We start from the raw sequence: 72,089 nt of genomic DNA, 5'->3' as shown, positions 1-72,089 counted from the left end.
TCTGCTTTGATACTCTTTTGAGGCTCGAGAACCAGATTCTGTTGTTTCTGTAGCTTTATTTTCTTATTTTGAACCCTGTTTTGTTTGTTTTTCTTTTTCATATTTCTTATTCAAATTTTATACTCTGTCCTTGATTTCTGTCATCTATTTTGTTGTTAAACCAGTGCGGGCACTACTTTGTACCATATCTTTTCTGGCTCAAGAGTCAGTCCATCAAGTCATTCCCAGAAACATTCTCTCCAAGGAGCATAAATAACAAATAGTTAAGCTCCTATTTTATGCTTGTCTCCGTCTTGAAACACCCTTAAAAATTGGCCTTTCTTTTGCTTGTGGTGTACAGGGAAATGACTAACTTTCCAATCAAACTAGACAATTCTATTTAAAACAAAAATATTTTCTGTATTGATCCATAATTTTTATATATTTTTATAATTTACATAATTTTAATATTTTTCTTCATCATGTTAACCATTATTTTATATTATTTAATTTTACGTACTTATTAATGTTTTTGTAATTTAAATCTTTGGACACATCCCAAATACTTGGTGAATCAGTGATAATTTTATAAAATTGTAAGAATTATATTATAAAACCCAGCATGTCATTGATGAGACTATATATACAAAACAGGCAACAACTGGCATATGAAACAGAGCTAAAAAGAGATGTCCAAAGAAGTGAGACTCTCAACTTGGAAACACAGAACAAAATATGTCAAGAATGAAAACTTTTTCCATCATATTTTGCTATGAAAGGGAAGAAATTAATGGAATAAGTTTCTGGCTACAAATTGGTGTTGAAAAAGTGGTATTTTAGGATGAAGGAAACAACAGTATGTTTCATGATGATGGGAATGATTCTGAAGAGAGCAAAAGGGGGTAAGGGAGGGATTATCAGATCATTGCACTTACATAGAAGGAGGAAATGGGATCTGTCTGGTACACAACTGGACATGTTGGCTTGGAACAGTGGTTACTGTTCTTTAGTGGCTAAGTCATGTCTGACTCTTTTGTGACTCTATGGACTTTAGTCTGTCAGGCTCCTTCTGTCCGTGGGATTTCCCAGGCAAGAATACTGGAGTGGGTTGCCATTTTCTTTTCCAGGGGATCTTCCCAACCCAGGAATGAAATCCCTGTCTCCTGCATAGGCAGGCAGATTCTTTACCATTAAGCCACCAGGGAAGCCCTGGGATGGTAGAGCTGATAATTTACAGCAGATAGAATTCTATAATGGACATGAAGGCTGATTAAGTGGGTATGGATGTTGGGGGTGGGAAGAAGGGGTGATGTGAGTTTGTAGAAATACTTTTTTAAATTGTTTCAGGTGTTCTCTTAAGTAGAAAGTCAAGTCATTGGTTGAGACTGAAGAAATAAAAGAAGATATTGGGATTTTAAAGATAAAGGTAAAGGTGAAAATATAACTCTAGCCCTTTATCATTACTTTCCCTAAGAGACTTTTATCCACTTTAGAACACTGAGAGGATTGATGGATGCTGGAATTGCACCATAGAAGGCTCACTTGAGATCCAGTTCAGGTATTTAAACTGAGGTTAGCTAGGGACTTCCCTGGCACTCCAGTGGTTATGACTCCATGCTTCCACTGCAAGGGGCACGTTTCAGTGCTTCACAGTATGGGGGGAAAAAAGTGAGACCGCTTAGTGCAGTCCTAAAGCACACTCATGGGATAAAGCACAATTGAGCTAAAAATCCACACAACAATTAACATTTCCTGAAGACAGGTCAATCTACAAATTCCTTTGTAGATATTTTTCCTCAAAAGAGTAAACTTTTTTTTTCTCTTGAATGTGATGGATGCCTTTATTACCTTGATTCACATAATATGTCCAAATTAATCAAATTGTAAGTGTTAATTAAGTGTAGTTTTTGTGTACCAGTTATACCTAAATAAAGCTGAGTTGCAAATTCCTTTTTGCCTTTTCATACTATCCATGGTAGAAGCCGTGGGGTCGCAAAGAGTTGGACACAATTTGAAAGTTGTTTTTAAAATACTATTCAACTTGCGCGCCACCTTGTGGGAAGACAGCATAAGGGCCAAATTAAAGGCAGAAAGTGAAGAGGAACTAAAAAGCCTCTTGATGAAAGTGAAAGAGGAGAGTGGAAAAGTTGGTTTAAAGCTCAACATTCAGAAAACTAAGATCATGGCATCTGGTCCCATCACTTCATGGGAAATAGATGGGGAAACAGTGTCAGACTTTTTTTTTTTTTTTGGCTCCAAAATCACTGCAGATGGTGATTGCAGCCATGAAATTAAAAGACTTCTTGGAAGGAAAGTTATAACCAACTTAGATAGCAAATTCAAAAGCAGGACATTACTTTGCCAACAAAGGTCCGTCTAGTCAAGGCTATGGTTTTTCCAGTAGTCATGAATGGATGTGAGAGTTGGACTGTGAAGAAAGCTGAGCACTGAAGAATTCATGCTTTTGAACTGTGGTGCTGGAGAAGGGTCATGAGAGTCCCATGGACTGCAAGGAGATCCAACCAGTTCATTCTAAAGGAAATCAGCCCTGGGTGTTCTTTGGAAGGATTGATGCTAAAGCTGAAACTGCAATACTTTGTCCACCTCATGCAAAGTGTTGACTCATTGGAAAAGACTCCGATGCTGGGAGGAATTGGGGGCAGGAGGAGAAGGGGACGACAGAGGATGAGATGGCTGGATGGCATCACCGACTCAATGGACATGCATTTGGGTGAACTCTGGGAGTTGGTGATGGACAGGGAGGCCTGGTGTGCGGCAATTCATGGGGTCGCAAAGATTTGGACACAACTGAGCAATAAATTTTATACACTTTAAGGGATTTTATGTGTGTGCATGTACATATACCCAGTTAAATATTATGGAACAATGCAAGTCCTATCAGATAATTTTATTAAAGAGTTTGAGGCAAGAAGAGAATAAAATTCTCTCTTTATCACTGAGGTGTTAGGTTGAAAGTAGTGAGGGAAGGAAAATATTGATCGATTTCATTTGCTTTGTGATCTTATTTGTATTTGTTCTTGAGGTGATTTACTGTCAGTTGTAGCTGTGGCTGTCATGTCTATTTTCACATTTCATAAAAGAAGTTAATATTATAATTACTGATATTATAAGAATGTCTATCTCCTTAATGTATCATATCACAAAGAAAGCCAAAGTGGAAAAAAATGAAACCATTAAGGGGGTATTTTCTCCAGTGCCCAGAACTCAGTGCTCATTTGCTCAGTTGTGTCTGACTCTTTGCAACCCCAGGGACTGTAGACTGCCAGGATCCTCTGTTCATGGAATTTTCCAGGCAATAATACTGAAGCAAGTTTCCATTTCCTGCTTCAGGGGATCTTCCCAACCCAGGGATTGAACCCAGGTCTGTTGTGCCTCCTGCACTGGCTGGCAGAGTCTTTACTACTGGGCCACTGGGAAGCCATGTCACACCTAAAATGTTCACTAATATTTGAGAGCAAATATGTATATGTTAAAAGTAAATCTATGTCTTGTGACTGATTTGTTATAGCACCATTATGGAGATTGTATCAATACATGGCAGTAACCAGTGCAGTCATATCCCTGAAGGACAGAGGATGACAACGATGTAGACATTCAACTTGCAAATCCTGAAGTCCTAACTAATAATTGATTTCAGATGAAGACCAAGGCTGAAGCTGAACTTCAGATCATCCTTATTTAAGTGTCTTTTTCAAGATATTCAAATTTGGGAAACAACTGGCTGCACAATAAAAAGGTATCATTAGATGTCATGTATTGATACTTAAAAATGGAAACTTCAAAGGGACACAAAGCCTTCAATGTGAAGATGGTGCTGTGCCCATGCTCTGAGTGACAGGAGGCGGGAGAAGAGTTATCTTAGGAAGACATTCTAGGTAAAAGCAGGGAGTTGGCATGTGAGGGAAAGGCAAGAGGTCTTAGTTTCTATTGACTGAGCAGGGCCTGGAGACAGACACCATTCACAGCGGCTGATGCAGTGTCTTCAGAGAATCTTTTATTATGTTGGGGGAATTGAGGCCTGCTAGTAGGAGCCATTTTTAGTAGCCCCATGGTAGGATTCAGCACCGTAAGTCCTGCCAAGAAACCACTGGTTGCTCAAAGAAAATTTCACTGGAGAATAAATAAACCAAAGTGACTGTTAGTGTGGATCTGGCTTTGGCACCAAGTATTCTGAGTAATTAAAACACTGTGTCGGCCTTGGAGACCGAGCCCAGGTTGGAAGGAGATACTGACCAGAGATTACCATTTACCTCAGGGACTGCACTTTTCATTCCCTGATTCCTGAATGAAAGGCAGGGACTAGAGTGCCAAGGTATCTCTAAGTGAGGCTGATCTAAAGAATAGGTTATAATCATTGCCTCAATATAGTTCATGACCCCAAGAATTATACCCTAGAGAAATACTGGGCATTTGCATGTGAAAGTCTCTACATCAGCTGCTGCTGCCACTGCTAAGTCATTTCAGTCGTGTCCGACTCTGTGCGACCCCATAGACAGCAGCCCACCAGGCTCCTCCATCCCTGGGATTGTCCAGGCAAGGACAGTGGAGTGGGTTGCCATTTCCTTCTCCAGGCATGCAAGTGAAAAGTCAAAGTGAAGTCTCATTTTCCATGCAAGAGTACTGAAGTGGGGTGCCATTGCCTTCTCTGCTCTATATCAGCAAATAAATCATATTGGATTATTGCTTATTAAAGATTTTATTTTTTAGGATAAGTTCTATGTTCACAGAAGTAGGGTAATAAACACATTTTGCACATACCCCCTGCCAATTCAGGAGTCCTAAAAGACTCAGGTTTGATCCCTGGGTTGGGAAGCTGCCCTGGAGTTGGAAATGGCAACCCACTCCAGTATTCTTGCCTGGAAAATTCCATGGACAGATAAGGTGGGTTATCTTATCTGTCTATCTTACAGGGCATGGGGCTGCAAAGAGTTTGATACAACTGAGTTGGACACTACTGAGAGATTAAGCAACAAAAACTGTTTATAGTAATCAAATTTCATGAATAATGTATAAATACATTTTGAAATAGTGATACAATGGAGATGAATCTAGAAACTATAAAACATAAAATACTCAAGAAGATTATTCTTATGGATGTTAGAGTCCCATAATTTAATGTGACCATGTGGCACTGTTCAAAGTACAATATCTTTTACTTCAGGTTGTGGAGACAAACCACCTTAGATTTTAAATGCTTAAGCGAACCTTGAATTGTGTAAACTTGAACTATTGAGTGACAATATCCCATTGTAATTTATATGTAATGTCAGGAAATTTGCATCCTTTAAGAGGCTATTCTGAAATTTTTTTAAAAAAAAGAAAAAATAGAAATGGGAATATCTGAAACATTACCAATTATCAAAAATATATTCATTTTTCTACATTACTGTGTGTCAAATAGTAGATATCATGCATGTGTACGTGCTCAGTCACTTCAGTCACGTCCAACTCTTTGTGACTCTATGGATGATAGTCCGCTAGACTCTTGAGTCCATGGAATTCTCCAGGCAAGATACTAGTGTGGGTTGCCATGCCCTCCTCCAGGGGAGCTTCTCAACCCAGGGACAGAACTTGCATCTCTTAGATCTCCTGCATTGGCAGGAGGGTTCTTTACCTCTAGTGCCACTTTGGAAGCCAATTAGATATCATAAGGATACTTGAAGGAAATGATGCTTTATTTAGAGATTATACATGCATCCTCTCCCTCTTTTCAAACTGTAATACCTGGAAGTGAGTGTGCAGTAAAGTGGGACATAGTCTATATCTATAAAAATATACATTTGTAAAAATAAGCATAGCAAATGTATAGTATAAATATGTCTATAAAGAAAATATTATTTATAGGGTGTGAGTGGGCTATTATTTTAAACCACCAAAGGCAGTCAAATAAATCCAAAATGCCAACTCACAACATTCATAGACCCATAGATTTATTGAAAATATAAAAGTAATGAAGTTAATGAAATGGAGCCATATCTCTTAACTGTATATTTATTCAGCAAAATTAATTGGAATCATGCTAAATCCACAAATAATTGTATTTGAAAAGTGCTGCAGAAAAGTCTACTTATAAGCTTATTTGAGACTCTTAATTCTAACTTGAGATATAAAAATTAGTTCCTTAAGGAAAATAAGTAATGTGAACACACAAACAGGATAGTGGTAAGTCAATTTTAGGTAGAAGAGACAGCACCGGCTTCACACAGTTGTATCAGACACATGACCTTAGATATTCTCTGCTCTGTCTCTGCTTGTCTTGCCTGCCTAATATCACTGGTTTTGTTCGACTGTTCTCTCTGCCCTTTGTTTGACATCCGGTGTTCTCTGTCTATAGTTGCATTTCTATGTGTGTACATCCACAGTCTGGCAGGTTTTCCTCCCAAACAGTTTATTTTGGTCTCATGTCTGATCATGGACCTTTAACATGATCTTCCTGACTCAGCAAAACAGTCAGATTCAACTAATCATAACCTCTTTATGTTTTAAGGAAAAATATATGTAATCTAGGAAACCTCTCTTCTTTTTATTGGTTATACTTCAAAGTCTTACCATATGTTTACTTACATTGAGAACATCATGAAAATGGTAGGAATCTTTTTTCTTTAGGAAGACTCTGACTATTGGGATTGACCTCATATTAATATTCTTTCCATAAAAAATTCTTCTCCTAAAGTGGCGTTGGTTTAGTTGATAAGTCGTGTCCGACTCTTACAACCCCATGGACTGTAGCCCACCAGGTGCTTCTATCCATTGGATTCTCCAGGCAAGAATATTGGAGTGGGTTGCCATTTCCTTCTCCATCTCCTAAAGTAATCCTTTCTTTGTTGAGGGAGAGTATTAAATTTTCTCTTGAACCACACCAATTACAATAATTTGTTTATAATACTGTGTTATTATGATTGTAGCATAGATGGCCCAAACAGAGGTAGATGAATTTATGTGAGCTGGAAGGAAGAGTACATGTAGTTGACAATAGGGAGTTTAAAAATAATAATTAAGTAAAGAAAGAATGCTATAAGCCAGAGGATAGTTTCTAGGATTTGAAAGAGAAATAGTTACACCACAAGTATGAATTTTTTAGTGAGTTTTGATAGAATTCAGAAAAAAGAGTAGCTTAAGAAACACTGAGATATTCGGATGAAAATTATATTTATGCAGTAGAGATGTATATCACCTTTTGTCATCATTTACCATTATCACAGTTTGATTAAATAGTCATGAAGAGTCTTTCCGATTTTGACTTGCCTTCCTATTTGTATTTTTATCTATGTAAGAAATTCAGTTTGACTATTTTTGTTTATTTGGAACTTCTTTTTCTATTTATAAATTACTAAAACATATATAATTACTAAATTTGTAATAATTTTATTTTACCAAGAACTTTGGAATTGCTTTGGCTCAGGGAAAAAATTGTCTATTTCTCCATTTGAAAATGGGAGTATGTGAATTATACAACTAAGGAAATTGTTTTTAGCTTTGGTTAAATTTAGGGCTAATCATTTTAGGTGATTTACTCTAAGTAAAAGTAAATCATAGCTACTACAGTTGGATTCTAATCCTGTGAGATTTTCACAGTAGTAAATTCTGGGCAGGTGGCAGAGTTTTAATCAAAGTCTTCTACTTCAGGAAAAGGAATATTATTTTTCTTTGAAAAGGCTGCATACTGTATCTAATGTAATACTTCCTCAAATATACTCTAGTATGTCCCTGGAGAAGGAAGAGGCAACCCACTCCAGTACTCTTGCCTTGAAAATCCCATAGACCTAGAGGAGCTTGGTACAGGCTGTTATCCATGGGGTCGCAAAGAGTCAGGCACGACTGAACAACTTCACTTTCATTTTATTTTAGTATGTCTTCTGGGCATGCTTTGAATATATAGTTCCTTAGACCATTGTCACCACATCTCTTGCAGATGGAGAATAATATATAATTCATGTCCAGGGTTTTATAATAAACACTGTAGAACCTCATAGAAATCTGAATGTGCAACCTCACGAGGAATGTTTGTTTACCAGTGCTCTGGTAAAGAGTGGGACACTGAGATCTAGAACACACACATTTGTATGAAGATAAGTAAGAACTGTGAGTATACAAATATTCACGTAAGTAGTTTCCTCTTTCTTGAAAGAGAGGAAAGAGCAGTCTTCTCTAGCCTACACACTACATTACTGCCACATTTGGAAAAAAAAAAAAAAAGCGCTGTCATGTAAAGATGTTTATTCTTCTCATGAACTTTCTCCTTCATCCCTTACTGCTTCCAAACAGCTAACCAGGGTCAAGTCACAGGAAAGTCCAAACAAGAAAGGGTTTTAATGTACACTCATATCATTAAAAATGCTTCATAGAGTAACTATGTGTTTTGCTTTACTTACAGAACCAATTATTAGATCTGTGGCAAAGAACTACAAGACATAGCTGCTAATGTATGAAAGATTGAATAGTCCACTTTTTATTTGATTGTAGGTAGTGACAATGTCTTAACACACTCTGCTGTTCCGGGGTGCAGTAGCTTAGGAGTGAAAATAATTTGAACTTAACATTTAGAGGACTTAGATCCCAAAGTTTCCAGGAGGGGTATTTGGGAATTATGATACTAGCATATCCATGTTCAGTGCATATGAAAGAGTCCAATTAAAAGAACTGTGAACTGACTGATATGACAATTGAGATTTTTTTAACGTTTTCAAAAATAGCTTTATTACCAGTGCTTTGAAACTCTCCTCCACCTGCCTTGCAGAGTAAATGTAACTTCCAACACAACTTGCAAGTTTCTTTTTTTTTTATTGATGGCAATCATATTGTTTTAATTAATTAGTTTATTTTAATAGGAGGCTAATGACTTTACAATATTGTAGTGGTTTTTGCCATACATTGGCATGAATCAGCACATGTGTCCCCCATCCTGAACCCTCTTCCCACCTCCCTCCCCATCCCATCCCTCAGGTTGTCCCAGTGCACCGGCTTTGAGTGCCCTGTTTCATGCATCAAACTTGGACTGGTCATCTATTTCACATATGGTAATATACAGGTTTCAATGCTATTCTCTCAAATCATCCCACCCTCACCTTTTCCTGCAGAGTCCAAAAGTCTGTTCTTCGTGTCCATGTCTCTTTTGCTGGGTCACCATGACCATCTTTCTAAACTCCATATATATGTGTCAATATACTGTATTTTTTTTCTTTTTAACTTATTTCACTCTATATAATAGGCTCTAGTTTCATCCACCTCATTAGAACTGAGTCAAATGTATCCTTTTTAGTAGCTGAGTAATACTCCATTGTGTATATGTACCGCAGCATTCTTAACCATTTGCCTGCTGATGAACATCTAGGTTGCTTCCATGTCCTAGCTATTGTAAAATGTGCTGCAATGGGGGTACATGTGTCTCTTTCATTCTGGTTTCCTTGGTGTGTATGCCCAGTAGTTGGATTGCTGGGTCATATGGCAGTTCTATTTCTATTTTTTAAAGGAATCTCCACACTGTTCTTCATAGCGGTTGTACTAGTTTGCATTCCAAACAACAGTGTAAGAGGGTTCCATTTTCTCTACACCCTCTCCAGCATTTATTGTTTGCAGATTTTTTGATGGCAGCCGTTCTGATCAGCATGAGATGGTACTTCATTGTGGTTTTGATTTGCATTTCTCTGGTAATGAGTGATGTTGAGCATCTTTTCATGTGTTTGCTAGCCATCTGTATGTCTTCTTTGGAGAAACGTGTTTAGTTCTTTGGCCCATTTTTTGATTTGGTCATTTATTTTGCTGGAATTGAGCTGCATGAGCTGCTTATATATTTTTGAGATTAGTTATTTGTCAGTTGCTTCATTTGCTATTATTTTCTCCCATTCTGAAGGCTGTCTTTTCACCTTGCTTAAAGTTTCCTTCATTGTGCAAAAACTTTTAAGATTAATTAAGTCCCATTTGTTTATTTTTGCTTTTATTTCCATTACTCTGGGAAATGGGTCATAGAGGATCCTGCTGTGATTTATGTCAGAGAATGTTTTGCCTTTGTTTTCCTCTATGAGTTTTATAGTTTCTGGTCTTACATTTAGATCTTTAATTCATTCTGAGTTTTTTTTTTTTTTTTAATGTGGTGTTAGAAAGTGTTCTGAAGTGGAGTGAAGTGAATTAACTCAGTCGTGTCCGACTCTTTGCAACCCCATGGACTATAGCCTACCAGGCTCCTCCATGCCTAGGATTCTCCAGGCAGGAATACTGGAGTGGGTTGCCATTTCCTTCTCCAGGAGATCTTCCCAACCCAAGGATCGAATCTGGGTCTTCCGTATTGCAGGCAGATGCTTTACCACCTGAGCCATCAGGGAAGCTCAAGCGTCATTCTTTTACAGGTGGTTGACTAGTTTTCTCAGCACCACGTGTTAGAGACATTGTCTTTTCTCCCTTGTATATTCTTGTGATGACAATCATAATATACTCTATGAAGTTAAGTGTTAGTCAGCCAGTCATGTCTGACTCTTTGTGACCCCATGGACTGTAGCCTCCCAGGCTCCTCTGTCTGTGGAATTCTGCATGCAAGATTTACTGTAGTGGCTTGCCATTTCCTTCTCCAGATCTTCCTGAATCAGGGATCAAACTTGGGTTTTCCACATTGTTGGAAGATTCTTTCCATCTGAACCACTAGGGAAGCCCTACTATAGTCTATAAATGTATCAAATTAACAGGTTGTACACCTTAAACTTCCACAGTGTTACATGTCTAATATAGTTAAATAAAAAAAAGAAAAAAGCCTAGGATCTTTTTAAATATGCTATCTTACTTTAGGGGAACTAAAATAACCTTGACGTGCAAAGGAAGAAATCACAACATGTGAAATTCCTTAAATAAAATTTTATTGATTTCAGATACGTTTGCCTTATGTTTCATGGAACTAAAAAAAGAAAACTACGCTTAAAAACCTGTCTGTAGAACAAAGAGTTTTTGGACATGAGGCACTCACCTTGAAATTTGATGTAGTTTCATTTTGTATTGTTTCTCCCAATAAAAAAATGTGTGGTTCTAATCCCCAGTGCCTCAGAATGTGAATTTATCTAGCAATAGTCTTGTGGTGTAAGTACCTGAAAGTCAATTTTTTGGAATGTAATGTAAGTGGCTAACATTAAGCTTTTGGTTGTCCAGCTAACCGTTTCAAAGACATCCATCTTCAGCATCAATAGCTATACAACCAGATAAGGAACCAGGCCTCTCCATCCACGTAGTTCACCTTTTACAAAGCCCTGGGTGATCTATACCTGACCATTCACAAGACCCCAAATTTTCCCTCCTGTGATTTAGGTTCACTCTTATGTTTCAAATTCACCAATAAAAAGTGAACCCTTGGGTACATAGACACCCCATCCCTGAGGCTAGTGAAGGCAGAATCTCAGATTCTCTTTTTCTCTCCTCAACATCTCTCTTTTTCTCATCTCTGTCTCTGTCTGTGTCTCAACATTTCCCTGTGTGGTCCCAGGCATGCTGCATAGCCTTCATGACCCCTGAGTAATAAACCTTGTTTTACCAGACTTCTCTGCTGGTTGCTGCTGAGGTGCATCTTGGATTCATAATACGAACCACAAGGGTCCACTTAGTCACAGCGTTGTTTCTGACTGGAAAAATGTCTGCTGGGGTTCCCCAGGAGCACCAGGTGCAGAGGATAGCCAGGATTCCTATTTAACAGCATTACTCTCCATTGGCTGAGACTGACATATTTACAGAGGTAGTGAACTTATATATTTTCCCTATAGGGGTAAAAAGATGATATTTTAAGAACTGGTTTAAAACTTTGGGGAGGTTATTTGCTAGGTTAAAGCAGTGCCTAAAAAAGAAAAAAAAATCACAAGAATGTCTTGCAAAATCTCAAGTCAACTGGTCTCGCCATACAGACATAACAAAATGAGAAGGGCTAAATAACTGGATGGTATTTTTCTATTTGAAGTTGATATGAGAAAAAAAAAAAGGCTACACTAGATAAATTTCCCTGAGAAAAGTTTAGCTTCTATATTCCTATGTAAACATAAAGATCTGCTTGTCTTTTTGATAAATTATCCTAACCTGGCAAATTGTTTTTTTGTGTGCCCTTTGCAGTTTATTTTAAAACTCTATAATGCAAATAAAAACAGTAGCCTGAATAGTCAGAAGACTTCAAGGAGAAAATGGACAGACAGCTGAATAAAATAAACAATTTCCTCAAGCAATAATGCACATTTCACCTTCTGTCCTCATACTGGATGAAATAAGAATTCCAGGTATTTGTGAATAACTTAAAATTTCTTCCTTTAGATTCTAAACAAGCCTCCACAAGGTAAGACTAATAGTAAATAGTGGGAACCAGGTTTCACAATTGTGTGACATTTTTTTATTGTGTAAGACATTAAACCATATTGAAATAACTCAAAATTACATTCCAGTTCTAGTTTTACCACTAAAACTAAAAATGTGTGATCTCAGGGAAATGAATGAAATGTTCTCAGCTTTAGTATCTTCAAATATAATATGAGGATTCCTGTTCTTGTTATCATAAATATTAGATGTGATCCATTAAACTGTGGTTACGTGATCAGAACCCACTGTGGGAGTTTTGAGCAGTGAAGGAATATAATCAGAATAAGATGAACGAGAATCATATGGGTTAATAACAAGTTGTTATAGGCCAGAATAGAAGTGAGCATACCTGGCAGGAGGCTGCTGCAGTGGCCAGGAAGGAAATGGGGTAGAGAAGATTTAATTTGTAATACATTTTGAAAGTAGAGACAGCAGAATTTCTTTAAGGTATGAATAAGTCATAGAAGACCAGTAGAAGAGTGAAGAAGACTATAAGCTTTATTGTCTGAGCATTGGCATTGAAGGTGGCATGTTGAATGAGATGGGAAACAACTTTTATATTGTGAAACATTCTTAATTTTGTTTTATAAATACTAAATTGTTCTCCAAATTCAAATGTCCAAAACCTGGAGGTATTGCATATACAAACATTAAAATTAGAGTAGGAATAGGGGCTTGAGACAAAATTGGAATTGCTTCAGTATTCATTTGACAGGAAAATGTGGAATATCCAAATAAGACCCTCAGAAAGAAGCCTCAGTGAGTTCTAAGACAGCCCAGGGGAACTTATATTCATAGCTCCATTACTCTTACTGAATATGGACATTAGTTTGTCTCAAGTATTACACCCTTGTAAGTTTATAAATGGTTTACATATTCATGGAATTCCCTTCTCATCTTCCCTTAGGATTCTGTCAATATGCTTATAATGTCACTTTTTACATTTGTCTGGGCTTTCTAGGTGACATTAGTGGTAAAGAATTCCCCTGCCAATTCAGGAGATGCAGAGACATGAGTTCAATTCTTGGGGCAGGAAGTTCCCAAGGAGTAGGAAATGACACCCCACTCCAATATTGTTGCCTGGAAAAATACCATGAGCAGGGGAGCCTGGCAGGCTGCAGTCCATGGGGATGCAAACAGTCAGACGTGACTGAGCACATACAAACATTGATCTGGAATTGTTTGATCATTTACCCTGTGTTCAACTTGGTTAACACAATGTCTATGATACACTGGGATCAGATAGATACTCCATACTACTGATTTTAAATAAATGGATACATAAAAGATGCAATTTACACTGAATTTATAAAAGTTTTCCCCTTTATGTTGTAGGTAAACTGCTTCTAATTAATGAACTGAGCTCTTATACAGATCTGATTAAATCAAGGAACAATATAACAGAATTTGTCCTCTTGGGGCTGACTGAATATGTCCAGGGTCAGAAAATACTATTTGTTGTCTACTTGCTCATCTACATTGTGATCATTGTGGGCAACCTACTCATTGTCCTGACTGTGGTGTTCAGTTCAACTCTGAATTCCCCTATGTGCTTCTTTCATGGCTACTTATCATTTATGCTGCTGCTGCTGCTGCTAAGTTGCTTCAGTCATGTCCGACTCTGTGCGACCCCATAGATGGCAGCCCACCACGCTCCCCCAACCCTCGGATTCTCCAGGCAAGAATATTGGAGTGGGTTGCCATTTCCTTCTCCAATGCATGAAAGTGAAGAGTGAAATTGAAGTCGCTCAGTCGTGTCTGACTCTTAGCGACCCTATGGACTGCAGCCTACCAGGCTCCTCTGACCATGGGATTTTCCAGGCAAGAGTACTGGAGTGGTGTGCCATTGCCTTCTCCCACTTATCATTTATAGATGACGTTTAACCTATTACTGTCACCCCAAAAATGATTATAAACTTACTTTATGAGAAGAAAACCATTTCCTTCCAAGCTTGCATGACCCAGCTTTTTATAGAGCACTTATTTGGTGGTATGGAGGTTTTATTCCTGGTGGTTATGGCCTATGACCACTCTGTGGCCATCTGCAAACATTTGCATTATTTGACCATCATGAATCAGCAAGTGTGTGTTATGCTTCTTCTCCTGGCCTGGGTTGGTGGGTTTTTACGTGCTGTACTTCAACTTCTCTTTGTTTACAGCCTTCCCTTCTGTGGCCCCAATGCCATTTACCATTTCATCTGTGACATGTAACCCTTGTTGAAACTTGCCTGCACTGACATTATTGGCCTCACAGTAGTTGCCAATGATGGGGTGATCTGTGTGGTCATCTTCATGCTCTTACTCATCTCCTATGGGGTCATTCTGCACTCCTTGAAGAATCTTAGTCAGGAAGGGAGGCACAAAGCCTTGTCCACCTGTGGTTCCCACATCACTGTGGTGGTCTTCTTCTTTGTGCCCTGCCTTTTTCTGTATGTTAGACCTCCTTCCACTTTACCCGTTGATAAATCTTTGACTGTATTCTGTACCATTATCAATTCTATGCTGAACCCTCTAATCTATACTCTGAGAAATGGAGAGATAAAAAATGCATGAAAAAGCAGTGGATCAGAAAAAGAAAATGAGGCAGTGGAATATGTATCACCTATTTTCAGTGAAAAATTGCTGTTTCCACATAAGATATATATGCTTATTTAACTATAGTAAATCTCTCTCAGATTTAATGAAGTGGGCAGATTAAAAACATTTATTATATGAATACTTTCAATAATTAAAATATGCTTTAAGTTTTTAATATTTTATAAGTGTATATACATATTTAGAAAACTTTTGAAATTTCTTAGGAAAATATACCGAACTTTTAGGTGTAAAATTATCTCTGTTAGACTATATATGTATATGTTCTATGTAATGACTTATCCTATAGTTAATACTATGAAAGTGCAGGGTTTTTCATGTTTCTATCTTAAATAATTCATTTTTTCCGAGTTAATATGACTCATTCTAGATTTCAGGAAAATAAAATATGAAATAAGAAGTAGAAAATTGATTCACTCCTCTTTAAACAGAGATAGCTAATATTAATGTTTGAAGTTGTAGCTTATTTTTGTATCTATCAGATATTCTACCACATTATTTTGTTCATGTTGCTTAACATATTAATGTTGAAGAATAGTGATTTTTCAGGGTTACAGTATTAATTATAAGGATACTATGTGAATATAATATGTGTGAACAAGGTAGACATGAATAAAATAACTAAATTGTACTTATTTTCCCAAATGGGAAGGCATATTATCACAAGTTTTCCAGCTTTGTTAGTGTTATATTTTCATAAAGATAGTAACTTCTTCTTCCAGGTAGTTTAGAACATCTGAATGGACCTCTGCTATTTTTTAGTATCCCCTTACTCTTGTTCATTTACAGTGTTTCATATCCTTCTATAGAGACCAGTCTCTGCCTTTCATGAGTAAATTTAGTGTAATCCATAATCCATGCATTTCATATACATACTACAGAACTTGAGCATTATCCTTGTTAAAAAAAAAAAACATACTGCATGTATGCCATTCTCATCTGTTTTATTGGTGAAATACAGATTATTAGGTAATAAAGAGGCCAGAATATATTGTTTTATTGGGCAGAGACATCATTCATAAAATCTTCTCTCTGTCTCTGTGTCTGAATTAGGCTTGAAACTAAGTATTATCTGTCCTTAATGTGGTTGGAAACGTGTGGTCAAAGAAATATTATCTTGCTTCCCTTATTTAGTCGGATTCATGAGGGGCATAAGACTATGTGACAAGGCATGTTTTTTTACTAGTAAATCACAAAACTTCCTTATAAAATGAGGAAATTTTATCTCTGTTTAATACCTCAAGATTTCTTGTTCAGGTGCAAAATTGTGTCTGATTCTTTTCAACCCCATGGACTGCAGAACTCTAAACTTCTCTGTCCTTCACTATTTCCCAAAGTTTGCTCAACCTCATGTCTGTTGAATTAATGATTCCAACCAAATATCTCATCTTCTGGCACCCCCTTCTTCTCCTGCCCTCAATCTTTCCTAACATCAGGGTATTTTCCAAAGAGTTGGCTCTTTGCATCAGGTGGCCAAAGTATTGGTGCTTCAGTTTCAGCATCAATCCTTCCAACGAGTATTCAGGGTTACTTTCCTTTAGGATGGACTGGTTGGATCTCCTTGCAGTCCAAGGGATTCTAAAGAGTCTTCTCTAACACCACAGTTCAAAAGCATCAGTTCTTCAGTGTTTAGCTTTCTTTATAGTCCAACTCTCACATCCATACATGACTACTGGAAAAACCATAGCTTTGACTAGATGGAAATTTGTTGGCAAAGTAATGTCTCTGCTTTTTAACATGCTGTCTAGGTTGGTCATAACTTTTCTTCCAAGGAGTAAGTGTCTTTTAATTTCATGGCTGCAGTCACCATCTGCAGACCCCACCAAAAAAAGTCTGTGACTATTTCTATTGTTTCCTCAACTATTTGCCATGAATTGATGGGACCAGAAGCCATGATCTTAGGTTTTTGAATGTTAAGTTTTAAGCCAACTTTTTCACTCACATCTTTCACTTTCATTAAGAGGCTCTTTAGTTTCTCTTTGCTTTCTGTCATAAGGGTAGTGTCATCTGCATATCTGAGGTTATTGATATTTCTCCAGGCAATCTTGATTCCGCTCTCAAAATTCTTATCCAGCACCACAATTTGAAAGCATAAATTCTTCAGTGTTCAGCCTTCTTTATGGTCTAACTGTCACATCCATATGTAACTACTGGAAAAAAACATAGCTTTCACTATAATGAGTTTGTCAGCAAAAAGATGCTTCTGCTTTTTAATATGCAGTCTATGTATGTTATAGCTTTCTTCCAAGGAGCAAGCATCTTTTAATTTTAGGGCTGCAGTCACAGACCACAGTGATTTTGGAGCCCAATAAAATAAAGTATCCCTGTTTCCATTGTTACCCCATCTATTTGCCTTGAAGTGATGGGACCGGATGCCATGATGTTAATATTTTGAATGTTGAGTTTTAAGCCAACTTTTTCATTCTCCTCTTTCACCTTTATCAAGAGGTGTTTAGTTCCTCTTCACTTTCTGCCATCATCTCAAAGTCTTCTCAAGCACAATAAAAGTGAAAGTGAAAAGTGAAGTCACTCACTCTTGTCCAACTCTTTGCAACCCCTTGAACTGTAGCACACCAGGCTCCTACATCCATGGGATTCTCCAGGCAGGAATACTGGAGTGGGCTGCCATTTCCTTCTCCAGGGGATCTTCCTGACCCAGGGATCGAACCCAGGTCTCCCGCATTGAGGGGCAGATGCCTTAACCTCTGAGCCACCAGGGAAGTCAAGCACAATACGACTCACCAAATAACATCAAACATTTGCATTTATCAAAATTTATTAACTTCTCCACTCTTGGTTGTTTTATAAAATGAAAGTTTGAATCTCCTTCCAAATTTCCAAGTTAATCCTTTATAATGTGTTGTTATTTGGAAGGTAGAGCCCTCAAAGATGGGATTAATGACCTTATGAATGACATCCTATAGTCAACTGATGCTTCTGCCATGTGAAGACCATCAACTGTAAAACAGACCCTCATCGTAAATGGAACCTATGGACAACTCTGTCTTGGACTTAAGAATATCTATAACTGTGAAAAACAAATCCTTAATTTTTAAGCCACCTCACTATCCTTCGGTTCGGTTCAGTCACTCAGTTGTGTCCAACTCTTTGCAACCCCATGAACCACAGCACGCAAAGCCTCCCTGTCCATCACCAACTCCCAGAGTTCACTCAGACTCAAGTCCATCGAGTCAGTGATGCCACCCAGCCATCTCATCCTCTGTCGTCCCCTTCTCCTCCTGCCCCCAATCCTTCCCAGCATCAAAGTCTTTTCCAATGAGTCAACTCTTCGCATGAGGTGGCCAAAGTATGGGAGTTTCAGCTTTAGCATCATTTCCTCCGAAGAAATCTCAGGGGTGATCTCCTTCAGAATGGACTGGTTGGATCTCCTTGCAGTCCAAGGACTCTCAAGAGTCTTCTACAACACCACAGTTCAAAAGCATCAATTCTTCAGCCCTCAGCTTTCTTCACAGTCCAACTCTCACATCCATACATGAGCACTGGAAAAACCATAGCCTTGACTAGAAGGACCTTTGTTGGCAAAGTAATGTCTCTGCTTTTCAATATGCTATCTAAGTTAGTCATAATTTTTTTTTCCAAAGAATAAGCGTTTTTTAACTTCATGTCTGCAATCACCACCTGCAGTGATTTTGGAGCCCTGAAAAATAAAGTCTGACACTGTTTCCACTGTTTCCCATCTATTTCCCATGAAGTGGTGGGACCAGATGCCATGATCTTCGTTTTCTGAATGTTGAGCTTTAAGCCAACTTTTCCACTCTCCTCTTTCATTTTCATCAAGAGGCTTTTGAGTTCCTCTTCACTTTCTGCCGTAAGAGTGGTGTCATCTGCATATCTGAGGTTAGTGATATTTCTCCTGGCAATCTTGACTCCAGCTTGTGCTTCTTTCAGCCCAGCGTTTCTCATGATGTACTCTGCATAGAAATTAAATAAGCAGGGTGACAATATACAGCCTTGACATACTCCTTTTCCTATTTGGAACCAGTCTGTTGTTCCATGTCCAGTTCTAATTGTTGCTTCCTGACCTGCATATGAGTTTCTCAAGAGGCAGGTCAGGTGGTCTGGTATTCCCATCTCTCTCAGAATTTTCCACAGCTTATGGTGATCCACACAGTCAAGAGAAGACTCTACACATGGACATTACCAGATGGTCAACACCGAAATCAGATTGATTATATTCTTTGCAACCAAAGATGGAGAAGCTCTATACAGTCAACAAAAATAAGACCAGGAGCTGACTGGCTCAGGTCATGAACTCCTTATTTCCAAACTCAGACTGAAATTGAAGAAAGTAGGGAAAACCACTGGACCATTCAGGTATGACATAAATTAAATCCCACTATCCTTAGAATTCTGTAATAGCAGCCCAAACAGAGCAAGACAGAAATTTAGTTAATTATAAAATTTTTATAGTATTTTTCAAGTCATGAGATAAGAAACTTTGTTAATTGTCTATGTTCATTGTTCTATGCTCCATGAAATCAGGGGAATTAATTGTATTTGCATTCTCTGTGCCTAGAAACAATGAAAGTACATTTAGAATGTCATTTACATATTTACTGTGAAGAAGATGGCATGTTTTAATATCTTGTTTTCCAATCTGGGAAAAGATGTGCATTATGAAGAATTGATTGATGACTCAATAAAAATTTGTCATCATCTCTGTAGAGTATACATAAACCTCACTTTTTGTCTTCTTATAGAAAAAGAAGATTCTCTTATTTTCATTTGGTTCACATTTTGTATGAGCTGCTCAGAGAGTGTTTGGTGTCTTTTGCTGACATGTTTTACAGCTTAGTCCTCAAAGCCACAAGTATATACCTGTATCCAAATGTGCATAGGTCTGTATCCAACAATACATAAGTTTGTGTTCCACCACACACTCAGATCTATATCTAACCTCATGTGAATCTGTGTGACCACCTGGGGGGACTCCCTAGTGGCTTAGACAGTAAAGAATTCACTTGCAATGCTGAAGACCTGGTTTCAGTCCCTGAGTCAAGAGGACCCCCTGGAGAAGTGAATGGCAACCCACTCCAATATTCTTGCCTGGAGAATCCCATGGACAGAGGAGCCTGGTGGGCTACAGTCCAGGGGGTTGACAAGAGTCAGACAACTGAGTGACTAACACTTTCACTTTTCACGTACAGATGCACTTGCACAATTTAGTGGAAAGTCTTAGTGAATTTAATTAAGCAAAACTGAACCCTGGACACACTCCATTTCTAAGACGCAGAGATAAATGGGGTTTTGAAATCATAAAAGTCTTCTTTGTCTCTGTTGAAAAAAATGGATTATTTTCTTTTAAGAGCTGATATAAAAGTTTCAGGAGATCCTTTGTCAGGCTGAAAGCATTGCATTAAAAAAATGGCAAGGAAAAAACAGAATTTTTCTCAAAATCCAAAGTCAACTAGTCTGGCTGTACTGATATGAAAAAGTGAGAATGGCTAAACAATTCAATAGTATTTTTCTATTTTGAAGTTAAAAAGAAATTACCAGAGACAAAATTTCCTGGAAAATATCTTGTTACTATCTTTACATATAAATATAAGATTCATGTTAATTTCTGCTAAATGTACACGGTGGGATTTCTTTAAAGCAATCTATAGTGCAGATCCGGAGATGGCAATGGCACCCCATTCCAGTACTCTTGCCTGGAAAATCCCATGGACAGAGGAGCCTGGTAGGCTGCAGTCCATGGGTTCGCTAAGAGTCAGACACGACTGAATGACTTCACTTTCACTCTTCACTTTCATGCATTGGAGAAGGAAATGGCAACCCACTCCAGTGTTCTTGCCTGGAGAATCCCAGGGTCGGGGGAGCCTGGTGGGCTGCCATCTGTGGGGTCACACAGAGTTGGACACTACTGAAGTGACTTAGCAGCTTAGCATAGTGCAGATCATATTGTTCTAAATAAACAGAAGAATCCATGAAAGAAATGAAGAGACAGCTAAATTAAATCTAATTTACCTTCAGACAATATTGCAACCTTTTGGCCTCCATCACATATTGGATAAGGAAAACAAAATCAGGCATTTATAAGTGATTTTAAAACTTTCCTTCTGATTGTGAACACGTTTCCCCCAATGTAAGACTAATATTAAATGGTGGGAATTATGATTCACAATTGTGGACTTTATTTTGGAATAAATTAAATCATTTTGAAACACATCAAATTTAGGTTCCAATTATATTACTATCACTTAAAAATTTGGGCCCTTGGAAAATTATAAGCTATTCTTAGTTATAGCTTCTTCAACTGGAAAAAAGGTAAAGGTGATTACAGTACTTGTTACTATAAATATTAATTGGTATGTATTAAATTATGATAGCATGGTTGGAATAAGTGTTTTGAGTTGTTTAGTGGTAATCAGAACAAGATTTAAAGAGTATAATTTGAGCTGTTTCTGGAGAAGAAATTGCTGGCTTCCAAAAGAAAGTTGAGAGACTTGGCAGGAAATTACTTCCCTGGGCCAGGAAGGAAATGATCAAAAATATGTTATATACTTTGAAAGTAGAGACAACAGTATTCCATACACGTGTATGCATACTCAATCATTTCAGTCATGTTTGACTCTTTACAACCCTATGGACTATAGCCTGCAAGGCTCTTCTGCTTATAAGATTCTCCAGGCAAGAATACTAAAGTGGGTGGACATACACTCCTCCAGGGGATCTTCCTGACCCAGGGGTTGAACTTGCATCTCCTGTGTTCTGCATTGAAGATGGATTTTTTACTGTTGAGCCAACTGAGGAAACCCAGTATTCCATAGCTATCAGGAAATAATATGATAAAAAAAAAAGGGAGTGAATAACAAGATGTGTTTTATTTCTTTAATTTGTGTGTGTGTGTGTGTGTGTGCAATTACATTGAAGATGGTGCAATTTAACAATATGGGGAACACCTTTTATATTATGGAAAATTTTATTTTTTTGTTATATGTACTAAACTGATATCCAACTATAGATGTCTAAAAGTGGAAGTGTTTTATATGTTAAAGTGAGGGTAGAGATAAAGTCTACAAAATTGAACTGACTTGCTATTCATTGATCAGGAGAAGGAGGAATCTTTTCCTTGACACTCTAAGAAAGAAATTCCAGGTCATTCTGAGACAATACAGGGCAGTGACCTTCTATTCATAGCTTGATTTACTAACAGGTAGTATGTTAGTTTAAGTGGATCTAAAGTGTTACAATTTTATGACATTATAAATGATAGTATTTTCCTGGAATTTCCATCCTATTTTATCCTGTACTTTCATTTTTTCTTTAAAGTTCAGCTAAATCATTGCTTCTTCTGGAAAGCCTTCTCTGATTCTAGTCTGATTAATATATCCCTACTCTGTGATATTTAGCATTATGTGACTATCCTTCTCATGGCACCTATTAGTTGGTCTGGAATTTTCTGATCCTTCATTTTGTGTGATATCAGTGAGGGAAGGGAACTATGACTTTTGCAACTTGGGTATATTTCTATGAACTAATGGGCAAAAATTGATTCTGTCTGCACATTTTTTAATTGAATGGACAAATAGACAACTTATGGTGAATTTAAATGTGTCCTCCTTGTTTTCCAGGTAAACTGCTTCTAATATGTGAGGTCAGCTACTGTCCAGACTAGATGGAACCAAGGAACAATGTAAATTATTTTACCTCCCGGGACTCACACGGAACCCAAAGGAGCAGAAAGTCCTTTTCTGTTATATTCTTGCTCTTCTACGTTTTGATTTTGGTGGACATCCTGTTCATTATTTTGATATGATGATCAGTAGGACACTGAATTCGCTGATGTACTTTTCCCTTACTTTCTTATCAATTATGGATGTAGATTATTCATCTCCTTTTGTGCCAAGATTAATTTCAGACTTGTTATTTGGGGAAAATACCATATCCTTTGAATCATGCATGACCCAGCTGTTCATAGAGCACTTTTTTGGTTTATCAGAGGTCTTCCTTCTGTTAGCAATGGCCTATGACTGCTTTGTGGCCCTCTGTAGGCCTTGCATTACTTGATCATGAGGCAAAGGGTGTGTGTTATGCTTCTGGTGGTGTCCTGTGTTGGAGACATTTCCACTCAATTATTCAAATTAGCACTATTTTTTGGCTCCCATTCTGTTGCCCCAATATCATTGATCACTTTACGTGTGATAGGTACCCCTTATTGAAACTGGTCTGTACTGACACCTGTGTCATTGGCATCTTAGTTGTGGTTCTTTACACAGATATCGGATACCACAAATATTTATCAAACGCTGATTGTTCAGAATGTATTCAAATGTATTTTTCAGAATTAGGGGAGTGTGGATTTGGTACAAGCTCATGGGTAACAGTTTTTATATTTCACTTATCTGCTTTATTTATGGGCTTCTCTAGTGGCTCAGAGGTTAAAGTATCTGCCTGCAAGTTGGGAGACCCGGGTTCAATCCCTGTGTCGGGAAGATCCCCTGGAGAAGGAAATGGTAACCCACTCCAGTATTCTTGCCTGGAGAATCCCCTGGACGGAGGAGCCTGGTAGGTTACAGTCCACAGGGTCACAAAGAGTCGGACACGACTGAGCGACTTCACTTTCACTTTATTTATAAATATTCAAGTTAATTGAATTTGGGTATATATTCAAGTGTTTAAATTGATCTATATTCCTTTTACATGAATTGCTTATTAGAGAATTTTTCATATTTTATTTGATTGCTGATATTTTCCATATTGATTTTATGACTTAATTACATATTATAGAAATTATCCCATTTATCATCTATGTAGAATTATTGAATTTCCAGATTGTGATTTGTTTTTGATGTACTTATTCAGTGCAGAATATTTGGTCACATAGAAATACTTTTACATTTACATAGGTAAATCTTATCAGTATTTCCTTTGGAACTACACCTTGCTTAGAATTTTCCTATTTTGATGATGCTAAAATATTGTTCCTTATTTTCCAACATTTTGTCTTTGTCTTTTTGCTATTTCGTATCTTTTAAAATCATCTATATTTTGTTGTAAGAAGTAAAGTAGACATTGAATGTGTGCTCAGTGGTTCACTGAGCACTTTTCATTTTAGACTTTTTGCAATCTCATGGACTGTACCTAGCCAAGATCCTCTGTCCATGGAATTTTCCAGACAAGAATACTAGAGTGGATTGCCATTTCCTACTCCAGGAGATCTTCCCAGACTAGAGGTCAAACTGAACCTGAATCTTCTGTGTCTCCTGCATTGGCAGGTGGACTCTTTAACACTGAGCCACCTGGGAAGCCCACTGTGTGGGTACTACTTTTTTTTTTTTTGCTTCTTTTGAATCTTTTATTTTATATTGGGGTACAAGAAATTAACAATGTTGTGATAGTTTCAGCTGAATAGCCAAGATACTCAGCCATACATATACATGTATTATATTTTAACTATTTTTTTCTAGATGACCATTTTTGTACATGCATAATTATTTTTCTCCATGCTTTGATATTCTCATTTTATATTCCAAAAGATAGCATGTAGTTGAATCCAATTTAGGCCTCTATTATCATCCATTGATCCCTTTATTCTGGTGCCATGTATCATATGATGTAATTTCATTTAAGATACATTTTGTAACATGATAGGCCTATGACTCCTTCATTATTATTCCTTATCAAAGTGATGTCTACTCATATATTTATATTTTACAATTAAATTTCAATAAGCCAATCTAAGAAAAACTAAATTTAGTTAGTATTGTCCATGAGATTTGCTTTAAAAAATTTATATCTTTTCTTGGAGAACTGAGAATTCTTATCCACAAACTGGATATGTCTTTCTACTTGTTTTCTATTATGTTCATACAGATCTAGTATGTTTCCTTGTGAATTTAGGTTTTCTTGCTGATATTATAAATAGCAGCTTTAATGATATTTTTGGAGTGTCTATTATTTCAATCAGGAACTTTTTTGTTTTCCATTTTTACAGGGTATTATTATATAATTTTCACAATGCATTGTTTGTCCTTTGAATTTACTTTCTGCAATTTTTTTACCAAATGCATTCAGCTCTGTAGTGACTGTCACAATCAACAGTCACAATTTGGGGATACACACTTTCAAAGTTTTCTGTGGAACAGACTGAAGGTAATAGGGCTTAATCACACACTGCACACTGAGACTGTAACTGTTCTGTGGAAAGATGGCACACATACAGTTTATGTTTTCTAAAAGTCCTAGTTTATGTCTAACTTTATTAGTCTTCACAGTCCTGTGTGCTGTCACTTCTATTTTACAAATTTTAGACAAAAACAGACTCAGGTAACTTGTCCAAGGTGCTCCTAGTGTAACCAGGATTTAAATGTTCAGCCCACTTGATTTTAACCACTCTGTATACTGCCTCAAATCAGACATGAGTCAGCCCTAGCACTGAAGAGTGTGTGTGTGGACATTTCTGCATACTCAACCTGACCTCACCCCCAACCTTCCTCTTGCTCTGAAGGGTCCTCTTTCCTTCTCCCTGCATTTTCAGATCTTCAAGGAAAATCTTTCTATCCTTTTCCTGAGTTCTAATCCTTATTCCTCTATCCTACTCCCTGCCTCAAAATGCTCTATTCTCCCTATTTTCAAAGTATATGAAGTCCTCACTGTGGCAACTTTTCTCTAACTTGTCATCATGCCTTGATTCAGGCAGACCACTCTCTTTAAACACAGACAGATTCTTCAACTTGCATCAGCTCAGACTGTTTCCAAACACTGCAGCTGCACCCCCTCATTCCCACAGGTCCTCTTCCCAAGTCCATACAGCATCTAGGTACGTGACAAATCCCTGTTCCATTTAATACAATATGGCTTTCTTGTTCTTCCCCATTTGGGCTGAAACATACCAACTCCATTCTTTAGCCTAAACAACCAGTACTATATTAAACCCGGAACACAGGCCCCATTAACTTTCACATTCAGGGTGATTGCAAGATATATTTAACACTACAGTTTTACATAGAATGCTAAGAGCACTTTTCATATGTTACAGAACTTGAAACATATGGACTTTCTATTAATATTCATACCATAGCAAAGCCAAATCTAATTTCTAAATAGATGCATCACAATGTGTTTATAGAGTTTAAAGGCTTAATGGCAATAAGGAGGGGAGGAAGAAGTGAAAGTTTATTTCACACAATTGACTGGGAAGAGTAAGTACAATTTAATGGGGCCTCATGCACCCTGAAGGAGGTGGTGCACGATGTGCAGGGGTGATCGCTATGTCCAGGTAGTCTCCTATCTGGAAATTCTGCGACTGTAGGGTCATGGAGTCATCAGTCCCCTTTCTCCCAGACACGGTGCTGCCCATTTTCTTTACTCAATAGCCAGGACTTTTAAGATCTGTAAAGACAACTGCAAAATTGAAGGGTGTGCCTTTTTATCTGGCTTCTGGGAAGACGTCTTTTACCAAACTAGTCAATTATTTAAAGGTTGCATCCATCCAAGTGTAGATCTGCAGCTCGCAGAAGGCACGTTTCTGCAGGAGAACTCGTCCATGTGGTGGTGGCGGCTGTTGTCCTTGGTGAAGCTGCACAGGAGCAGCGGGCAGGTCCGGACTGGTGGCTTCTCTGGCTCTGTCTTAATTCCCTCCCGGGTAACCCGCAACTCCACCACCATCCTCCTTCTCCAGCCGCGAGACACTCACTCTGGCCTCCGACCCCAGCAGTGAGCACAAGAACCCACAGTCTTTATTCTTGACAATGGGAATTTGTTCTTAATTTTTCTTAGTCTGTTTTGCTAGGATGTAATCAATTTTATTAAATTTTCAAATAACTAACTCTTGGTCTTATGTATTTTCTCAGTTTTTCAATTACTTTTACTTCTGTGACTTCTGTTTTCTATTTATTATTTCCATTCTACAAGGGTCTCTGGATTTATTTTGCTTATTTTCTTCTAGTTTCTTAAGATGATAGTTTCCCCAGAGGACAGGGATCTGTAAGTCATGTTCTACATGGTGATTATCTTCGTGGCATCTCTGGAAGTAAAGAGGCAACTCTCAAAATTATGAGGAAGGTAAAAAAGATTTAATTAGAGAAGAATCAACATTTGAGATGAACCAGCTGAATGCAGTTATATGTAGCACTCAATATGCCAAAAAATTTGTAAAACTCAGCAGTGGCCACGGGACTGGAAACGGTCTGTTTTCATTCCAATCCCAAAGAAAGGCAATGTCAAAGAATGCTCAAATTACCGCACAATTGCACTCATCTCACACGCTGGTAAAGTAATGCTCAAAATTCTCCACCCAGACTTCAGCAATACGTGAACCGTGAGCTTCCTGATGTACCAGCTGGTTTTAGAAAAGGCAGAGGAACCAGAGATCAAATTGCCAACATCCGCTAGATCATGGAAAGAGCAAGAGAGTTCCAGCAAAACATCTATTTCTGCTTTATTGACTATGCCAAAGCCTTTGACTGTGTGGATCACAATAAACTGTGGAAAAGTCTGAAAGAGATGGCAATATCAGACCACTTGACCTGCCTCTTGAGAAATCTATGTGCAGGTCAAGAAGCAACAGTTTGAACTGGACATGGAACAAAAGACTGGTTCCAAATAGGAAAAGGAGTACATCAAGGCTGTATATTGTCACCCTGCTTATTTAACTTCTATGCAGAGGATATCATGAGAAATGCTGGACTGGAAGAAACACAAGCTGGAATCAAGATTGCCAGGAGAAATATCAATAACCTCAGATATGCAGATGACACCACCCTTATGGCAGAAAGTGAAGAGGAATTAAAAGGCCTCTTGATGAAAGTGAAATTGGAGAGTGAAAAAGTTGGCTTAAAGCTCAACATTCAGAAAAAGATCATGACATCTGGTCCCATCACTTCATGGGAAATAGATGGGGAAACAGTGGAAACAGTGTCAGACTTTATTTTTGGGGGCTCCAAAATCACTGCAGATGGTGACTGCAGCCATGAAATTAAAAGACACTTACTCCTTGAAAGAAAAGTTATGACCAACCTAGGTAGCACATTCAAAAGCCGAGACATTACTTTGCCAACTAAAGTTCGTCTAGTCAAGGCTATGGCTTTTCCAGTGGTCATGTATAGATGCAAGAGTTGGACTGTGAAGAAAGCTGAGCACTGAAGAATTGATGCATTTGAACTGTGGTGTTGGAGAAGACTCTTGAGAGTCCCTTGGACTGAAAGGAGATCCAATCAGTCCACTCAGATCAGCCCTGGGATTTCTTTGGAAGGAATGATGCTAAAGCTGAAACTCCAGTACTTTGGCCACCACATGCGAAGAGTTGACTCATTGGAAAAGACTTTGATGCTGGGAGGGATTGGGGTCAGGAGGAGAAGGGACGACCGAGGATGAGATGGCTGGATGGCATCACTGACTCGATGGACATGAATCTGAGTGAACTCCGGGAGTTGGTGATGGACAGGGAGGCCTGGCGTGCTGCAATTCATGGGGTCGCAAAGAGTTGGATATGACTGAGCAACTGAACTGAACTGAACTGAACTTTCTTTTCTACATTTTGACAGTCGTGGGCAACCTTCTCATTATTGTGACTATAACTGTCAGTAATACCCTGAACTCACCGCTGTATCTTTTTCTTGCCAGCTTATCATTTATGGATGCTGCTTATTCCTCTTGTATATCCCTCAGACTGATTTCAGACTTACTCTTTGGGGAAAATATCATAACCTTTGAATCTTGCATGACTCAGATGTTTATAGATAGTTTCTGCTGGTCATGAACTATGACTGCTATGTGGCTATCTGCAAGCCCTTGCATTATTTGGTGATCATGAGGCAGAGGATGTGTGTTGTGATGCTGGTGGTGTCCTGGGTTGGAGGTTTTCTGCATTCAGTAATTCAACTTAGTACTGTTTATGAGCTCCCATTCTGTGGCCCCAATGTCATTGATCACTTTACACGTGACATGTACCCCTTATGGAAACTTGTTTGTACTGACACCTATGTCATTGGCATCATAGTGCGGGCCAATGGAGGTCTGATCTGCTTTATCATCTTTCTGCTCTTACTTGTCCTCTATGGAGTCATCCTGTGCTCTGAAGAACCTGAGTCAAGAAGGGAGGCAGAAAGCCCTCCAGACCTGTGGTTCTCACATCACTGTGGTTGTCTGCTTTGTTCCCTATATTTTCATATATTTAAGACCAGTGACAACCTTCCTAATTGACAAATCATTGAGTGTGTTTTATACAGTCATAACCCCCATGCTGAACCCATGGATCTACAGTCTAAGAAATTCTGAGATGACTAATGCTATGAAGAATCTCTGGAGAAAAATAGCAGATCAAATCAAATTAGTTCATTACCCATAATGAATTCAGTAACTTAGCAAGAGGGCCAATCCTTTAGAAAGTAAAAGTCTTCATAAATCTGATTAAATTTTTCCTCTTATCTCAAGGAATTAAGTTAATTATAAATAAGGGATGAACTACACATTCATGCTTTCATTGACAATTTCTTTGCTCATATGTAAACTGTATAACATCTTGTGTACCACTGGGTCTAAATAGGTGGGACATTTAAAATAGGAAGGTGTTTCCATTTACAATAGAGAGCAATGAAAATTATGTAGTAAATCAGTTAATCAAAGTTTTATGCAATTACGCAATTTTTAAACTTACATCCAATTTTGCTTTTATTGCTTTCTCATTGTTAGTTTTATTTCACATCAGAATTTTGTATATTATCTAATTGTACTTGGTAAAAATTTAATTCTGTCTAGATCATCATCTATTCAATGTAATTTGCTTTATACATATAAATAAATATGATAATTTAATTTTTAAATAATTTAAATATGATGAATTTTTTTGCTTTTTATTTTTTATTTATTTTTTCTTTTTCTTTTTTCTTTTTTATTTATTTATTTTTTTAAATTTAAATTTTATTTTTTTACTTTACAATACTATATTGGTTTTGCCATACATAGACATGAATCCATCACAGGTGTACATGAGTTTCCAACCCTGAATCCCCTCCCACCACCCTCCCCATATCATCTCTCTGGGTCATCCCAGTGCACCAGCCCGAAGCATCCTGTATCCTGTATCGAACCTAGACTAGCGATTTGTTTCTTACATGATAGTATACATGTTTCAATGCCATGCTCCCAAATCATTCCATCCTCTCCCTCTCCCACAGAGTCCAAAAGTGTGTTCTTTACATCTGTGTCTCTTTTGCTGTCTCACATACAGGGTTATCATTACCATCTTTCTAAATTCCATATATATGTGTTAGTATACTGTATTGCTATTTTTCTTTCTGGCTTACTTTATATAATCGGCTCCAGTTTAATCCATCTCATGAGAACTGATTCAAATGTTTTCTTTTTAATGGCTGAGTAATACTCCATTGTGTATATGTACCACAGCTTTCTTATCCACTCATCTGCTGATGGACATCTAGGTTGCTTCCATGTCCTGGCTATTATGAACAGTGCTGCAATGAACATTGGGGTACATGTGTCTCTTTCAATTCTGGTTTCCTCAGTGTGTATGCCCAGAAGTAGGATTGCTGGGTCATAAGGCAGTTCTATTTGTAGTTTTTTAAGGAATCTCCACACTGTTCTTCATACTGGCTGTACTAGTTTGCATTCCCACCAACAGTGTAAGAGGGTTCCCTTTTCTCCACACCCTCTCCAGCATTTATTGCTTGCAGATTTTGGATTGCAGCCATTCTGACTGGTGTGAAATGGTATCTCATTGTGGTCTTGATTTGCATTTCTCTGATAATGAGTGATATTGAACATCTTTTCATGTGTTTGTTAGCCATCCGTATGTCTTCTTTGGAGAAATGTCTGTTTAGTTCTTTGGCCCATTGTTTGATTGGGTCGTTTATTTTTCTGGAATTGAGCTGCACAAGTTGCTTGTATATTTTTGAGATTAGTTGTTTGTCAGTTGCTTCATTTGCTATTATTTTCTCCCATACAGAAGGCTGTCCTTTCACCTTGCTTACAGTTTCCTTTGTTGTGCAGAAGCTTTTAATTTTAATTAGATCCCATGTGTTTATTTTTGCTTTTATTTCCAGTATTCTGGGAGGTGGATCATAGATGATCCTGCTGTGATTTATGTCGGAGAGTGTTTTGCCTATGTTTTCCTCTAGGAGTTTTATAGTTTCTGGTCTTACATTTAAATCTTTAATCCATTTTGAGTTTATTTTTGTGTGCGGTGTTAGAAAGTGATCTAGTTTCATTCTTTTACAAGCGGTTGACCAGTTTTCCCAGCACCACTTGTTAAACAGCTGAGTATTTTAAGAAGTATTAAAAATAGAAGCCAAGCAAACTGTAATAATATATAATACACCTCTTGCCAACTCCACACCCTATACCTCTCAGTTCCCCTAGATTCAGTCACTGTACACTGTTTCTGAGATTCTTCAAATAATAATTTTGCAAATACAGGCATATTTTCATATATGAATGTGTTGACTTAGCTCTGTATAAATTTTGTATTTGTCTTCTCAGCCTCTCGAAGATATACAATATAGACATGCCAGTCTATATAGATCTAAGTCATTCTAGTTTCACCATCCTGCTTAACTTCTTTATACTGTATCATGTCTGACATTTTTGACCCTCTGGACTCTACAGTCCATGGAATTCTCCAAGCCAGAATACTGGAGTGGGTAGACATTCCTTTCTCCAAGGGATCTTCCCAACCTAGGGATTGAACCCAGGTCTCCCACATTGCAGATACATTCTTTACCAGCTGAGACACAAGGGAAGCCCAACTTCTTCATAAAGACACACTCAAATCTAGGTATTAAGTCCTCTTCAGGTTTTTCAATAGAGGCCTTTTAGTATTCTGTAAGTATGAATCTTACAAGTCGACTTGTTGACTTAACTGGTATATATGTCTGCAAAGTTTATGTTCATGTGTGCAGGCTGTTGGCTCAGTCATGTCTGACTCTCTGATGCTATAAGGGCTGTAGTCCTCCACCAGGCTCCTCTATGCATGGGCCTGGAGGAGCAAGACAAGCAAGAACACAGGAATGGGTGGCCACACACTTCCCCAGGGGATCTTCCTGACCCAGGGGTGGAACCCGTGGCTCTTATGCCTCCAGCATTGGCAGGTAGGTTCTTTACCACTCGCACCATCATTTATGTTGGTAGTTATTGCTAAAATGCTATCCATGAATTTTATCACACTCACTACTTCTCTAATTCTGAAAAATCGTTTGACCACATTCTTACAAAACATGGCTTGGAAAACATTTGTGGTATTTGAAAATCAGATAAAAAATTGTGTTCCATTTGCATACTTTAATTATAAAAATATATGTAACTGAATTTGGACATCTAGTCACGTGTTTAAAGTGGTTTGTATTCATTTTCATGTACTGCTTATGAATGAATATCACATTTTATTTCCATTCCTGATATTTTCCAAATTGATCTTAATGATTTAATTATATCCTAAGGAAATTAGCAACAACAGACTGGTTCCAAATCATGAAAGGAGTACATCAAGGGTGTATATTGTCACTCTGCTTATTTAAATTATATGAAGAGAAAATCATGCAAAATGCCAGGCTGGGTGAAGTGCAAGCTGAAAACAAGATTGCCAGGAGAAATATCAATAACCTCAGATACATAGATGACACCACCCTTATGGCAGAAAGTGAAGAAAAACAAAAGAACCTCTTGATGAAAGTGAAAGAGGAGAATGAAAAAGTTGGCTTAAAAGTCAACATTCAAAAATCTAAGATCATGGCATCCGGTCCCATCACTTCGTGGTAAATAAATGAGGAAACGGTGGAAACAGTGAGATACTTTATTTTCTAGGGCTCCAAAATCACTGCAGATGGTGATCACAGACATGAAATTAAAAGATGCTTGCACCTTGGAAGGAAAGCTATGACCAACCTAGACAGCATATTAAAAAGGAGAGACCATTACTTTGCCAACAAAGGTCCTTCTAGTCAAAACTATGGTTTTTCCATTAGTCATGTATGGATGTGAGAGATGGACTATAAAGAAAGCTGAGTGCCAAAGAATTGATGCTTTTGAACTGTGGTGTTTAAGAAGGTTCTTGAGAGTCCCTTGGACTGCAAGGAGATCCAACCAGTCCATTCTAAAGGAAATCAGTCCTGAATATTCATTAGAAGGACTGATGCTAAAGCTGAAACTCCAATACTTTGGCCATCTGATGTGAATAACTCATCATCTGAAAAGACCTTGACAGTGGGAAAGATTGAAGACAGAAGGAGAAGGGGATGATGGAGGATAAGATGGTTGGATGGCATCACAGCCTCAAAGGACATGAGTTTGAGCAAGCTCCAAGAGTTGGTGATGGAGCTTGGGAGATGGGAGGCCTGGTGTGCTGCAATCAATGGGGTCGCAAAGAGTCAGATACAACTGAGTGACTGCATTGATCTGAACTGATGGAAATTATCCCATTCACTATGTAAGTGGAATTGTCAATATTAGTATTTCAGTTTTTGATTTGTTTTTGATGTATTTATGTTGTGCAGAATGTTTGTGGCCATGTAGAAATATTTTTACATTTGTCTAATTAAATCTAATTAAAAACCCATAACTTCGACTAAACAGACCTTTGTTGGCAAAGTAATGACTCTGCTTGGTTTGTCATAGTTTTTCTCCCAAGGAGGAAGTGTCATAATTTCATGGCTGCAGTCACCATTAGCAGTGATATTTGAGCCCAAGAAAATTAATCTGTCACTGTTTCCATTGTTCCCCCATTTTGAATGTTAAGTTTTAAGCCAGTTATTCCACTCTCTTCTTTCATTTTCATCAAAAGGCTCTTTAGTTCTTCTTCTTTTTCTGCTGTAAGTGTGGTTTCATCTGCGTATCTGAGGTTATTTATATTTCTCCTGGCAACCTTGATTCCAGCTTGTGTTTCACCCAGTCCAGCATTTCACATGAAATACCCTGCATACAAGTAAGGTGACAATATACAGACTTGACGTACTCCTTTCCCAATTTGGAACCAGCCTATCGTTCCATGTCCAGTTCTAACTGTTGCTTCCTGGCCTGCATATGGATTTCTCAGGATAAGGTGGGCTGGTATTCCAACCTCTTTAAGAAGTTTCCACAGGTTTTTTGTTGTTGTTGTTGTTGTTGTTGTTGTTGTTGCTGTTCATATAATTGTCAGTTTGCAAATCTTTCACCTTCTTGGTTAAATTTATTTTTTAATATAAATTTATTTATTTTAATTGGAGCCTAGTTACTTTACAATATTGTACTGGTTTTGTCATACATCAACATGAATTTGCCATGGGTGCACACGTGTTCACTATCCTGAACCCCCCTCCCACCTTCCTCCTCATACCATCCCTCTTGGTCATCCCAGTGCACCAGCCCCGAGCATCCTGTACCATGCACAGAACCTAGACTGGCAATTCATTTCACATATGATATTATACATGTTTCAATGTCATTCTCCCAAATCATCCCACCTCGCCCTCTCCCACAGAGTCCAAAAGATTATTCTAGACATCTGTGTCTCTTTTGCTGTCTCACATATAAGGTTATCGTTACCATCTTTCTAAATTCCATATATATGTGTTAGTGTACTGTATTGGTGTTTTTCTTTCTGGCTTACTTCACTCTGTATAATAGGCTCCAGTTTCATTCACCTCATTAGAACTGATTCAAATGTATTCTTTTTAATGGCTGAATAATACTATTGTGTATATGTACCACAGCTTTCTTATCCATTTGTCTGATGATGGACATCTCAATTGCTTCTGCACAACAAAGGAAACTATAAGCAAGGTGAAAAGACATCCTTCAGAATGGGAGAAAATAATAGCAAAGGAAGCAGCTGACAAAGAATTACCAAAAAATATACAAGAAACTCCTGCAGCTCAATTCCAAAAAAATAAACGACCCAATCAAACAATGGGCCAAAGAACTTAAACAGACATTTCTTCAAAGATGGCTAACAAACACATGAAAAGATGCTCAATATCAGTCATTATCAGAGAAATGCACATCAAAACCACAATGAGGTACCATTTCACGCCAGTCAGAATGACTGCTATCCAAAAGTCTACAAGCAATAAATGCTGGAGAGGATGTGGAGAAAACGGAACCTTCTTTCACTGTTGGTGGGAATGCAAACTAGTTCAGCCACTATGGAGAACCGTGTGGCTACTCTTTAAAAAACTGGAAATAGAATGGCCATATGACCCAGCAATCCCACTGCTGGTCATACACACTGAGGAAATCAGAATTGAAAGAGACACTTGTACCCCAATGTTCATCGCAGTACTGTTTATAATAAATTTATTCTTATCTATTTTATTCTTACTATTGCTAGTAGAAATAAGATTAATATCTTAATTTCTTTTTTGGGTAGTTCATTATTCATACATGTAAATGCAACTAAATTTTCTATATTGATTTTGTATCCTGCAGCCTTGTTTGTATATTTTTTAATTAGTTTTAACAGTTTTGGTGAATTTCCTGCATTTTCTATTATAAAATTTTGTCGACCATAAAACCCTTTAATTTGACTTCTTCTTGGTACCATGCATCAGATATTTATGCATATTATTTTATCTATGAATAGCTCACTCATTTATTAGTAAATAGTATTCCATTTCAAGCATGCATCCCACTTTGGTTTTCCCTTTCTCAATTAAGAGTTATTTTGGTTATTTTCAGCTATTTGAAACCATGACTAGAATTCTTATAAATATTCTTGTATAGTCACTGAATAATAAGGAAACAGTGAAGAAAAATAGGACAATTATTTTCAAGTCACTATATGTCAGGGGAAGCTGACAGTGATCACTGAGAGATGGTAAACGAACAATTTGATTTCTGTCTAGGAGTTTTCTGGTTGACTATTTTTTAAAGAATTTCCATGTTGCGAAACAGAGAGCTGTACCACCAAAAATCCTGGTCCAGTCTCTGAGTTGAGGAGATGAAGTTGAGTGTCTTCATCTAAAACAGAATTCTGAGAGTAGAATACTGAAGATTATAAACCTATTCTTCTGAAAACATCAATACTTTGGCCACCTGATATGAAGAATCCACTCATTGGAAAAGACCCTGATGCTGGGAAAAATAGAAGGTAAGAGATAGTAACGATAAAGAATGAGATGGTTGGATGGCATAACTGACTTGGACATCAGTTTGAACAAGCTCTGGGAGTTGGTGATTTACAGGGAAACCTACAGTACTGCAGTCCATGGGGTTGCAAAGAGTCAGACACAACTGAGCAACTGAACTCATGGAGAGAGAGAGAGAGAGCAAAAGAGAGATAAGGGAGGCAGAGAGAGAGACTGACAAAGAGAATGACTGAGAACTAAATTGTAACCTGGGGTTTAATTTATAAACAATCAGAAACTTATTTTTATTATATGCTTCTTGTTTAATGGTAACATATAATGTATTGTATATATGCATAGACTTGTCTTTTGAACTGTATTGCAATTAGGACACAGAATAGTATATTCTCTACCTTGGGGAAGGCTCATGAGCACTTTGAGATGAAAGGGATAATAGTCCCCCAAATTTCTATTTCCCCAATTCCATATTAACATAGACTCCCTCAACTTGCCTATCTGAAGCTATGTTGACAAACTTTGTGAAAAAAAATCTATCTACATTTAAAACAAGTTTTAAATGACTTCTTCTGATATTGTCATCCATTATCTTCTGCATTTCAAGTTGGATATGATTTTCAAAGACAAAGCTTAAACTTGAATAGTTTTGCCTATTTTTAGGTCATTTTTTTAAAAAGAAAGTTTACATATTTTTGCAGAGATGGACAGTTCTCTCTTGGTGAAATGACATCAAGCTGTTTTTTATAGCTTTTCCCCAAGAGGACAGGGCTCTTTAAGTCCTGTTCTACATGCTGATTATACTGGTGGCATCTCTGGAGGTAAAGAGTGCACCATCAAAATCATGTTTAAGGTCCCAATGAATTTAATTAGACAAGACTTATCCTTGGAGATGCACCAATTGAATAACTCAATAATATGTGCCCTATTTCAAAATAGATAAGGTATTTATGGGCCTTTTTCCTCACCTCACATGACAGACTTTTGAGAATTTAAATAGTGGGCTCAAATCATAACAATGTATGTATTATGAAATTATTCTCCATTCTTCAGAAAACCCAAAGTTCAACAATGAAGAGTATTTTAAAATTAATTAAGAATTGATATGCTATTCAGATTATTTCACTATTTCACTTTGATTGGTATAAAATATTGTACAGAAAATTTTTTATTTAAACAATTTGTAAATAATTTCCAGTTTTATCTCTAATAAAAATGTTGATTTCATATATGTTGGTGTTTGAGACAATTCTGCCAACAGCAAATATTTTAGGTCTCTATTCAACAATCAAGTTCTTTAGGTAACAGGACATTCACAATCATTTTGAAAAGCCAAGCAACTTGAAAGATAATGCTTTTCTGAATGACTGAGATGAGTTGATTTCTTGCTAACATGGAAAGAGTTGACCACATGAAAACAGTACAAAGCAGAGTGATGATGCATGCATGTGGCTCTTTGTGTTCACAGAGCTGGCATCCGTTATGACAAAAAGGAGAAAATATCAGAGCCCAGAACAGGGATCGAATGGCTGTCTTCTTATGCAGGTAACCCAATAACTGTGTTTCTATACAAGGTTCTGCTCTAGGTTTTCTATTTTCAAGAATATATTGGTGTTGTGACAATTTAGACTAGTAAGAGTTTTATTTGGTGATTTTCATAATCAGCCATGTTAGAAACCTAGTTTAGTTGTGATTACTAAAATATGTGACAGTTGATTCTGTTTTGTAATGTTCTTTTTAGATATTTTCACCTTCTAATGCTCTGGACTAAACTTCTTCCTCTAACATGAAGTTTCCTTAGAAATTAAATTCAAGTGTAATTATTTGGGGATATCTTCATGAGGAGATATCTGTAAACCTGATGATGGTTCAATTACTATATTCTACATTGTTTGTTAAACTGTAGCATCTGTAGACCTTGATTCAGTGGCATTTCAAAACTCAAGATGATACTGTAGCCAGTAAGACATTACTTCAATTCCTACTTTTCTCTTCACAAGTAAGTTTCAGAATTCCTTTATGTGTGTTGGCCGCTTAGATGCATTATTCCTTTAAATATATGTTTACATTTTAATTTACACTTTTACTTGCAAACTGCTTAGATATAATTATGTTTTATGTATTAAATCTATGTTTATTCCATACAATGTGAATCTTTTTCCTGTTTATTTTGTCAATTGGTGCTATTGTATCTTTTCCTAAGTCCTTAAAAGAAATCTGAAATTCTCAAATGTATCTATCTGAAATTCCAATGATTGGCTAAGATTCTTCCTCTGCTAGAATTGAGGAAATCACCTCCCTAATAAATAGAAAGCGAATTTTTTTAAAAATTGCTTTACTTTTTTATTAAAGCTTTAATCAACATTTATTTGTATATAACATATTAATTAAATATACAATTTAATCAACTTCTAAATGGAAGGAGACTGTAGCAACTCATTTACTTAATAATGTGTTCTTTTCTCACATATGTATTTTAATTACTTGCTGCTCTTTAAGACTTTTGAGGTTCAGGGCAATATATCACTCAGCATTCTATTACAATATCTGGAAGTATTGGATCATAATAAACTATAATTCTCATTGATTAAATATATTAGTAAAGTGTCTTAAGACTTCAGGATTCACTAATAACAATTATATTTACAGGTAATTTTGACCTGAACTCTGAAATAATACAGGCAGAAGCACCTATGGAACAAAGGAACAATGTAACTGAATTTGTCCTTTTGGGGCTCACTCAAAGCATCCAGGGCAGGAAAATATTATTTGTCATGTTCTTGTTCATTTATATCGTGACCATGGTGGGCAACCTACTTATTGTCCTGACTGTGGTGGTCAGTCCAATCCTGGATACCCCTATGTACTTCTTTCTTGGCTGCTTATCATTTATGGATGCTATTTATTCTACTACAGTCACACCAAATATGATTATAGACTTACTGTATGGAAGGAAAACCATTTCCTTCCAGGCTTGCATGACCCAGCTTTTTATTTGGCACTTTTTTGGTGGTGCTGATATATTCCTCCTGGTGGTCATGGCCTATGACCGCTATGTGGCCATCTGCAAACCTTTGCATTATTTGACCATCATGAATAAGCGAGTGTGTGTTCTGTTGCTGCTGTTGACCTGGACTGGTGGGTTTTTACATGGTGTATTTCATCCTCTCTTTGTCTACAATCTTCCCTTCTGTGGCCCCAATGTCATTGACCACTTTATGTGTGACATGTACCCCTTGTTAAAACTTGCTTGCACTGATACCCAGGTTACTGCCATTATAGTACTTACCAATGATGGGGCAATATGTGTGATCATCTTTTCTCTCTTACTCATCTCCTATGGGGTCATTCTGCGCTCCCTGAAGAATCGTGGTCAGGTAGGGAGGCGCAAAGCCTTGTCCACCTGTGGCTCCCAAATTACTGTGGTGGTCCTCTTCTTTGTGCCCTGTATTTTTATGTATATCAGACCTCCTTCTACCTTGTCCGTTGATAAATCCTTGACTCTGTTTTACAGCATTATCACCCCTATGTTGAACCCACTCATCTATACTCTGAGAAATGGCGAGATGAAAAATGCCATGAAAAAGCTCTGGACAACAAAAAGAAAGTGAGGCAGCAGGAAAATGTATCACCTATTTTCAATAAATAATTGCTTTTAACAGGGAAGTCTTGTGTGATTATTTAGGTGGCTCAGACGGTAAAGTGTCTGCCTACAGTGCGGGAGACCTGGGTTCAATCCATGGGTAGGGAAGATCTCCTGGAAAAGGGAATGGCAACCCATTCTAGTATTCTTTCCCCCACTCAAAAAAAGGGGGCTCAAAGAAATATTAAATTACTACTCAGGGTTAATACCTTGGCCATGATGGAATCATTTATTATGTGAACACTTCCAATGATCAAAATACACTTTTAAGTATTTTCATAATTTCCTAGTTCAAAGTGTATATTTTGTTTCAAATACACTTTTAAGATTGTCACATTTTCTTATGAAAATATGTACAGTTTAGAGGTGTAAAGTATCTCTATAAGACTATAAATGTATGTGCTATATATGAATTAAGGTATAGTTTATACTGTAAATTTATTTTAGTTGGTGTAAAGTTTTCTCAAGTTTCTCTCAAATAATATAATTTTTTATTATGATTCATTATATTTTTCAGAAAAATAATAGTAATATGACATAGAAATTTTGTTCATTCCTCTGTACACAAAGACAGCCTATATTAATTTTGAAGTATCTATCTTAGTTTTATAATTACAATATACCTTGCATATATTATTTTTTGATATTGCTTAGCATGTTAACACTGAAGTAGAATGGTGATTCAGAGCTATAAGTATTAAATGTAAGGAAGCCAAATTTATAAAAATAAATCAAGAAAATATTAATGCAGAAATATAACCAAATCTTAATCATACTCTGAATTGCATAATCCTATATCCTCAAAAAGACCAGGTATAAGTTACATTTTCATAAGAGTAATTCATTAAATGCAAATTAAAACCACAGTGAGGTACCATCTCATGCCAGTCAGGATGGCTGTTATCAAAAAGTCTGTAAACAATAAATGCTGGAAAGGGTGTGGAGAAAAAGGAACCTTTTACACTGTTGGTGAGAATGCAAACTAGTACAACCACTATGGAGAACAGTTAAGATTCCTTAACAGATTGGAAATAGTACTGCCATATGACCCAGCAATCTCACTGCTGGGCATACACACTGAGGAAAGCAGAACTGAAAGAGACACGTGTACCCCAATGTTCATTGCAGCACTATTTACAATTGCTAGGACATGGAAGCAACCTAGATGTCCATTGGCAGATGAATGGACAAGCACTGAGATGACCCAGAGGGATGGTATGGCGAAGGAGGAGGGAGGGGGGTTCAGGATGCGGAACACGTGTATATCTGTGGTGGATTCATGTTGATATATGGCAAAACCAATACAATATTGTAAAGTAATTAACCTCCAATTAAAATAAATAAATTTAAAAAAAAAGAAAGCTGTGGTACATATATACTATGGAACATTACTCAGCCATTAAAAAGAATGCGTTTGAATCAGTTCTAATGAGGTGGATGAAACTGGAGCCTATTATACAGAACGAAGTAAGTCAGAAAGAAAACCACCAATACAGTCTATTAACGCATATATATATATATGGAATTTAGAAAGATGGTAATGATGACCCTATATGCAAGATAGCAAAAGAGACACAGATGTAAATAACAGACTGTTGGACTCTGTGAGAGAAGGTGAGGGTGGGATGATTTTAGAGAATAGCATTGAAACATGTATATTACCATATGTGAAATAGATTGCCAGTCCAGGTTTGATGCATGAGACAGGGTGCTCAGAGCTGGTGCACTGGGATAACCCTGAGGGATGGGATGGGGAGGGAAGTGGGCAGGCGGTTCAGGATGGGGAACACATGTCCACCCATTGCTGATTCATGTGAATGTATGGCAAAAACCACCACAATAGTGTAAAGTAATTAGCCTCCAATTAAAATAGATAAATAAATAAAAAGGAAAAAAGTGATTTATTAATTTTTCAGATAGTTTAAGATATCTGGTGATAACTGCTGTTTTTCAGTATTCCCATCATCATTTTTTTCTTGTCATTTTCCATAGCCCTCTAGAGATACCCAAGTTGAATCTTTCATATTTAAATTTAGCATAATCCATGAGCTTCAGACATGAAGTACGCAACTCAATACTAGATATTTTGGTGATACATTTTTAAATAAAGATGCTTACAATATATGTCATTCTTATCTCCCTTATTATTAAAATACAGGTTACTAGGATATAAAAAGGCCAGAATATATTGATTTATTTCACAGAGACATTATTCATAAAATCCTCTTTCTCTCTGAATCAGGCTTGAAATAAATATTTGCTTTTTTGTTGTTTTGTTTCTAAGTCATTCCCAATTCTTTTGCAACCCCATGAGCTGTAGCCTGACAGTTTCCTTTATCCATGGGATTTCCCAGGCAAAAATACTGGAGTTGGTTGCCCTTTACTTCTGCAAGGGATCTTTTCAACCCAGGGATTGAACCCCTGTCTCCTGTATTGATAGTTGGGTTCTTTACCACTGAGCCACCAGGGAAGCCCAAATATTAATAAATACTACTTGCTTCAAAATGATCTGAAGTGTGTGGTCAAAGAAACATTCTGCCTTTCTTACTTTGTCTGGCCTTATGAGGAGCTAAGGTTATGTGGTTATGTGTGATTTTCACTAGTAAATCCTGGAGAAAAAAGTGGTAACTCACTCCAGTGTTCTTGCCTGGAAAATCCCATGGTCAGAGGAGCCTGGGGGGTACAATCCATGGGTTGGCAAAACATTGGACAAGACTTAGCATGCACATGCCCACACACTATTAAATCACACTTTATGAGAAACCTCATATCCTGATTTTTATGTGTTACATGGAGATATTTTACATTATCTCAAAGTATTCTCAAACATAATATAATAGTATTCACCAAATCATAACAAGCTTTTGGATTTACCAAAATTTATTTGTTATTCCTCCACCTTTCGATGTTGCTATAGATTGCAAATGTGTGCCCTTTTCCGATATCATAAGTTAATTTCTGTACAATAAATTCTATACAATATAGTAGTATTTGAAGTTGGGCCCTTTCAGAAATGACTAGAGTCATGAAGGTGGAGTCCTCATGAATGGGATTAATACACTCATAAAGAGAACTTAAGAACTCACTTGACCCTTCTGCTATATGAGGACACAGCAGAAAGATGGCTACTTATCAACTGGGGGGGGGGGGAGGGGGGGCTTTCCTAGTGGCTCAGCTGGTGAATAATCTGCCTGCAATGCGGGAGACCTGTGTTTGATCCCTGGGTTGGGAAGATCCCCTGGAGAAGGGAAAGGCCACCCACTCGAGTATTCTGGCCTGGAAAATTCCATGGACTGCATAGTCTGTGGCGTCACAAAGAGTTGGACATGATTGAGCGACTTTCACTTTCACTGTGAACTAGGGAGGGAACCTTATCAGACATGAAATCAGCCAGCTTCTTAATCTTGGACTTGTGAGGGCTTCCCTGGTGGCTCAAATGATAAAGAATCCACCTGGCAATGAAGGTGACATGGGTTGGTCAGGAAGATCCCCTGGAGAAGGAAATAGCTATGCACTCTGGTATTCTTACCTGGGAAACCCCATGAACAGAGGAGCCTGGAGGGCCATAGTCCATGGGGTCACAAAGAGTCAGGCAGGGCTGAGTGACTAACACTTTTCTTATACCCCAAGCCAGGAAAAAAGAAAAAAAGTTTATTGTTTAAATCATCCAACCGATGGTATTCTGTGGGAATAGCCCAAATGGACCAAGACAGAAACTTAGTTTTCAAAACTGTATAGTCATTTCAAGTGACAAGGTAAACATTCTTTACTTATTAATTAAGACTATGTTTATTCTTTTTCATAATCTCCCTGAAGTCAGGAAAAGTTACCTAATTGTCTTTGTGTTCTGTTTCTTGCACAATATATAGAATGTAGAATTCACTCTATAGACCTTGTCAATTACTTGAATTCTTGTTCTATTGATAAATTTGATTAGCTCTTTCTACATGAAATATATAAACACATACACACACAGATATATATATATACACACACATATATAAATATATATTATACAAATATTACTTGGTTATATAATGTTTGTTACAATGAGTATTTAATATAAAGATGCCATTTTAATATTATTTAATATTTTATTTTTTCTATCACAGCACTTGAAAATTTCCACATGCTTCCAAATACTTTTAAAGTTTAACTTTTTTAAAACAACATTTTAAAATACTTCATTTTTAAACCAACCTTTAATTAAGTTTTGTTTGGGATGGGGAAATATCTAATCCAAAATAGGAAAAAAGTTGGTCTACTATTTAAATTCATTAATAATTTGAAGCTTTTCCATTTAGTATGTCAGGTTTTATACCACTTAGAATGTTCAATCTGTGGGCCTTCTATCCTCTTCTAAGCTTTAGGGTCATTTTGCAAAGTTTAAAAACTTCCTAACACAACATACTTAGGATTTCATGGCACTACACATTTATTTTGAGGAGAACTGTGTCTTAATATTTCTTTTCTTATCCAGAATAAAACACATATTGGGAAAGATTGATTGAAAGCTCAGTAAAATTTTGTAATCATCTCCAAAGAAAGCACATAAATCTTGCTTTATGGTCTTCCTGTTTAAAAAGAGGACTCTGTTATTTACTTTTAATTCACAGTTTCAGTAAGCTGATCATCAGAAAAAGGCTTAGTGTCTTTTGCTAGCATGAATTGCAGCACAAGCCCCAAAGCCACAGAATGTTTGTATTTCTATAAATACAAATATTTGTAACCAAACATTCGTAGGCCTGTGTCTAAGAGTACACAAGTATGTATACTACTGCCACACACTCAGATCTGTTTACTTCCATCACCAGTCACATCCACAACTGGGTATTGTTTTCTCTTTGCCTCAACCTCTTCATTCTTTCTGGAGCTATTTCTCCACTCTTCTCCAGTAGCATATTGGCATCTACTGGACTGAGGAGTTCATTTTTTTGCTTTTTCATACTGTTCATGGGGTTCTCAAGGCAAGAATACTGAAGTGGTTTGCCATTCCCTTCTCCAGATCTGTACCCAACTTAAAGTATCTCTATGATTAACACATACATATACACTCAATATGCGAATCTGTATCAATTGTATGTGTATGTCTATATGTGATCATACATGGATCTGTAATGTAATGACACATGGATAAGTATCTGATAAACAGTATAGTCACATTTGTATGTATATTCATATTTATTTGATATGATCACACATAATTCTCCATGTATGTGTGCTCACAGGGATATTTCTCACCATACTTAGATCTATGTTTGATCATACACAGACTTGTATCTGTCCACAGACAGAGTTATATCTTGTCATACACTGGTCTGTATCTGACTGTGGAGAGTTAATTTAGGCAGGATGTGAGTGAACAATTCTTCTGTTCCATGTGGCATAGACTGAGATCATTCTCTGGTAATCAGCTAATTTGTTGGGTTTTTAAGGAACATCCAGGTTGATTACAGTTACATGAATGGTGCATTCTCATGTCCCTTTCTTTGGAACCCCATGGAGTGTAGCTCACCAGGCTCCTTTGTCTTTGGAATTCTCCAGGCAAGAATACTGGAGTGTGTAGCCATTGTCTTCTCCAGCAGAAATTCCTGGCTCAAGGACTGAATCCAGGTCTCCCGAATTTCAGGCAGATTCTTTACTATCTGAGCCAAGTGGACCACAAAGAATGCTGAACATGAAAGAATTGATGCTTTCAATTTTTGGTGCTGGATAACACTCTCGAGATCCCCTTGGACAGCAAGAAGAGCAAACAAGTCAATGCTAAAGGAAATCAACCCTGAATATTCATTGGAAGGACTGATCCCGCAGCTGAAGCTCCAGTACTTTTGCCACTTGATGTGAAGAGTCAATTCATTGGAAAAGACCTTGATGTGAGGGAAGATTGAGGGTAGGAAGAAAAGGGTCTGACAGAGAATAAGATGGTTGGATGGCATAGTCAGCTCAATGGATATGAGTCTGAGCAAACTCCAGGAGATAGTGAAGGACAGGGAGGCCTGGCTTGCTGCAGTCCATGGGGTCATACAGTCAGATAGTAGTTAGTGACTGAATAAAAACAACAGCAAATCTTTTTATAGTTTCAAACTTTTCCTTTTCAGTTGAGTCAAAAGAAGTATTGCATATCTTTTTTTACAATAACATGGTTCTCAGGCAGAGCACTAAATAAGCTTCAGTCAACTCCTCCCACACAAATAACCAACAAAGACCTACTGTACAGCAAAGAGAACATTGGTCAAAGTAAGGTAACAACCTAAATGGATAAAGAATCTGAAAAAATAATAGATACATGTATATGTATAATTGAACCACCTTGCTGTACACCTGGAACTATCACAACATTATTGATCAACTGTTCTCCAAAATGCGCTTCCCAAGTGGCTCAGTGTAAAGAATCTGCCTTCCAATGTGGGAGACACAGGCTCGATCCCTGAGTTGAGAAGATTCGCTGGAGTAGGAAATGGCAACTCACTCCAGTATTCCTGCCTGAAGAATCCCAAGGACAGAGGAACCTCCTGGGCTACAGTCCATGGGGTTAAAACTGAGCATAATAGCAGTAGGATTTCCTGATATAATTCCAGGAACTCCACTTTTGAATAATTCTTTACACAAAAACCATCACTGATTTAGACCTAAGTGCACTCTCTCCTTTTTATGCTACTCTAGGGTTCAAGGAGCTAGACTAGACAGGTGTGGGGATTCTAAAGCAATCTCTCTAACTAGAACTATAGCTACTTTAAGTAGAGGCTGGATGACTGCTAAATGGATTATTCTGAATGGATTTCAATCTTTTATGAGCGTTAGGAGTAATGATTTTGTCCATACATGCTAATTCTCTGATCTGACTCTGCTGTTCATTCCAGAGTTGAAAGACAAGTTCAAGACATTTTAACGATGACACTTCAGCAAAATCCTTATCACATGGAGTACTTCAGATATTTCAAATCCTCCTTCAGGCTTTTACATCTGCTATCACAAATATTATTATAGCACTATAATATTGGAGTGTTCTTTCAAACTAGGTTTGGTCACGTGGTTTCAGTTTTATTAAACTTTTTTCATGACACCTGTTGCTCACAGTGACACATTCTCTGGAGCCAATGAGAATTATGTACAAATTATTTTCTTTTTATTAATGCAATTATATTTGAACATTGTAAGTGTTATTCTACATAAGAATATTTATGAGTTTAATTGATTTGAATATATTTATAAAATAATTTCATACATTGATGTTTCTGTTCATCGATGTTTGTAATGGGCTTACAGTTGGTGATATCAACTGTAAGTTCATTCTGATTTAGTTATAAAACAATAATTTAGTATAAGGATTCTGGTCCAGGATTTAGTGCTCTGGTTTCTAAATTTCCCTTGGGAAATGGCACTCTTATTATCTTATATTTCTTTGCTATGAATTGTGAACATCATTGCTTATTTCTCTATACCATATGGATTAATACAATTAAATTTAAATGACTGAAATAGATGCTTTAATCATCTTTAGATATAATTGAATAAGGGAACTATTTTCATTAACATCTTGTTAATCTAATTCCAGAATTGTCCAAAAACAACTATTTTGAGAAGTACAGGTGTGAAAACTTCACCTGGTATGAAGTTCCAATAGTATAAAAGGATTCATGATTATCAATTAATGTACATCTTAAAACAATCTTTAAAAATTATGATTTGAATAAATGTACATCAATCAAAACAAATTATTATAATAAAAATTAAAAATCAGATGATTGTCTACCTGAATGCTTATTTTATATAATATTAAATATTAAGGCTTCATAATAAACTCAACTGTTTCACAATACCTAATTCACAAGCAATCAACATTTTTTCTCTAGTCTTAGTAGTTTGTCTACATATAGACTTCATGTAGAAGTTAAAAATTAAAGATGAGAGACATATAATTTCTCTACTGTTCAGTTAATTTATGTGAAATAATTGGGATATTGGCAAGATCTACTAATGATGACGCAATACCTCTGAGGTCCTATTAGTCATAGCTAAGAAACTTTATAAAATTCACCTGTATGTAGGACATGTGGTAGTACTTTTAAGGCTATCCCAAAGCACCATTTTTAAGTCAACAAAGATACTTATTGTAGCTGAGCTAGTTGGAACTTTGAAATCTTACTACTTTATTTCTTTCTTGGTGTACTAAAAACTGACTGGGGCCCTGGCCATGAATCTGTGTCAGGCAAGTTCATAGGTAAGTTTTTTTAATTTTTTTCCCCAAGAAATCTCATAATTAGAGACTCTCACGTATAAATGGAATTTAAAAATAATATAATCACCATTCATCCACACTGATATGACATTTAAATCACTTTTTTAGCTTACAAAATATCAAGAAAGATAGACTCAAATAATACTATCAATTTATAAGTAAAAATATTTTGAGTCCTTATTTCTTATGACATATTTACATTAGAATAGACATTTACTCCTTGGAAGAAAAGTTATGACCAACCTAGATAGCATATTCAAAAGCAGAGACATTACTTTGCCAACAAAGGTCCATCTAGTCAAGGCTATGGTTTTTCCAGTGGTCATGTATGGATGTGAAAGTTGGACTGTGAAGAAAGCTGAGCACCGAAGAATTGATGCTTTTGAATTGTGATGTTGGCGAAGACTCTTGAGAGTCCCATGGACTGCAAGGAGATCCAACCAGTCCATCCTAAAGGAGATCAGTCCTGGGTGTTCATTGGAAGGACTGGTGCTGAAGCTGAAACTCCAATATTTTGGCCACCTCATGCGAAGACATGACTCATTGGAAAAGACTCTGATGCTGGGAGGGATTGGGGGCAAGAGGAGAAGGGGACGACAGAAGATGAGATTGCTGGATGGCATCATCGACTCAATGGACGTGAGTCTGAGGTAACTCCGGGAGTTGATGTTGGACAGGGAGGCCTGGGCTGCTGCTGCAGTTCATGGAGTCGCAAAGAGTCGGGCACTACTGAGAGACTGAACTGAACTGAACTTAATTATAAAGTTAGAATTAAATTAGAATAATTATGCAATTCAAATTTGCATCAAAATTTTTCTCCATTTATGTTACAACTCATGTATGTTTCAATGGTACTGCATGCTTTAAAAATATCTTTTAAAAACTATATATTACTCAAAGAGACACATTATATTTTAATTATCCATTTCTTCACTTTTGAACATTCTATTTAATTCTCAAGTTTCCCACAGGTCTGAAAAATTGTGTAGAATATAACTGTAAATAACAATTTTTCTCCATTAAAATATTTTCCATTAGCGTGTCTTCTTAGAAAGAGTATCGTTGAACCAAATAAAAGTGAAAAAGTTATTTCTTCATCATTATTTCTAAACCTTATTAATAACATTTAACTCTTACTTCTTTACTCTGTAACTGTTTTTGCTCTGTTGTGGGGTCTCACTTTAGAATAAGGAAATAAAGTGAAGCCATTTCACTTTGTTTCCACACAGGTATGAAATCTTCATCTTGGATAACTAAAAATGAAGATATTCATCCATTTATTTTTGAAAACGAAAATATATTTTTCACAGAATACATTTTATTATATTTATGTTTTCTCTTGTCTTTTCTTTGCAAAATTTCTGGCAAGTTTCCCATCCCATTAGTCATCCAGTAGCCTGTAGCCAGGAAGGATGGATGACTGACCCTATAGTAAGATGGGAGAAGGAGGCATAGGAATCATGTAGCAGAAACATAAAGGAGTGAGAAGGTCAGCATATCATGGATGGTTGAACTGCGGCTATTTGGTAATTAACCCTCAGACAGTAAGTGTAATTAACAGAGAAACACCTAGTGACAGTGTGTGGGAAAACTTATGTTTATATACACCGTTTTGGTCCAAGAAATATTTGTGAGCTTGTAATAGGTACTCTCTGAAATCTCAGTTGGTAAGGAATCTGCCTGGAATTCAGGAGACCATGGTTGGATTCCTGGGTTAGGAAGGTCCGCTGGAGAAGGGATATGTTACCCACTCTAGTATTATTGGGCTTCTCTTGTGGCTCAGATGGTAAAGAATCTGCCTTCAATGCAGGAGACCTGGGTTCGATCCCTGGGTTGGGAAGATCTCGTGGAGAAGGGAAAGGCCACCCCCCTCCAGTATTCTGGCCTGGAGCATTCCATGGACTCTATAGGTCTGGCCTAGATAATTCAACGGACTGTATAGTCCATGGGGTTGCAAAGAGAAGGACACGACTGAGCAACTTTCACTTTCACTTTTTTTTTCCACTTCTTAAGTAAATACTTTATATGTTTGTGTTACTCTCTGTATACAATAATGTATGTGTATCTTTTTATCTATCTTATCTAGCAATTTATTATTTCTTTCTCTTCCATACATTATTTTTCTTTAGAACTTTGAAAATAAGGATTTCCTTTGCTTGACAGATCCTTGTGTACTGAATATCCATGAAAGAGCTTTTATATCCAAGTCAATAGAAGCTGTAATCTACTGAATATTATTATATTAAATTATATCATAATAGAATTTTGAAAAATAGAAGTAGGAACACTATCTTGAAAATAAATTAATCCAGAAAATACTGTTTCCTATAGGTAATTAAAATTTTCATACTAACATGATACAGTGTGTCAAACTAAATTTTAGGAGTTCACCTTCCTTTCAAATGTTTATTTTTGTTTCTCATCAGTTCAGTTCAGTTCAGACGCTCAATCGTGTCTGATTCTTTGCAACCCCATGAACTGCAGCATGCCAGGCCTCCATGTCCATTACTATATCCCGGAGTTTACCCCAACTCATGTCCATTGAGTCAGTGATGCCATCCAACCAACTCATCTTCTGTCATCCCCTTCTCCTCCTGCCCTCAATCTTTCCCAGCATCAGGGTCTTTCAAGTGAGTCAGCTCTTCACATCAAGTGGCCAAAGTATTGGAGTTTCACTTTCAATATCAGTCCTTCCAGTGAACACCCAAGTCTGATCTCTTTTAGAATGGACTGGTTGGATCTCCTTGCAGTCCAAGGGACTCTCAAGAGTCTTTTCCAGCACCACAGGTAAAAAACATCAATTCTTCAGCACTCAACTTTCTTTATAGTCCAATTCTCACATTCATACATGACTACTGGAAAAATCATAGCCTTCACTAGATGGAACATTTTTGGCAAAGTAATGTGTCTGCTTTTTAATATACTGTCTAGGTTGGTCATAACTTTCCTTCCAAGGAGTAAACGTCTTTTAATTTCATGGCTGCAGTCACTATCTGCAGTGATTTTGGCGCCCCCAAAAATAAAGTCTGACACTGTTTTCACTGTTCCCCCATCCATTTGCCATGAAGTGATGGGACCAGATGCCATGATCCTAGTTTCTGAATATTGAGCTTTACACCAACTTTTTCACTCTCCAGCAGGAAAAAAAAAAAAAAAAAGAGAGAGAGAGCACTTGACATCCTTCTAGGTTTATCATCAGGGAAAGCAGTCATAATTTCCCCATGCATGTTAGTCTCTCAGTCATGTCCCACTCTTTACAGCCCCATGGCTATAGACCGCCAGGCTCTTTCTGTCCATGGGGTTCTCCAGGCAAGAATACTAGAGAGGGGTTGCCATTTTCTCCTCTAGGGGATCCTCCTGACTGAGGGGTTGAACCCGAGTCGTCTCTATTTCAGGCAGATCCTTTACCAGCTGAGTCACCAAGGAAGCCCTATTTGCCCATGGTGAATGGCAACTTATCAAACATTTGCTCATCACCTAATAGGTTTCAGGCACTGAAGCCATAGTAGCAGATTCTGTGGTAAGAGCCCCAAGTGGTGCTACTGATAAAGAACCCTCCTGCCAATTCAGGAGACATAAGAGACATGGGTTCAGTCCCTGGGTTGGGAAGACCTTCTGGAGAAGGGCATGTCAACCCATTCTAGTATTCTTGCCTGGAGAATCCCATGGACACAGGAACCTGGCGAGCTATAGTCCATAGAGTCACAAAGAGTTAGACAAAACAGAAGTGAGTTAGCATGCAGATGTGCATGGTAAGAGTAGAAACAGAGCTGAAAAGCTTTGTGTTCTGAATGGTTCCAAGCATAGTGTGTCATCAGTGACATATGTATTTCCCTATGTTCCCTGCTTGTGATAGATACTTGTTGATGGTATATTTCTTTCCACAGTTAGAGGTGACTGTTCAAATGTAAATTCACATGGAATAGAAAATAACTCTTATATGTGTGTAGCACTTCTCAACTTACAAGATACATCTGAGAATTATAATTTGTAAGTTGATGGACAGAGAGGAGGGTTCATGAGGCACTGAGATGACTTTGCAGAATCACTTTGAGCTGAAATAATAGAAGAATCTAGATCTTGTGTAGAGAGAACACTGATTTCTCAATACATTACACACCAAACATTGCTCTATGGGTGTTTAACAGGTGACAGGCGCTAGGTGTCTGTAGAGATGGAGATCATCTTGGAAAAAAATTTAAAAAGGCTTGAAACAAGAACTGAGACAAAAGTGACAAGGACACGTTCCACAGTAAAATAATCATTCTTTCTTTGTTGTAAGAAATTCAGATCAGATTTCTTTCATGGTTAATGGATATCTTTTTTTTTTTTTTACTTATTTATAGATAATTCAGGACATAGGAAGGTATTACTTCCTAAATGGATGTCCTCACATCTCCCAACAACGTGACTGAGTTTGTTCTCTTGGGACTCACACAGAATCCACACTTGCAGAAAATGCTCTTCATTGTCTTTTTGCTTATCTTCCTATTTACTGTGTTGGCCAATCTGCTCATTGTCATAACCATCTCCCTCAGCCCCACACTTTCAGCTCCCATGTACTTCTTTCTGACTCACTTGTCCTTCATAGATGGCATCTTCACCTCTGTCACAACCCCCAAACTGATAACTGACCTGCTGTACCAGAGGAGAACCATCTCCTGGAGTGGCTGCCTGATTCAGATCTTTCTGGAACACATAATGGGAGGTTCAGAGATCATCCTTCTCATTTCCATGTCCTATGACCGCTACGTGGCCATCTGCAAGCCTCTGCACTACACGACCATCATGAGACAGGGGCTCTGCCAGCTCCTGGTGGTGGTGGCCTGGATTGGGGGCATTCTGCATGCCACCATGCAGATCCTTTTCATTGTCAACTTGACCTTCTGTGGTCCCAATGTCATTGATCACTTCATGTGTGATTTCTTCTCACTGTTGGAACTCGCCTGCAGTGACACCTACAAGCTGGGCATCATGGTGGCAGCTAACACTGCAGGAATGTGCTTAGTGTTTTTTATCATGCTCCTCGTCTCCTACACAGTCATCCTGCACTCTCTGAAATCCCATGGCTCTGAAGCACGACGCAAAGCCCTCTCTACATGTGGCTCCCATTTCACGGTAGTGGTGCTCTTTTTTGGTCCCTGTATATTCACCTATATGCGTCCTGTGGTCACCTACCCTGTGGACAAATTTGTGGCTATGTTCTTTGCAATCCTCACTCCCATGTTAAATCCCATCATTTACACAGTGAGAAACACAGAGGTGAAAAATGCCATCAGGAGTTTGTTGAAGAGGAGAGTGACTTAGGCAGTTCATACTGGCAAGAAAGTGATTGTTTATATACATTTAGAGGGCTATACTTGTTGTAAAGAGTGAAAGAAAAGTAAGAAATTTTGTAGATCATTAAAAGAGAGAGAGAGATCCAGGAACGAACACTTGTTGATTTTTTTAATCTTGGCTGGAGAAGGCAATGGCACGCCACTCCAGTACTCTTGCCTGGAAAATCCCATGGACGGAGGAGCCTGGTGGGCTGCAGTCCACCGGGTTGCAAAGAGTCGGACATGACTGAGCGACTTCACTTTCACTTTTCATTTTTGTGCATTGGAGAAGGAAATGGCAACCCACTCCAGTGTTCTTGCCTGGAGAATCCCAGGGACAGGGGAGCCTGGTGGGCTGCCATTTATGGGGTCGCACAGAGTCGGACACGACTGATGCGACTTAGCAGTAGCAGTAGCAGCAGGCATTATTCTAAGCATACTGATATTTTAATGTACACTGCCAAAGTTTCAGTGTTTATAGGTTCAGAATGGGCAATGAAAAGAACATTAAATCCACAGTTTGATGATTGTAGAGTAAGAAGTTTTTCTCCAGTCTTACTGCTGCTTTTTCAGATTTCTCATATATGTTGCTTTGACGAAATTGGCTTTCCCATAGGACCTTAATCTCACCCCCCCCATTTTTACTTACCCTGTGGTAAAGCAAACATTGGATAGAAATATTGGGTAAATGCATGGTGAAGAGGGAGTTGAATGAGGGGATAATAGCTAATTTTTCCCCTGCACTATGGATTTATCAAAAGCAAAATGACTGTCACTGACAAAAGAAGGAAATAATATTTTACAATCTATCTCTAATTTTCTTTTGAATAGAGAAGATAAAGCAGAAAAGTTGAAATTACTCTTTATTTGCTCTCTTTTTCTAAAATATCCCTATGGCTCACATTTTTTATTGAATATAAATAAAACATTTTCATTTTTTATACCAAGACTTGAGGAACCATTTGAAATAAGAGTAAACATCTCTTGCAAATCTCAACAGAAAAGCATATGGTCAAGTTCCAAACCCATTGCTCTGTAGATCTGATTCATATAAGTACATTATGTGAACCCGTTATTATCTACCAGGCACATTCACTTCAGTTGATCTATCCACAACAAAAACTGGTAGTTTCATTATCATTGTTCCCAATTTACAGAGAAGCAAATTGAAGCCAAAACAGGTTTACTGATTTACTTCCCTCAGATCACACATGCTTCTCCCATAAAGTGTGTCCAGAACCTATAACTCTAGAATAAAGTTCCCTTACAAACTTTATTAAAAATATAAATTTATTTATTGTAATTGGAGATTAATTACTTTACAATATTGTATTTTTTTTCTTTTTATTTTGTAAAAGGCTTCCTTTGATGTATGTAGTTTTCATTTTTTTTCTTAAATTTTTATTTTTACTTTATTTTACTTTACAATACTGTATTGGTTTTGCCATACATTGACATGAATCCACCATGGGTGTACATGCGTTCCCAAACATGAACCCCCCTCCCACCTCCCTCCCCATAACATCTCTCTGGGTCATCCCCATGTACCAGCCCCAGGCATCCTGTATCCTGCATTGGACATAGACTGGTGATTCGTTTCTTACATGATAGTATACATGTTTCAATGCCATTTCCCCAAATCATACCACCCTCTCCCTCTCCTTCAGAGTCCAAAAGTCTGCTCTACACATCTGTGTCTCTTTTGCTGTCTTGCATGCAGGGTCATCATTGCCATCTTTCTAAATTCCATATATATGTGTTAGTATACTGTATGGGTGTTTCTCTTTCTGGCTTACTTCACTCTGTATAATCAGCTCCAGTTTCATTCATCTCATTAGAACTGATTCAAATGTATTATTTCTGATGGCTGAGTAATACTCCATTGTGTATATGTACCACAGCTTTCTTATCCATTCATCTGCTGATGGACATCTAGGTTGTTTCCATGTCCTGGCTATTATAAACAGTGCTGCGATGAACATTGGGGTACATGTGTCTCTTTCAATTCTGGTTTCCTCAATGTGTACGCCCAGAAGTGGGATTGCTGGGTCATAAGGCAGTACTATTTGCAATTTTTTAAGGAATCTCCACACTGTTCTCCATAGTGGCTGTACTAGTTTGCATTCCCACCAACAGTGTAGGAGGGTTCCCTTTTCTCCACACCTTCTCCAGCATTTATTGCTTGTAGACTTTTGGATCGCAGACATTCTGACTGGTGTAAAATGGTACCTCAATGTGGTTTTGATTTGCATTTCCCTAATAATGAGTGATGTTGAGCATCTATTCATGTGTTTGTTAGCCATCCATATGTCTTCTTTGGAGAAATGTCTATTTAGTTCTTTGGCCCATTTTTTGATTGGGTCGTTTATTTTTCTGGAATTGAGCTGCATAAGATGCTTGTATATTTTTGAGATTAATTGTTTGTCAGTTGCTTCATTTGCTATTATTTTCCCCATTCCAAAGGCTGTCTTTTCACCTTGCTTAGAGTTTCCTTTGTTTTGCAGAAGCTTTTAATTTTAATTAGATCCCATTTGTTTATTTTTGCTTTTATATCCAGAATTCTGGGAGGTGGATCATAGAGGATCCTGCTGTGATTTATGTCGTAGAGTGTTTTGCCTATGTTCTCCTCTAGGAGTCTTATAGTTTCTGGTCTTACATTTAGATCTTTAATCCATTTTGAGTTTATTTTTGTGTACAGTGTTAGAAAGTGATCTAGTTTCATTCTTTTACAAGTGGTTGACCAGTTTTCCCAGCACCATTTGTTAAAGAGATTGTCTTTACTCCACTGTATATTCTTCCCTCCTTTGTGGAAGATAAGGTGTCCATAGGTGTGTGGATTTATCTCTGGGCTTTCTATTTTGTTCCATTGATCTATATTTCTGCCTTTGTGCCAGTACCATACTGTCTTGATGACTGTGGCTTTGTAGTAGAGCCTGAAGTCAGGCAAGTTGATTCCTCCAGTTCCATTCTTCTTTCTCAAGATTGCTTTGGCTATTCGAGGTTTTTTGTATTTCCATACAAATCTTGAAATTATTTGTTCTAGTTCTGTGAAAAATGTCGCTGGTAGCTTGATAGGGATTGCATTGAATCTGTAGATTGCTTTGGGGAGTATACTCATTTCACTATATTGATTCTTCTGATCCATGAACATGGTATATTTCTCCATCTGTTAGCGTCCTCTTTGATTTCTTTCATCAGTGTTTTATAGTTTTCTATGTATAGGTCTTTAGTTTCTTTAGGTAGATATATTCCTAAGTATTTTATTCGTTGCATTGCAATGGCAAATGAAATTGTTTCCTTAATTTCTTTTTCTACTTTCTCATTATTAGTGTATAGAAATGCAAGGGATTTCTGTGTGTTGATTTTATATCCTGCAACTTTACTATATTCATTGATTAGCTCTAGTAATTTTCTGGTGGAGTCTTTAGGGTTTTCCATGTAGAGGATCATGTCATCTGCAAACAGTGAGAGTTTTACTTCTTCTTTTCCAATTTGGATTCCTTTTAATTCTTTTTCTGCTCTGATTGATGTGGCCAACACTTCCAGAACTATGTTGAATAGTAGTGGTGAAAGTGGGCACCGTTGTCTTGTTCCTGACTTTAGGGGAAATGCTTTCAATTTTTCACCATTGAGGATAATGTTTGCTGTGGGTTTGTCATATATAGCTTTTATTATGTTGATGTATGTTCCTTCTATTCCTGCTTTCTGGAGAGTTTTTATCATAAATGGATGTTGAATTTTGTCAAAGGCCTTCTCTGCATCTATTGAGATAATCATATAATTGGTTTTGCCATACATCAACATGAAGCCATCACAGGTATACACATGTTCCCCATCTTGAATCCCTTTTCCTCCTCCCTCCCTGTACCATCCCTCTGGGTTGTCCCAGTACACCAGCCCCAAGCATCCAGTATCATGCATTGAACCTGGATTGGCAATTCATTTCATGTATGATATTATACTTGTTTCAATGACATTCTCCTAAATCATCCCACCCTTGCCCCCTCCCACAGAGTCCAAAAGACTGTTCTATACATCTGTGTCTCTTTTGCTGTCTCACATACAGGGTCATCATTACCATCTTTCTAAATTCCATATATATGCGTTCGTATACTGTATTGGTGTTTCGTTTTTTTTTTTTTTTTTTGGCTTATTTCACTCTGTAAAATAGGTTCCAGTTTCATCCACCTCATTAGAACTGATTCAAACGAATTATTTTTAATGGCTGAGTAATACTCCATTGTGTTATGTACCACAGCTTTCTTATCCATCCATCTGCTGATGGACATCTAGGTTGTTTCCATGTCCTGGCTATAATAAACAGTGCTGCGATGAACATTGGAGTCCACGTGTCTTTCGATTCTGGTTTCCTCAGTGTGTATGCCCAGCAGTGGGATTGCTGGGTCATAAGGCAGTTCTAGTTCCAGTTTTTTTAAGGAATCTCCACACTGTTCTCCATAGTGGCTGTACTAGTTTGCATTCCCACCAACAGTGTAAGAGGGTTCCCTTTTTTCCACACCCTCTCTAGCATTTATAGCTTATAGAGATTTGTATCATAGCCATTCTGAGTGGCATGAAATAGTACCTCATTGTGGTATTGATTTGCATTTCTCTGATAATGAGTGATGTTGAGCATCTTTTCATGTGTTTGTTGGCCATCTGGATTAAAGACAATCTCTTTAACAAGTGGCTCTGGGAAAACTGGTCATCCACTTGTAAAAGAATAAAACTAGAACACTTTCTAACACCACACACAAAAATAAACTCAAAATAAATTAAAGATCTAAACATAAGACAGAAACTATAAAACACCTAGAACATAGGCAAAACACTCTCTGACATAAATCACAGCAGGATCCTCTATGACCCACCTCCCAGAATATTGGAAATAGAAGCAAAAATAAACAAATGGGACCTAATTAACTTAAAAGCTTCTGAACAACAAAGGAAACTATAAGCAAGGTGAAAAGACAGCCTTCAGAATGGGAGAAAATAATAGCATTTGAAGCAACTGACAAACAACTAATCTCAAAAATATATGAGCAACTCATGCAGCTTAATTCCAGAAAAATAAATGACCCAATCAAAAAATGGGCCAAAGAACTAAATGGACATTGCTCCAAAGAAGCCATACAAATGCCTTACAAACTTTCAACCTAGGTAGGTCTTCTAACTCAATTTCTTTCAAATGAGTTGTCTGTGGTATGTTTTTTTTATGTAGATAAGAAAATTATCTGTGATCTTAATGATTTACCTCATTTGTGACGATGGTGTTAATGTGTTGTAGCTTTGTCTCACGTGTTATGATATACTTCAGCAGTACAAGTTTATTCATTTTTTTGAAAGTTCAAGTTATACCACTTCACTTTTACAGAGAAACATTAGTATGGTAATAGTAATCTAAAAAGGAAAAGAATCTCAAATATATATGTGTGTGTGTGTGTGTGTGTGTGCGTGTGTGTGTGTATGTATAAATAAATCACCTTCCTGTGCACTTGAAGCTAACCCAACATTGCAAATTAATTGTGCTTCAATTAAAAAACTACTTAAAACCTCACCAACATTTGTATGATTATGGAGTCTTGTGTGTTGGCTTTTGTAAAAACTCCATTTTTTTAAATTAGTATAATCAAATATTAATGTTGTTCTTCATAAAAATCCAAGTGCTTAAAGTTAGCTTCAGAAAACTGGGATACCTGTAATGCTCCTCTATATACATGGCAAACACCAGGTCATCCTACATTATTAATAACTATAAATCTAAACTTCTCTGACTGCAACACAGAAAGTCATGTTATTTAGCACAGATGTCACTTTCTTAGACTCAATGATGAACTGGAGCTATTTATTCCATAATTTGAACATAGAGTAATGCTTGAGCATGGTACTGGGGTAATGGTATTTAGTAAATTGTGCATAATTATGTCAAATTCATAGGAAACAGCACTTTTTCTCACAATGTCTAGACCTGGAAGATGGTAGAATCAGCATTTAATCTATTAAAATGGTCGTTTGAAATTTCTGGTGAGGAATGAACCTTTCAACAAATCAAGACTCAATGATATGTGGTTTATTATGATGAGGAGATAAGAAGAGATGAGACTAATCCAAGAGCAGTGAATAAAAAAGTCCTGAGTAAATGTTGTTTCTACTCTAAGACCAAAGGGAAGATTTGAAGTTGGAAATAGACCAATGATTGTGTTTTAGGGGGCTATATCAGAGGCTCAACGGAAGAATTAGAAAATTAATGCTGTATGAATTAAAAATTCTCAACAGAAAACTTGGAAGGTGTCAGAACTGAAGAAGGATTTGTAGGCTGTATGGAATCTCAGTGGGTGAAGTTTTGCTGGTTGTAAGTATAAATCTCCTCTAGAAATTCCTTTTCACTCATTCTTGATAATATCTCCTGAGAAGCAACTGCCATGCGACTACTTTGATTCATATATATATATATGAATATATATATATCTCGGGCATAGTTATGTTTCTCCTAAAAAGTTAGTGAGACAGAATGTCTGGATCTGGTGTATAAGGATACTTTGTTTTATTATTTATTTATTTATTTATTTATTTATTTATTTTTTTATTTTTTATTTTTTTTATTTTTAAATTTTAAAATCTTTAATTCTTACATGCATTCCCAAACATGAACCCCCTCCCACCTCCCTCCCCATAACATCTTTCTGGGTCATCCCCATGCACCAGCCCCAAGCATGCTGCATCCTGCGTCAGACATAGACTGGCGATTCAATTCACATGATAGTATACATGTTAGAATGTCATTCTCCCAAATCATCCCACCCTCTCCCTCTCCCTCTGAGTCCAAAAGTCTGTTATACACATCTGTGTCTCTTTCCCTGTCTTGCATACAGGGTCGTCATTGCCATCTTCCTAAATTCCATATATATGTGTTAGTATACTGTATTGGTGTTTTTCTTTCTGGCTTACTTCACTCTGTATAATCGGCTCCAGTTTCATCCATCTTATCAGAACTGATTCAAATGAATTCTTTTAACGGCTGAGTAATACTCCATTGTGTATATGTACCACAGCTTTCTTATCCATTCATCTGCTGATGGACATCTAGGTTGTTTCCATGTCCTGGCTATTATAAACAGTGCTGCGATGAACATTGGGGTACATGTGTCTCTTTCAATTCTGGTTTCCTCGGTGTGTATGCCCAGAAGTGGGATTGCTGGGTCATAAGGTAGTTCTATTTGCAATTTTTAAGGAATCTCCACACTGTTCTCCATAGTGGCTGTACTAGTTTGCATTCCCACCAACAGTGTAGGAGGGTTCCCTTTTCTCCACACCCTCTCCAGCATTTATTGCTTGCAGATTTTTGGATCGCAGCCATTCTGACTGGTGTGAAGTGGTACCTCATTGTGGTTTTGATTTGCATTTCTCACAATGAGTGATGTTGAGCATCTTTTCATGTGTTTGTTAGCCATCCGTATGTCTTCTTTGGAGAAATGTCTATTTAGTTCTTTGGCCCATTTTTGATTGGGTCGTTTATTTTTCTGGAGTTGAGCTGCAAAAGTTGCTTGTATATTTTTGAGATTAGTTGTTTGTCAGTTGCTTCATTTGCTATTATTTTCTCCCATTCAGAAGGCTGTCTTTTCACCTTGCTTATATTTTCCTTTGTTGTGCAGAAGCTTTTAATTTTAATTAGATCCCATTTGTTTATTTTTGCTTTTATTTCCAGCATTCTGGGAGGTGGATCATAGAGGATCCTGCTGTGATTTATGTCGGAGAGTGTTTTGCCTATGTTCTCCTCTAGGAGTTTTATAGTTTCTGATCTTACATTTAGATCTTTAATCCATTTTGAGTTTATTTTTGTGTGCGGTGTTAGAAAGTGATCTAGTTTCATTCTTTTACAAGTGGTTGACCAGTTTTCCCATTTGGTGAAAATTTTAGGAGGCATTAAGTGAGTGAAGTGAGTTCACTATTGTTGAAGGTCAACTATGAGGCATACATTTTTGACAGGTTCTTTACAAACTTAAACTCTCTTATTGTAGGGACAGGTATTAGTTGATCGAGTTTCACTCCATTGTATGCAAGAGGGAAATGAAACTCAATAAAGCTAAGCAAGAATATGAAGTTTCTTAGAGTTGAATTTCTGTATTCACCTCACTTCACAGAACTCCTCCTGTCATGACATGAAACCGTCAAAACACGGGTCTGACCACCGGCCACATTGTAAGACTGTCACTGAGGCATTACTCTCTTTTGGCAGGGGAGGGGGGTGCGGGGATTTAGTTTATCTTTCTTATTTTCTCTGCTGACCTTCATTTACCAGGCTACTTACACTCTCTTGACCCCTCGCTCTTGCTGGTGTTTATGCTCAGTCACTAAGACGTGACCCGTCCAGTATCAAGGAAAAGTCATCTGATGATCTATTTTCTGCAGATATATTACCTTCATGGGTATCATGAAAATGGACTCAATAAATGGAATTCAAATGTCTGAGTTTCAAAGGAAGTGCCACTTGGGTGAAAGAGATGCTTAGTTGAAAACAAGCAACTCAGTCATTGAGGAGATTGACATTCTGTTTGAGCATGAGATTAGAACCTTGAATAGTTAAGTAAGTACTCTGTCCATAGAGCTTTTCACATTGCTATGCCATAGTGTTAACATGTATTACTGGCAGGAAAAAAAAAAAAAAAGGCTTCATGAGAAATTCAGCTTTGGAAATTTTGACTTTTTTAGTTTATCCCTACATAATTGTTCTGATTATTCAATGAGACAGAGAGTTATGGGACCTGGGTATACATGATAAAGATCAAGGGTTATTTTTATGTGGAAATAAGATTCCAGGGGAATAGATGGATAATAATAATGTAAAATAAGCAGAGTGACAATATACAGCCTTGATGTACTACCTTTCCTATTTGGAACCAGTCTGTTATTCCATGACCAGTTCTAACTGTTGCTTCCTGACCTACATATAGGTTTCTCAAGAGGCAGGTCAGATGGTCTGGTATTTCCATCTCTTTCAGAATTTTCCACAGTTTATTGTGATCCACACAGTCAAAGGATTTGGCATAGTCAACAAACCAGAAATAGATGTTTTTCTGGAACTCTCTTGCTTTTTGGATAATCCAGTGGATGTTGGCAATTTGATCTCTGGTTCCTCTGCCTTTTCTAAAACCAGCTTGAACATCTGGAAGTTCATGGTTCACTTATTGCTGAAGCCTGGCTTGAACAATTTTAAGCATTACTTTACTAGCATGTGAGATGAGTGCAATTGTGTGGTAGTTTGAGCATTCTTTGACATTGCCTTTCTTTGGGATTGGAATGAAAACTGATCTTTTCCAGTCCTGTGGTCACTGCTGAGTTTTCCAAAATGTTGGCATGTTGAGTGCAGCACTTTCACTGCATCATCTTTCAGGATTTGAAATAGCTCCACTGGAATTCCATCACCTCCACTAGCTTTGTTTGTAGTGATGCTTTCTTTTCTTTATTATTATTATTTTTTTTTTACTATATCTTACTTTACAATACTGTATTGGTTTTGCCATACATTGACATGAATCCTCCACGGGTGTACATGTGTTCCCAATCCTGAACCCCCCTTCCACCTCCCACCCCATATCATCTCTCTGAATCATCCCCGTGCACCAGCCCCAAGCATCCCAAATCGCCAGTCTATGTTCAATGTAGCTATGCTTTCTAAGGCCCACTTGACTTCACATTCCAGGATGTCTGGCTCTAGGTGTGTGATCACACCATCGTGATTATCTGGGTCATGAATCCTTTTTGTACTGGAAAAAAATCACACTGGAATCAAGATTGCCTGGAGAAATATCAATAACCTCAGATATGCAGATGACACCACCCTTATGGCAGAAAGTGAAGAGGAACTAAAAGCCTCTTGATGAAAGTGAAAGAAGAGAGTGAAAAAGTTGGCTTAAAGCTCACCATTCAGAAAACTAAGATCATGGCATCTGGTCCCATCACTTATTGGGAAATAGATGGGGAAACAGTGGAAACAGTGTCAGACTTTCTTTCTGGGGGCTCCAAAATCACTGCAGATGGTGACTGCAGCCATGAAACTAAAAGACGCTTACTTCTTGGAAAGAAAGTTATGACCAACCTAGATAGCATATTCAGAAGCAGAGACATTACTCTGCCAACAAAGGCCTGTCTGGTCAAGGCTATGGTTTGTCCAGTAGTCATGTATGGATGTGAGAGTGGGACTGTGAATAAAGCTGAGCGCCGAAGAATTGATGCCTTTGAGCTGCTGTGCTGGAGAAGACTCTTGAGAGTCCCTTGGACTGCAACGAGATCCAACCAGTCCATTCTAAAGGAGATCAATCCTGGGTGTTCTTTGGAAGCAATGACGCTGAAGCTGAAACTCCAGTGGTTTGACCACCACATGCGATGTGTTGACTCATTGGAAAAGACTCTGATCCTGGGAGGGACTGGAGGCAGGAGGATAAGGGGATGACAGAGGATGGGATGGCTGGATGGCATCACAGACTCGATGGATGTGAATTTGAGTGAACTCCAGGAGTTGGTGATGGACAGGGAAGCCTGGTGTGCTGTAATTCATGAGGTCGCAAAGAGTCAGACACGGCTGAGCGACTGAACTGAACTGAATAATGTAAAAATAAATGAAAAATATTATATTGTTAGTAACAGGTAAGATGAAAAATATTTTTAAAGAGTGTGATAAGGTAAGACTAGCTGGATATAGATCTGTGTAGTTATTTGCAGCACAGCAAGAGTTTCGGTTTGGTCTGAGTTTAAATAAACACATTATGCCCCTTTCTTTTATTTATTGATTGATTTTTTCTAATGTGTATTTTTTTTTGTAAAATTTTTATTTTTACTTTATTTTACTTTACAATATTGTATTGGTTTTGCCATACATTGACATGAATCCACCATGGGTGTACATGTGATCCCAATGTGTATTTTAAATTTAGGCACTATCTCTTACCACAAGATGAAAATAATTTCTTTGGGGGTGAATATTTCTTACTGTGTTTATAAATAATGCACAGATACCCATAAACACATACATAGATAGTATATTTGTGGTATTGCTATTTTAAATGAGGAATTAGTTAAGAGAATAGAATTTCCAAGAAAGGAAATTTAAGGGACAACAGTGAAAAAAAAATATTTGGAGAATACTGTTAACTTGTGTCTAAACCTTTAGGTAAGACCACGGGTTAACTTTAGAATGCTAGCAAAGCTCATCCAAACACAGAGGTTGGGACATCATCAGTGATGATAATATTCAGTAAAACTGAACATCTGTCCTCAGACTTCCCTGTAGCATGTGTTCAGCTACATTAATGAAACAGCTTTAATCCATGAAGTGTGTTGTAAATGCAGGATACAGATTTTTATTTATTTTATTTACTATTAAAGGTAGAAAAAGAATGAAGACTATAACCCTGAGCATTTCTAATCTGAAACATGTTTTTTGAGAATACTAATTGCTATGCAGTGAGAAAGAATTTAGTTCTTAGTTTTATGCTTGAGGAACATTTTAAAATCCTTTGCAACATTAACTCTCCTGAGGATGGATGTGACACAATGGTATTAACTGTCTTGAGAAATGTAAAGATCACCAGATTAGGAGACAGAAATATTTAACTCTGAAAAATAGGGAAGAAGGGATGCAGGGCTGGTGCCCGCCATCTGCTTTGTGGGTCCCAAATCTGCTACAGGCTCAAGGTGTCCTAAGATAGCCAGCCCGATGGCAGGTGGGTGGGCTGTGTCCTTGCCCAACTAGCTGGTTGGTCTGGAGTTTTTCAAGACTGATGTCACCTAGGTGGTGATTGGGACTGGGTTCCACCACTGAAACGCTAGGTGAGGATTACAATACAATGCTTGTCAGCACCATGTCCTTGTCATGGGATAGCTGGCTAAAATGTTTGTTACTAGTATTTATGTTTCAAGGTGAATTGTAATTTTTTCCCACCTCTCTGGGAGGCTCCGCCCAATATCAGCAAGCTGTCTGACTCAGGTTCCTCTGAGTTCTATTTCTTCTTGGACTGTATGTGATTTTGTGTGTGGCCTGTAAGAAATCTTTGTTTTCTACAGGCCTTTGGTTCTCTTAAAAAGAATCCTCATTGTCTTTCAAAGTCCTACAATTTAGGGGGTGTTTAGTCTTCCTCTGTGGCACAGAGAAGAATATGCCTGCAATACAGGAGACCCAGATTTGATCCCTGGGTCAGAAAGCTCCCCTGGAGAAGGAAATGGCCACCCACTCCAGTATTCTTGCCTGGAGAATCCCAGAGACAGAGGAGCCTAGTGGGCTGCCATCTATGGGGTCACACAGAGTTGGACATGACTGAAGCGACGCAGCAGCAGCAGCAGCAGCAGCAGCAGCAGCAGCAGCAGCAGCAGCAGCAGCAGCAGTCTTCCCCTGTGACACAGGTGGTAAAGAATATGCCTGCAATACAGGAGACCTAGGTTTGATCCCTGGGTCAGGAAGCTCCCCTGGAGAAGGAAATGGCCACCCACTCCAGTATGCTTGCCTGGATAATCCCATGGTCAGAGTAGCCTGGTGGGTTATGGTCCATGGGGTCACAAAGAGTTGGACACAACTGAGCAACTAACAGTTTCATTTTTTTCACTTTCCAAGTGTAGGAACCCTGGGCTGAGTAGCACTATGAGGGGCTCAGATGCATATGCTCCTTTGGGAGAAGCTCTACAACTGGATTGCCCCCCTTAGGTGTGTTGCCTGCCTGAGGTATGAGACTTGACTCTACCCTGTATACCCAAGTCCCATTGGTATTTGTGTACTTCCTGCTTTATGCTTTTAGTAATAGAATAGCTGCTAGTCTTCAGCTTGGCTCATCAACAGTGGCTTCAAAAATAGTTGCAATTTTAGGGTTTCTATAGGAGGACATGAATTCAGTGTCTTTCTATTCCACTATTACAGCCACTTCAACTTCTCTGTCTGTCTTGATGCCAGTGTCACATGCTTCAGATTACCATAATTTTATAGTATGTTTTAGAATGAAGACCTGTGATCATTTTGGTTATCTCGAGTCCCTTGACATAGCACATGAATTTTAGGACGTATTTTTTTTTTATTTTTGCCAACAAAAATTTTGGGGAGTTTTCATAGAGATTGCATTGAATCTGTAGATCTTTAGGTCATCTTGATATCTTAATAATGTGAAATATTCTAGTTCTTGAACATTTTTCCATCTATGTGTACCTTCTCTAACATCTTTTGGTGATGTTTTGGAGTTCTCAGTGTGCAAGGCTTTTGCATCCCTACTTATGTTTACTCAATTATTTCGTTCTTATCAAAGTTGCTATAAATGGTATTCTTTCTTAATTTTTTCCCTTCTTTGTATTATTTAATGAAGAAATTCAACATCCTTTCATGGTAAAAATATTTTTTTCATCAATTTGGAGGAGAAAAAAATACCTCAACGTATTAATATAATAATTAAGATTGTGCAAGACAGACGCACAGCCTCACATCATACTCAACATTGAAAGTTTGACAAGCTTTCCATTAAAATCAGGAACAAGACAAGAACTCACACTCTGACTACAACTTTGTATTATAGTATTGGAATAAAAATTCTTGTTAGGTGTTTAGTGTTTTTACATATAAACCAGTTCATCTCTGAAATAAGATAATTTCACTTAATTACCTTTTACTCAATTTTACTGCTTGTAAGAGTGCTTCTAATGGAAGCCACTTTCTATCTTTTGGATCTCATCTGAAGCACAACTTTTAGGTTTGGCCATGATTGATTACATTGTTCATGGTAGATTGGATGCCTCTTATTTCTGTCACAGTACTTCATGTCTAGTCTTAGAAACACTGAAAAAGACATGCTGATTAAAATTCTAACATGTATACTATCACGTGAATTGAATCACCAGTCTATGTCTGACGCAGGATGCAGCATGCTTGGGGCTGGTGCATGGGGATGACCCAGAAAGATGTTATGGGGAGGGAGGTGGGAGGGGGGTTCATGTTTGGGAATGCATGTAAGAATTAAAGATTTTAAAATTAAAAAAATAAAAACTAAAAAAAAAAAAAACAAAACACAGTGTGAGGGTTTCAAGTGTTATTTGGCGCATAATGAGGACTTCAGCCTGAGAGACAGCACCTCAGATAGCTGAGAAGCTGCTCCAAAGAGATTGGGAGGGAAGGTCATTATACATGTAATTTAGGTGAAGGGGAGTTCATGCAATTGAGCATGTATTTTTTGCAGAAGGTTTTTGCTAGTCACAAGGACCAGATCTCACCATGAAGGAACTTAGTATTTTTCTAGATATGAGGAAAATTTAACTCATAAAATCAGTTCCTGAAAGTATCTAACCATCTGAAAACCTATTCTTGCCGGGAGCCAGCGTGAGGAACTCCGCCCATGGCAAAGGTCATGAGGAAGGAGGCTTCGGCATATGCAAAGGTGGGATCGAGCCTCAAAAAACCCCCTGTTCCCAAGCATCTACCCCCCAAACCAGAGTCTGATTTATGCTCTCACCTACACTTCTGACTTTACGGGAGTCTCTCCCCCATCACCATTTCTCTCAGAGAAGGAGTTAACTTGCAGCTCCAGTTAATGAAAATTCCTGGGCATGACAAGAGTGTTTCAACCTACAAACTCCTCTGAACGTTCTCTAGCCTACCTGAACAGGTTCGTCTGGCCACATGTGATTGTTTAAAGCCTCCCAACCGTGAGAGGCATGAGATGATTTAAAACTTTCTATATACAGATTCTTTTGAGAAGTTACAAGATTATTAGTATAGTATTAGTGGGTTGGTCAGAAATTATATTGGTGAAGGGTTTTTCATTTGTTGAGCCAATATTTGCTGCTAAATCTCCATATTCCCTGCCCTTATAATGAATATAACTAGCACATAAGAGAAATAAATATTAACCTTTAAGATTAATCATGTTAAACCTTAGGCTAAGTAAATTCCTTTCTTGATTGCAACCCACTACACCTTCACCCTATAGGAATGCAACTTTATTTGGAGGGTGGTGCCTAGTTTAAGAAAAAAAAATCACCCCTGGAAAAAATAAGTTTTCTGGTTGACTGACTGTTATCAGAAAGGGCCGTAAAATGTCAGCAGGCCTCATGGCCAGAAGATGATGTAAAACCCATAAGACCTTTGTATACATTTATATGAAGCACCTGATTTTGACAAGGGTCAGGTCTGCTGACCCCTGTGTGACTCTGTATTCATCCCTATGTATAACAAAGAGTATATAAGCAAACCTGAAAAATAAAGAAATGGGATTAGTTTCTGGAAAGACTGATTCCCCAGTGTCATTCTTTCCCCTTCTGGCTGAATTTCCATCTGGTACATGGGTACTCACCAAACCTGCTAATTTTGCCTGTGCTTCTAAGATCAGACTGGGGAGGCCTCAGTGCCTCTTCTCCTTCAGGAGAACGGAAAGATGCCTGTGGCCTACGTAGGTGGTGATTGGTATTCCACGTAAACCAAGTTATTCAGCTTCTTTTTCTCCACTAATTTTTCTACTACACTATCCTTTTCTAATCTCTCTTTATACTTTTAATTAAATAAAAGTTTTTTTCCTAGGATGCCTACTCGGTCTCCCCTTTCAATTACCCTGGATCCACTGGGGCTCGACCCTGGCATATTCTCAGTTTTCTCCTAAGAACAGAGAGCCTCACTCTCCACCCTGAACTCCTTTCAGAATGTGTTGAAGGCAGCAGCATGTGATTTAATCCTTGTGGAGGTAAATGACAAGTGATCACCACAAGTACCAATTTGTATTTGATAAGACTGCAACTACTTTAAAATTAAGCTTTCTCCTTCTATTTTGTCAAATCTATTGTAATAATATAAAATCCCTGCAAGGGGAAACTTTTATATGATTTCACCCATTTATTAATTGTAATGACCTCACACATAGCATGGTGTGTGTGAGATTTAGTCAGTAAGTCATGTCTGACAACTTGCGACCCCATGGAATCTAGCCTGCCAGGCTCCTCTGTCCATAGGTTTTTCCAGGCTCCTTTTCCAGGGTATCTTTCCAACCCAGGGATTGAACCTGGGTCTCCTGCATTGCAGGCAAATTCTTTATCCACTGATCTACCAGGGAAGCCCCACTGATAGCATAGTTTATGTACTGAAATAGACACACTAAATTCAATTTAATAATTGGTTATACATTTATATATCAATCTGAACTGATGGCAAATGTTTATATACTCAACCAAACACCAACACAGAATGAATTGAGTACTAAAGAAAAAGAAAAAAAAAAAAAAGGCTTCCCTAGTGGCTCAGATGGTAAAGAATCTGCCTGCAATGAGAGAGACCTGGGTTCAATTCCTGGATTGGGAAGATCCCCTGGAGGAGAGGATGGCAACCCACTCCAGTATTCTTGCCTGGAGAATCCTCATGTATAGAGGGACTTGGCAAGCAGCAGTCCATGGGGTCGCAAAGAGTCTGACATGACTGAGAGACTAAGCATGCAGACAAAAAGAAAGAAAACCTTGCTATGGCAAGTGGGAAAATACATGCTAAATTATTCTCCAATGGAAAAAAAAAAGTTCAGGCTGATATTTTGCTGTTGATGTTAGTAATCTGAAAATGTAACCATTTTTTTTTTACCCTTGCCACATTTTTTAACATCAATGTGTGATGTGGTTTGTAGTATCTTTACATACAGATTTATTTTAAAATTCAGTTTAAAATTTTAATTAAGAAAGAATCAGTCTTAAACATATTACAGTTGGTTCTATGACTTAATGTTAAATATTGTAAATAAATTTCTAGGGACACTTAACTCTATTGGGAAAAAGATGATATCCTTTTAAGAACTGATATAAATTTATAAGTAGGTCTTTTGTGAGGCTTAAAGCAGATGTGGAAGAAAGACAGCACAAGAATATCTCTCAAAATCTCAAATCACCTAGTCTACCCCAACATGAAAGGATGAGAGGGACTAAAAAAATGAAGGATATTTTCTACTTTAAAGTTAGTAGGAGAAGAAATTACTTGAGATAAATTTCCCTTAGAAATGGCTGGTTTCTTAATATGCAAACACAGGATTGTCTGGTCTTTGCAATAAATTGTCTTAACATGATAACTATTATTTTCCCTTGTGCACTGTGGAATTTCTTTTTAATTACCTATAGTGTAAATAAAAACAGTTTTTGAATAATCAGAAAACACTTCAGAGAAAATGCAGATAGTTGAATGAAATAAAATACTTTTTTAAGTAGTAATGCAGCTTTCAACTTCTAGATGAAAGAATTCCAAGATTTATGAATAACTTAAAAAGTCTTTCTTCAGACTGTGAACAAGCTTCCACAAGGTAAGACTAACTAATGTGAATCAGTCTTCACAGCTGTATAACTTTCGTTATGAGTTAAGGAATTAAATTGTTATGAAAGAAAACAGATTCAAATTCTAGTTTTATTGCTGGGGTCCAGCCCTGGTGGATCCAGGGTAATTCGAAGTGGGGACAGTGTGGCCAGGAAAAACTTATTTATTTAGCAATATAGAGAGAGATTAGGAAAAAATAGTGTAGTAGGAAAATTTAGTGGAGAAAAGAGGCTGAATAACTTGGTTTTCGTGGAGAACTAATAAAGTTCCAGACAAGGAACTTGCACCATCTACGCTGGGCCACCGGCACTTGTTTGAATAGTGGAGGGTGCCCCACCTTGGTCTCCCTCTCTCATGGATCTTAGGAGCTGGGGCAAGTAAGTAGACATGGAGAGCCTCCACTCCCCAGATGGGAATTCAGCCAGAAAATAGAGTAAAGAAGACGTGGGGGAAACCAGTCTTTCCAGTGACTGGCCCATCCTCTATTGTCTGGAAAGGCCTTATATATTTTTTGATTTTACATAGAAATCAATGGATAATACAAAATTATGCAGTGTCAACAGCCCTGACTCTTATTGAGACCAGGCTTTCTCTCTGCATACCTAGTTGTATACATAAGTCTCAGGTGATTTACATCATCTTCCAGCCAGAAGGCCAATTAACCTTTTACAATCCTTTTCTGATAAGAGTAATAGTGTTGTTTTCCCCAAAGTCTGGTGCCACTCTCAGAAAGCACTAAATAAAGTTACATTCTTACATAGCAAGGATACAACGTTTTATAACAAGAAAGTGGAGTACAGTGATTTATAACAAAGAGAACATTATTAACTAAAAAGTCTAGTATTGCTAACATCAAAACTACTATATTCCTATTTCTGCATCCCGATTACATTGATTAATATCCTCCCATGTGCCTAAAAGATAAAGGATATGGAGGGCTGGTGGCAAACATTAACTCAACAAACTCTTCACCAAACAAATTCTTAGCTCCAAAAGGCTCTATATCTTTAAGATATTTTAAGCTTCGTGCCTTTCATGGTCGGGGGCTATAAACAATCCACAAATTGTAAAGTCAGGCAGACCAGTCAGATAAGTTAGAAAGCCATCAAAGGGGTTTAAGCTGAGACATTCTTTTCATATGCTGGAGACTGTTAACCGGAGCCCTAAGTTTATTTCTTTTAGAGGCAGAAGAGTGGAAAGCACAGTACAATAAGGCAGGCAGACTCTGGTGTTTTGGGGGTAGATGTTCAGGAAAACCCAGGGGGAACCCCTGAAGCCTGACTCATCTTGCTCATCAAGCCTCTCCGCATGACCTTGTCATGGGTGGGATCTCCCATGCTGGCTCCCGGCTTTTTATCACTTAAAAATTTGTGACCTTACTGAAATTAATGAGATGTTCTAAATCTTAGTTTCTTCAAGTGGAAAATGGGGATTCCCATTCTTGTTACTGTGAATGTTAAAAGTGATACATTAAACCATGAGTATATGACTGGAATCCACCGTAGGAGTTTTGAGCAATGCAGGGATATAATGGAACAAGAATTAAAGGAAACCATTGGATTGCTTTAGGATAACAAGTTGTCAGAAGCCAGAATTTCCATGTACATACGTGGAGGAGGCTGCCAAAGGAACCAGAAAGGAAATGGGGTAG

At 37.6% G+C, this 72,089-nt stretch overlaps 2 protein-coding genes and 3 pseudogenes across 2 annotated transcripts; 4 read left to right on the top strand and 1 right to left on the bottom strand.

The window, feature by feature from the left end:
- Positions 1 to 12,187: 12,187 nt before the first annotated feature.
- Positions 12,188 to 14,865, top strand: LOC101107159 (putative olfactory receptor 4A4; annotated as a pseudogene).
- A 7,681-nt stretch (positions 14,866 to 22,546) lies between these two features.
- On the top strand, positions 22,547 to 29,521 carry LOC101107927 (olfactory receptor 4A47-like; annotated as a pseudogene).
- LOC114112301 (histone deacetylase complex subunit SAP18-like) lies at positions 26,084 to 26,588 on the bottom strand (annotated as a pseudogene).
- A 6,703-nt stretch (positions 29,522 to 36,224) lies between the features above and the next one.
- On the top strand, positions 36,225 to 39,576 carry LOC101108188 (putative olfactory receptor 4A4). Its single transcript, XM_012104940.5, has one exon. The coding sequence runs from the start codon at positions 38,633 to 38,635 to the stop codon at positions 39,548 to 39,550; it is 918 nt and encodes a 305-aa protein (XP_011960330.3). The 5' UTR covers positions 36,225 to 38,632; the 3' UTR covers positions 39,551 to 39,576.
- Positions 39,577 to 52,201: 12,625 nt separating this feature from the next.
- Positions 52,202 to 53,128, top strand: LOC101108450 (olfactory receptor 4C3D-like). The gene has a single exon (XM_004021593.3). It carries the CDS (start codon positions 52,202 to 52,204, stop codon positions 53,126 to 53,128), a length of 927 nt encoding a protein of 308 aa, XP_004021642.1.
- Positions 53,129 to 72,089: the final 18,961 nt, after the last annotated feature.

Source organism: Ovis aries, unplaced genomic scaffold, assembly GCF_016772045.2.
Source record: "Ovis aries strain OAR_USU_Benz2616 breed Rambouillet unplaced genomic scaffold, ARS-UI_Ramb_v3.0 scaffold_90, whole genome shotgun sequence".
NCBI classification, from domain to species: domain Eukaryota; kingdom Metazoa; phylum Chordata; class Mammalia; order Artiodactyla; family Bovidae; genus Ovis; species Ovis aries.
This window is presented reverse-complemented; position numbering and strand designations above follow the sequence as displayed.

Bases quoted from the DNA above. Each gene is read 5' to 3' on its own strand.
- LOC101108188 (XM_012104940.5), top strand. From the start codon at position 38,633: ATGGAACAAAGGAACAATGTAACTGAATTTGTCCTTTTGGGGCTCACT.
- LOC101108450 (XM_004021593.3), top strand. From the start codon at position 52,202: ATGGATGTCCTCACATCTCCCAACAACGTGACTGAGTTTGTTCTCTTG.